The 64,373-nt window shown below is 34.9% G+C and overlaps 2 protein-coding genes across 3 annotated transcripts; one reads left to right on the forward strand and one right to left on the reverse strand.

The window, feature by feature from the left end:
* The first annotated feature begins 15,968 nt into the window (after window positions 1-15,968).
* LOC104610909 (polyadenylate-binding protein RBP45) lies at window positions 15,969-24,627 on the forward strand. Of its 2 annotated transcripts, none has more exons than XM_010277762.3 (7): window positions 15,969-16,914; window positions 18,057-18,531; window positions 22,146-22,201; window positions 22,279-22,409; window positions 22,858-22,954; window positions 23,038-23,208; window positions 24,318-24,627. In XM_010277762.3, the coding sequence occupies exons 1-7, from the start codon at window positions 16,570-16,572 to the stop codon at window positions 24,318-24,320; spliced, it is 1,278 nt and encodes a 425-aa protein (XP_010276064.1). In that variant the 5' UTR covers window positions 15,969-16,569; the 3' UTR covers window positions 24,321-24,627. The 2 variants fall into 2 exon arrangements, with proteins under 2 accessions (XP_010276064.1, XP_010276065.1); XM_010277763.3 differs by having other exon boundaries at window positions 16,090-16,914; window positions 23,062-23,208.
* Window positions 24,628-26,383: 1,756 nt separating this feature from the next.
* On the reverse strand, window positions 26,384-41,308 carry LOC104610911 (DEA(D/H)-box RNA helicase family protein). The gene is made up of 8 exons (XM_010277764.3): window positions 40,674-41,308; window positions 39,778-40,053; window positions 30,395-30,718; window positions 29,644-29,835; window positions 29,390-29,545; window positions 27,884-28,293; window positions 27,257-27,414; window positions 26,384-26,993 (listed from the first exon to the last, which is right to left on the reverse strand). The coding sequence occupies exons 1-8, from the start codon at window positions 41,052-41,054 to the stop codon at window positions 26,647-26,649; spliced, it is 2,244 nt and encodes a 747-aa protein (XP_010276066.1). The 5' UTR covers window positions 41,055-41,308; the 3' UTR covers window positions 26,384-26,646.
* Window positions 41,309-64,373: the final 23,065 nt, after the last annotated feature.

Raw genomic sequence — 64,373 nt, forward strand, 5'->3', positions numbered from 1 at the left:
ACCGACAGCTCGGCCCAATTGGCGACCTCCTCGGTGTATACCGCGCTCTTGCTCTTGAGGAGGCTGTACTTCGGAGTTAGGATGCTCCGAACTGCCCCCTCGCTGCCCGAAGAAGTGACAGCAGCAGGGGCGGGCTCCGAAGATGTTGCCTCCTCAGGCGCGCAGGGCGGGGAGATCCTTCCGTGGTTCCTCCTTGATCAGATCGATCACTAGAGGTTGCGTAGTAGAGGGCTGTTCGGGCTCAGGGACGGTAACCTACGGAGACTCGGCGCAAGGTCTTTTGACAGCGCAAGGTCGTTCGCAGAAAGCTTCATGGTTGTTGTAACAAAAGAAAAAAAAGTCAGAAACAACATCAAAATAAAACGAAAGCAGCACAAAAGTAACAACCTACCAGGACTCAGACTGGCCGGCATGAGCTTGTCCTCAGTCACATAGTCCACGAACTTGAGACCGAGCTCCGCCCAGGACTAGAGCGCTTCCCTTGTCTTCAAGTCCAGCCTAACACCGAGATCCTGAATGGCCGCCCTCTAGTGGGTCGGGAAAGGCTACCCTCAGTGTTACGGACTAAAAAGTAGCCCATTTTCTAGGCCGGGACCTTGTTCGGGAGTTCGTGTAAAAGCTTGTAGCCCGGACGTGGGGACAAGTAGTAAGTCCACCTATGCTCGGGTAGAACACAGGAGGAATTATTTTTTATTGAAAGGATGGAAGAGAAGATGTTGAGGTCAAGGGGCAGGTTATAATCATGGAAGAGCGAGATGGTTTCTACTACGTTACGAATGAAGTTCAGATGTAATTGATCTATGGTGATATTGAAGAGCTTTATGACCTCTACGATCAGGGGTGAAGTGGGAGACGAAGGCCAGCTGCGAGTTGTTCCTCGAAAATCACGATCTCGTCGTGACCATGCTCCCAAGGAAAATTACCCAAGGGAAGGCTATATACAAGGTCGCTCAGAAGCCTATACCGAGCTACTAAGGTCTGGAGCATGTCAGATGTCATCATCGATGGACCAAAGTTGTCTGGCTGTCGACCTCGATGCGAGGTGGACGCCAGACCACCTAAGCCCTCTCGCACCTCCCGGGGTGATTCCACCTCGGGAGGACCGCGGACCGCTCCTTGACCCGAAGTAACTTCTTCGGTGAAGCGATCCATGACCTGAGCCGAGGTACCCACCTCGGCCCCTACGGAATCACCGCATTCATCTAAAAGACTATCGAAACTAGACATTACGAAGAAAAGACAAATCAAAAAAGGAGAGCTAGGGAAGACTCACCAAAGAAAGACCGAACTGAAAGAAGACACCGGATTGGAGAAATCGAGCTAAGAAGCTTGAATGCGACCTCAGAACGAAGATTTGTGAATTTATGGCGAAGCAAATGAGTCTCGGGCCCCCTATTTATAGCCGGTATGTCCGAAAATCAACAATCGAGATTGAAGCAATCCAACGGCTCCTAGGAAAACCGACTGCACGACCTCCAAGGTTGAAATCGGTTTAGCGCATTTTTTGACATCCGCGGAGTTTATAGATCGCGTGACGTCCGCGCATAAACCAGACGCAACCTGGGTTACTCCTGGTTGAGCCGGATAGCCAAACAAGTCCGACCAGTGATTCGTCCGATAAGCCGCCCGAACCTCGGGTCAAATCCACTTGTCTTGTCATGAACTCCCCACACTAGGTCGGAACCCCTAACACGGGGAGTGGGGGGCAATTGATGAAGGGTGATTTGGCCCGACTTAGTAAAGTGGGGACATGTGGACACGACCTGACCAAGAGATGACAACTAAGCTTAACGTAACCAGCCCGCAGCAGATCGAGCTCGGGTACACAACCATCCTGAGCTAAAATGACCTCGAGACAAGCTCACCTCGAGACGAGATCAACTCGGTACCAAATCGCAACAAGAACACCTCAATCCCAAGGCACTTTGGCATTCAACCCAGTTCGGGACTTAAAGACATCAGTTCAGGGATACCAACACGCCACTATGTGGTGATCCCGAAAACCCCTCCAACGAATCCTGGGCCTCACGAGATCACGCCGTGTAACAGCTAGCATTATCTCCCCGCCCGATTAGGGTGGAATTGATGAACCTTATCGGTTGGCAGCATTATCGTCCAACTTACACGGAAACGGATCCTATCGTGACGATGATCTCAGAACCGATCCGTAAAACCCGCAAGGACTCCATTATATAAAGGCTCCACCCCCAGTGGTTCAAGGTACGCGTGATTTATATGCTCTCTAGCTCTCTACATTCTTAAGCTATTTTTAGCTCGCAACCAGTATACTGACTTAAGCATCGGAGCGACATCGTCGGGCTAGCAACCCCGGGTTCTCTGATCCTCTTACAGATCAACTGTTCGTCGTTCACCTAGAAGCCAAATCACCTCCAGCAGGGAGCACCTAGATCGCGCAACATCAAAATGCAATCTCAAACTTAATACGCTAACGCATCATATTCATACAAACCATACATACTAGGTAAGCTATTGTAACTCTTATACAGATGGTTTTAAGGACCAATTCTGTTAGGAAGAAATCTGAGGCCCTGTTTGGTTCGCGGGAATAGGGGTTTGGAATTGGAATCGGAATGGATTATTCTGATTCCAACTGTTTGATTGGGCAGAATTAGAATCCCATTCCCATTCCTGCTGGAATGGTATTCCCCCATTCGAGGGAATGGCCATTCCCTCCCCTCCTTTGGGAATGAAATCTCATTCATACTGATTTTAATTCTCATTCCCATTCCTATCTGAATCAAATAGATTATGAAAATGGATCATTCCAATTCTGATTATGGAGAATTTCGATTCAGATTCTAACTACTAACGAAACGGACCCTCATAAATCATTCTAACCAAGCTTCTAATGGGCCCAGTTCCTCTCTATGTAGAACAAAAGGACAAGAACATGGATCAATCCCATCAAACACATCAGAGCTATGCTAGAGTTCTATAATGGGAACTTCTTGCATATCGTCATTTACAAAGTACAAACAATGAAAACATATAAAGGGAATATTGCAATTTAGTGGAGGGTATTTTGGGTACACAAAATAAAAAAAAAAAAATTGTTGTTAGATCACCTGAATAATCAACAGTGTCAATGTGTGATCTCATCACATGTCCATGATGCATTCAATGTGCCAAGTTTGCCTTTGTTGATCTCCACGCCATTGTAGAAGAAGGTCAGAGCCATTGGCATTCCTTGCCATCATCCTAATCTCAAACTTGTTTAATTCTCAAGTCAAATAAGAAATCAATTGATCAAATGGCTCCACATTTGCATCATATAGGTAATAGGTCAACTAAACGAGTTTGTGTTCTATGTATTCAGTTTATGTGATTTGGGTTAACATACCGGAAAGCAATAGCTATGATGAAACACAATAGCGAGAAGATTAGACATGGCAGAAGCAAAGCTTGCCCGTCATTAATGCTAAGATTGCCATGTATAAATTCTGAGCCAATGTTACTATTGTTAAGGCATAGAACGTATTTTGAACTACTATTTCAAGTTCATTCCATTCTTTCACATTAAGTTTCATATTTAGGATTAATTGACTATGATACTAGAAAAACTTGTAAGCCATCAACTCGTATTAGGGGGTGCAATTTGGGCGGGTCCAACTCAAGTCCAAAATTTAACACATGTTGGGTTTGAATTTTCATCCTCAGGCTGGGCTCGGGCTTAAGAATTTGGTTTTTTTTTTCAGGTTGGCCCCACGTCTACCCCTTAGGTAGCCCAAACCCAATCTTAGTCCAGCCCAATTATAAGCATACATACATATGTATTTACATATACATACATACATTTAAACATATTTATATAAAACATATACATACATATATAATTTTAGAGTGGGTCCATTACCAATCCGAGCTCAGCCTGAGCCCGAACCCAATTCAAGTGCATCAAATTACAACACAGGTTGGGTTTGGGTTGAGAAGATCAGGCTTGACCTTGGGCTCAGCCAAATCTTGGGGTTGGGCCTAGGTTTACCATAAACCAGGCCCAACTCGCCTGACTTGCACCTGTGACTGGTATCATAAAAGCGGTAATCAAAGTCAATGGATTTATCCAAATTCACAATGGGGGTTTCATTGGACAAAGCCCTTCTGGTATCATGTCTTTCTAGCAGCATAAATTTTCCACGTAATTATGGTATTAACTTCCATTGTCTATCATTAAATCCTATATTTAAACTATATTAAGCAAGTTTTGTATACTTTTGTCTTAATTAAAACACCCCTACTTTTGAAGTAATGGGATTCCATAAGTATATAATGTGCAAACCTAATTGAGTAACTAATCACAAGTGAACACACAAGTGTCATGTCCCATGTATAGGAAACACTAGCATGTTCACTCGTGATTGGTTGCTCAACCAAGTTCACACATTTGTGCCCATAGTAGATCTGGACAGGGGCGGAGCTAGGAAATTGTTATAAGGGGTCCAAAAACATAAATGAAGTATGGATGGACCCATAGGAGGGCCAACCATTGAGATGGAAAGTGGGAGGAGGAGAAATTTACATAGAAAACTCTATTACAATAGGGATTTTCTGAACCATAGGGGGGGACCATGGCTCCCCTAGATTTGGAGACACTTTTGAATTTGATCTGCCTTTAATTTTGTCACTTTTATTAACTTCCATCTCCTCTTATTAAATTCTATATTAAAGTATTTTTCCACGCTAATAAAGTTTAATAATTAAATCTAATCCAATCATTTTAACAATATAAAAACCGATATTATCAAATTAATCTAAAATTGACATTGTTCTTCCATTTGTCGAGCATGTTAGTTTAATCATCCAGGTTAAATGGATCAATCGATGATGTCATAATTAAATAATGAAAATTTAGAAATAAATAAAACTATAAATTATAGAAAAATGAACACATTGTTAATATTATATATTTGCCATGTCAAACAAAAATAAGTATGATAAATAAGAGCTATTTTTATCAATGATGAAAATGAAATTCAAAATTTAAAACCAATTTAGGAACAAACATTTTTTTTTGTTTGGATAATGGTTCAACCTTTTAGGTCAAATGGGCCAGCCTATGCCATTTTATAATTAAATAATAGTTATAAAATTTTAAAAATGATAGAAACAAAATAATTAAAAATCAAAATTTGTGTAGAAAACATTTGGGCACATCACTAATTTTATATATTGATAATATAAACAAAAATAAGGTGATAAATAAGAGTTGCTTTTACAATGTTTTTGAATCGTCATTGACCCGAGCGGTCGGACCATTATACCCGGAAATCATCCAAGTAACTGGTTTCATTTCACCCCTAACCCGTTCTTGGGTAAAAAACCCTTGACTTTGTTAGAAAACCACTGACCCAAACAGTCAAACCGTTGACTTGTTTGACCCAGACAGTGATTCGTAGTATAAACTTGCAAGAGAGAAACACACGAACTCATATCTGAGGAAGAAGAAGATCACAGATGTTGTAGAGAATCTCATATCTTAGATCCGAGAACTCAGATCTGTGTCTGTTGCCGTCGCCGTCGCCGTCGCCGGTGAGCATCGAACCATCCTCCTCCTATTCCTTCTTCTTCCCTCCTTCCCTCCTTCTTCTTCCCTCCTTCCCTCCTTCTTCTTCCCTCCTTCCCCCCTCCTTCCTTTCCTTTCTCTTTTCTTTTTTTCCTTTCTCCTTCCTTTCTTTCTTTCTTTTCTTCTTTCTTTTTTTCTTTCTCAGCCGACAACATCTCTTCTCTAGTTCTCCTTTCTCAAATCCCATATAAAATATTTGCTTTAATATGCAAACCGTCCTAATTGTTCGACCACAATCAAATCGATGACCCGAAAACCGGTAGCTAGAACAGCTATGTTTCCGAGTTGGTTTTTAAAACATTGGTTTATTATTAATGATTGAAATGGAATACAAGATTAAAACCAACTTGAAAACAAAATTATGTTTTCATATAGGTATTGGGTCAATGGTCAAGTGTTTGGGTAAGATGGACTAACCAATGATGTCACAATTAAATAATAAGAATACAAAAATTATAAGAAAAACATTGACACTTCTCTAATAATATATATTTATAACATCTTATAGACATGAATGATTTTTATCAATTATGGAAATGGAATTGAAAGTTTAAAGCTACCCAAAAATGAAAGAATTCTTTCTTTTGAGTCATGTGTAGGTCAACTCATTGTGTCATATTTAAATAATAAAAACTCAAAAACAAATACAAACCAAAATTATAAAAAATACAAAATAATTTATAAAGAAGCATAAATATTTGATATTATATATTCATCATAATATACAAAAATAAGTATGGTAACTAAGAAATACTTTTATTAATGATGGAATTAGAGGAATTAATGGAATAGAAAATTTAAACCCACCAACACACCATGCTTTAAACTAGTGATAATAAATAGGTCCATGCAACTTTCTAGTGCATTGAACCTAATAAGCCCACTTGGGTCCAGTTGACCATCCCAAGCTTGATTCGGGCTAGGATGCAACCCAAGTATGTTAATTTTCAATTTGATAGGCTTGGGTTGGAAACATTGGGCTTGACCTCAGGTCCAATTTGTACTAAGGCCTTAGGTCCAATATCTAGGGTTTAGGTCTAGGTTGACCTTAAGCCCAATCATCCCACCCACTTGCACCGTACAAGGGACACGACTTCGTGCTTGTGATGCATGGTACCATGGATTTCATTAAATGGGCGAGAATAAACCATTTCATATACAAGCTATCAAAATTTAATTTTTAAAATTGTTTTAAATTTTATTTAAAATTTAAAAAAAATATATTAGTTAATAATAATTTATTATTTTAGGACCAAAAGCAAATGAGCTAAAATAGATGGAGAGAAGCGAGGAAGGAAATGACATACAACTCAACATGCATTGAGTTGGGCTTGGACTGACTTAGTTCAATTGAGAATATGCCACAGGCTCCTTCCTCTTCAATTTCACATAATAAATTTTGTGCATACACGGGTCCCAACTGCTAAGATACGCTTTTGAAAGTACAAGGTATATTTAAGTAGTTTCTTAAATACACAAGGTATATATAAGTAACTAACCAATTGGGTTAGTACCCACTCTTTGATGGGTTGGGCATGGGTCTATTCTAGACCTGGCCATTAGGTTGGGTGGGTCGGGTTCGGGTTGGGTCAAGACACTTGGGTTGATTTTGGGTCAGGTTGAATTTCGGGTTGGGTTGCCAAATGCTAGACCCTAACCCTAAATGTTCGGGTTAGGGTTAATCCATGGGTCAATTCGGGTCATCCTAAAAAATAATTAAAATATAAAAAATAAAGAATAAATACATGAAAAATTCCAAAATTAAAGGAATTAACCTTAAAATTCCAAATATAAAAAAAAAACTGAACATTTAACGATTCAAAGAGTAAACAATAAAGAGTAAAGACTAACTAGTAAAAATTAAAGAGTGAAAGCTTCTAACAATGCATAAATAGTCCCAATTAGACCTAACAATCGGGTCAACGGGTTAACCCATGACCCAACCCAGTTTTTTCCGAGTTGGGTCAAGTCGGGTCATTTTCAAATTTAGGTAGTTCAATATGAGAGCCTAACCCTATTTTTTCGGGTTAGGTTGGGTCGGGTTCGTGGGTTGGGTATGGTGGGTCTATGTATGAAAGACCTAGCCCACCTCCATTCTTTTGATAATCTATACTATATATAGAAGTATTAATGCATTGTGAAACTTTTTTTGGACTAAAATTACCCTATGTTTCTTTGTTTAAGAAAAGGTATAAAAGTCATTTTATTATAGCTTTAATGGCTACTAAAATTATCATATTTGTGTATTTAATAATCTCTAATTGTAAGGGTTGAAAATGTAACTTCAATTATTACTTTCCACCTCATTTAATCCCCTCTCATTAAGTCTTATACTTAAGGTGTCAAATCCCATTTTCTCTTATTAAATCCTATATTTTTAAGTTATTTTTCACTAATAAATGCTACTAATTAAATCTATGTCAATATTTTTAATAACAATATAAATCATATATTTTAGAATTGACCCAAAAACAAAACCATTTTTTATCCAAGTGGTGGCTAAGCAATTCATAGTTAGGTAATAAAATTTTTAAAATAAAATAAATATAAAAAAATTACAAAAAATATAGAAAAAATACAAATTTAGGATATTTTTATTAATCAAGTTAAAAAAAACAAGTGTAATAAACAAGAATTATTTTTATTGATAATGAAAATGAAATACATAATTTAGAACTGACCAAAAATGAAATATAAAAACTAATAATAAGTAGTTAAACTTTTGGGTTAAATGTGTTAACTTTTAATGTCAAAAATAAATAATAAAAATTAATAAAATATAAAAATGAAAAATACATAAATTTTGTAAAAAAAAAGTATTCTAGTTCCTAGTTCCTAGTTTCTATTGGTTAAATTAAGTGGGATTTTTCTTATTGCACTAAATCTAACATTATAAGTTTGCTATTTTTTCTCATTTCTATTCTTAATGGATTTGCTTTATTTTTATTGATTTATTTTTTGCTTAGATCAAATCAATTAAATTGTTTCCTTTCTTCTAAATTTTGGGTGATCATAACTCTAATTTATATCTATAATAGAAATAGGAATATGTGGAGGCCAAGGGTTCTTTCATCATATGCCTCACATAGACTCCTCTCTATTCTCATGCAATGCATGTGTGACCTCAAAAATAAAAATATTGAATTTCAAGGAGTTCCACTCTTTTTGGATGAAATAAGGTTAAAGGGTTGAAGTAAAGTAAAAGGGAGCAAATTATTTTTCAAGGTATTTTAGTGAATTTACATCTGAATGAAGTTGCTTAAGGGTAAGTTTGATATTTAAAAAAAAATAAATGCTTTACATCAACATTTTCCATTTGCATCGCCAATGGAACAAAGGTATTGGCACCTCTTTTTCTATTATAACTCATGCCTAATCCCATAGACTTTAATAACTTACTAGTCTGGGCTTGTGCAGCGTACGGGCTTTATTAAGAAGGGAGGAGTTCCATGACATTTTCATTAATTAAGTGGTGGCTATCTAAGTCCAATTCAAGAATTTTTTTTGGGTTATGTCTAATTTATTCAATAACAATTCAAGTTGTGCTTTAAAGAGAGTGGTCAATTTCCTATGCTCTAGATAAATTTATATTATTTTTATTAATTTTTAAATTTTATTGGTTTGTTATTATTTTTAGGTAAAATTATAAAAAAAAAACACTCATCTTATAACAATTCTATAAACTACCCTTGTGTTTTGATCCTACCAAAACCCCTATAGTTTTGAAAAAAGTGCAAATACCTCATTTTCGTTAGCTTTTCAATATGAAAGATGCTGAAATTATAAAAATACCCTTATCATTGTTAAGGTGTTATTGTACACAATTTAGTAAGTATTTGGCATCAATGTTGTTTCCTCAAAAAGTAGCACCGCATCAGAAATCCTTTTTTTTTTTTTTGAAAAATGTCTGCTATTTGGTTAGTCATTTTTTGAAAATATTTTATCAAACCACGCCTTGGAAATGAAGAAAGGTGTGGTCTAAGAAAATGCCCTTTTTGGTGTTTTCTCATTTTTTCTACTATTGCCAGCAATAATATGTTGAAATGGCACTGAAAAATGCCTATGTGGCAACAACAACAAGGGTACCACATAGAAAACATGAGAAAAACATTTTTTTAGAAAACATCATGCTTATGCAACACCATTTTCTCAGAAAACGCCTCTTAGGAAACAACATTGGTTCCAAACACCGCCTTAAAATTTCAACTTAGTTCTCCACCAATTTATTTTGCTTAACGACTTTCAAAGAGTAATTCTATCTACTCTTTTTGGACGAAGTAAGGTTAAAGGGCTTAAGTGAAATAAATGGAAGCAAACTTTTTTTCCAGGTATTTTAGTAATGTAATGACATTGGTCAAAGGTAAATTTGATATATAAAAAATTTAAATGCTTATAATTTTTCTATTTTAAATGGAATTTAAATTGATTATAAATTAATTAAACTATATTTAAAATTAGTAGAATTGTATCAATTTTTGTTTGTATTAATCCTTACTAACTTTAACTAATTATGTTAAGCATTTATTTTTCAGTGTAATTTAAGCTAGTTTTAAATTAGTATAAATTAGCTTTAAACTAATAATTGTTATATAATTTTCTATTAGTTTTATATTAATTTTAAATGTATATTAGTTTTTAATTTATCTTATTAGTTTTAATTAATTAATTCTTATTATATGATAAAAATATTTTTTTAATAATTAATAATTATTTTTATTTTATTTAAGTAATTTACTAAATTGTTTTATTATGGTTTATTAATTTTTATTATTTTTAAATGGAATATAAATGGGTTATCATTTTTATAATGTTTTATTCAATCTTTTCAACCCATTATGATTTGGACGATTGAACCATTCAAATCATGACTTGGCCCTATTTATAATTCTAGTTTTCCTAAAACTTATTATTTTGTTAAAAATCATTGATTTGGTCAAAATTTGTTCTATCTAGATGATGGAACCATTGACCCCTTTGACTCAATCATTGGGTCACTAGTAGACTTGTTAATGGGTTTGGCTTCGAACTAGGCCCATTAGAATTTTGGCAAAAGTGTCCATGACAAGTCTAGTCACGAGTTACAATATACAATGTATTGAAGACTTATAAAGGACTTAACTTCATGCTTGGTTGTCCAAATAGAGTGATCTTTTTTTTTGGGTAATTTTTTCGCTATCTTTGAAACTCTACTATACAAAAAAAACTCAATTTTTGCCTAATTTTTTAGTTTTCAATCTTTTATTTGTAAAAATAAAAATAAAACTAGAATAAAAAAGTACAAATTAGAAACATTATATACACTCATGTAAAATGCAGTTATATGTCGTTATACTATATTATACACACACACCAAAGAGAGAGTGACGGATAATGTGTCATGGTTTGACTTGTCTAACTCACACAATTGAATTGTTGATCCATCACCTAGAGGTAAAAAGCAAAAACTACTTAGCCTTTAAGCCAATTTTTAAAAACATAGGTTTTATGTCTTGAATGAAATAAATACTATTTATTCTAAAAAGCAACTTAAAAATTAACTATCTTTTAAAGAGAATTAAATTATTTAATCAAATAATATAATTAATCATTAAATATCTCTATTTTGATATAGTTAATTTTTATTAATAATATTTAGTGTTATCTAATGTATCTAAAATTATAGTTAATTTGAAATGCATGTAGATATAGATAAAGTTAATGAATTTAATGGAGTAATGGAGATGAGAGAATTAATGGCATTAGTTATTGAAGAAGATAGTCAATGGCATAATCAATAATAAAAGATAATTAAAGGACTTAATGAGAAGATGAGAGAGAATTAATGATGAGTTATGAGGAAAAATAAAAGTCTTAAAGGCGATTGGCCACATGAGTTATTTTGTTCAATTTTAAAAATAGAAAATTAAGAAAAAACAAAAAAAAAAAGATAAGCGTCTTTCAAAAACAACCCGAAAGTAGCCAACTTGGCCCATTCATTTTTAATATATATATATAGATAGATATAGATTTAATTCCCATCACCATGTTACTTTCACTTTAATTACATTTCCATCCTACATAATCACCTAATTTTTTTTGTATATATGTTACTTTCAATAACCTACTCTTTAATTCCCCATATTCTCTCTTTAACTAACATTTTCTCAAATATAAGTTGTTTTAATACAAGACCAAAGATCAAAGCATCACTCATTGTTCTCCCCCATTGTCTAGCTTTCTTTTTACAACACAATTTGGATCAAGAATGTGGTTGACCACCCTTGAAGACCAACATTTAACAATTTGCTTGTTGATGTCCTCTGATTACATTTCACTTTCATATTCAATCAAATGGAACTAAACCAACTTATCACTCAATCCCACACTGTTGTTCTATCCTTTCTCGACAAATTCAAATTAGTTTGACCCATCTGCAAAAGTATATCCAACATCGCCATCACTATACCTAACTCTCAACCTATTCTTGCCATCAAATGCTCATTCACCACGGGACTAGAATTGCAGCTATAGATTTTGACTCACCATTGCAACACCGAATCACTAATATGAAGGCAACAAATTGGGGTGGGAATATCTCCCCTAGCTTATCTTTTATGTGGTCTATTGGCCAAGATAATAGACCAACCAATTAAGTGTTCGATTTAATTTCCTTGATCTGTTCTATTTTATTTTGTAATTTTTTTTGTGTTTTGTTAATTGGATAATTTATTATTCAACTCCTACTATTCTTTTAATTTACTAACTTAATTCTCAATCATTCTCAGTATATGTTGTTACTAATCTCATTTTTTCTGGTTATGGCTTGGGCTGGTCCATGAGGAAAAACTAAAAGCATCTTAAGACTTTGTTATCCTCCATTGCTATAAGTAAAAGAAAGATATGTATATCTAGGAAGCAAGGCATATGGTCATGCTTGGCCTTAAATAGATTTGTTCAATTCCCAATATTTTCTAATATAATTTCTCTCTCTCTCTCTCTCTCACACACACACACACATACACAACTCCTAAAGAATAATAATTGTTTTATCTTCTTTTTATAACAACAAATTTAAGCCTTCTATGGTGGTATTTTGCACTTTATACTTTTAATAATATCAAAGTATGCATTGTTTGGTGGTTCTTTGTACTTTTTACTTTTAAGAGTACCCAAGTACAAAGTACATAAAATACTTCTTTTACTTTGAAAACTTTTTAGAATTTTTTTCAAAATAAAAGTAAATAATGACATTTTGCAACAAAATGTTTTATACATGTGCATGCTATGTGACATTTGAATGCATATCAATAACATGTAGATGTCATGTGACAACGTATATGGATGTTACATGGCATCTAAATATGGGGTCAATGATATGTGGATGCCACATGGCAACATATATGGATGCCATGTGGCATTTAGGTCCCGTTTGTTTATCAATAAATAAGAGAGGGGAAGTTGGTCAATAGGAAAGAGATTTTCCATTGACCAACTTTATAGTATTCTTTTTGCATTAAGTGCTAAGCCTCACTGTAAAGAGAGCTTCATTTATCTAAGTAAAACTTACCCATTTCCTAGGTGGGTAGGTAATTTTTCCACCTAGGAGAAAAGTTTATAAAACATGATGGGACAAGTTTGTCATTTTTAACATTATCTTTTTATAGGTAAAAAATTCATTATATTATTTACTTAGGAATCAAAATAACATGGGTTAGTGACCTTACCCAGGTAAGTGTTATCCAAGAAGTATTTACTTGGGTAAGTGCATGTACCTAGGTAAGTTGAAAATTTGTAAACGAACAGGGCCTTAAAGGTAAGTTAATGATAGTACATGCCATACGGCAACATAAACGAATGACATGTGTCATATACTTGTCATTAATTATGTTAAGATGCCATGTGACATCTTTATATGTCATGTGATAGTATATATGAATATCATGTGGCATTTGAGTGTTGGGTCAATGACATATGGATGTCACATGACATCCGAATGTAAATCAATAATACATGGATGCCATGTGACATCCATATATGATGTCACATGGAACACACATGTCACTGAATACATTAATGTGTTTATGCTTACATGTGACATTTATATATGTTAGTACATGTTAGGGTGTATAAATATCACATGTGTGGTTAGTGTACACATTTTGTAAAGTATAAAGTATGTTAAAGGGCCAAAAAATCATGGAGTATTAAAAATTGGCTTTCGTGCTTTTCATGTTTTTTATTTTATACTTTTACTTCGTGTGTTTTTAAAAAAAATAAAAAACATGTCAAACAAACTCATTCATATACTTCTCATACTTCCACGCTTTCAAAAGTATAAAAAATACTTCAAAAATAAAAGTACAACAAAAAAGGGCCAAATTTATGTGTATTCTTTTTACTTTATTTTATTTTTGGTCAAGCACTAAAGAACAATGGATACTCATGTTGCTTCTAAAATATGGAATTATAGACAAAAAATTTGTTAGAACTAAATTTGCTTTATAAAGCCATGGGTTCTAGCATGGAACAAATTAAAAGAACAACCATCTTATTTTTTGTGACAACCAATGCCCCTTTATATTTTGTTGCCATTTTCCTGACCCTGGTAGGTTTACGATTATTAAATTATGATTATTATAAAAGTATTAATAAAGTTTAGACTTTTTATTTGTAAGCCTAAGGTCAAGTACATATTCTTTGTTCCCTTGATTTTTTGACTTTTAAGCATTCTAATGTTACTAACAGAAAACACCATTGATTTATAAATCATAAACAATGTTTAAATATAAAATTTTGTTAAATTTTGGCACATTATTTTATTATAACTCCAATTGATATCCATTTTCTATCTTACCTCTAAGAAGTTGTAATAAGGGTTTTTGTGATTGGATTCTCTACAAGTAAAAATTCTGCAAACATTTTGCAAGTATGAGAATCCAACTGTACATTGGGAGCATCTCCCCATAAATTTAATATATATGCAGAAGAGATATTCTCAATGTGCGGCCAGTTGCTATGTGTACCAAGTTTTTACTTACAAAGAAATTTGGGCTTGGCTTTTGTTGCGACCAACATGCTTTACACTTACTATGGAGTATGGATACACACAATATTGGACAACTCAATGCCATGCATTTTCATTGTCTTAGAATTTTACTAACAATGTGTTCCATCTCTCTTACATAGATAGCAAGTGTAACATCAATGTTCTATCTCTTATGTCGCTCTTTTGAGTCATTTTCTATGCATTGCACGAGTTTATTGCTAATATCAATTATATAGACGATTCATCATATAATCCCATTTGTGAAAACAATTATATGATGGAGAATCTTATTTTTTTTAATAATTTTAAACGTTAGGACTAGTTATTTTAATAATTTGAGAACTTTTGATTTTGAAACTTGAAATGTAAATACTTTATAGTTGTTACTTGATTATGTCATTACTAATTACTTATAAAACTTTTGTTTCATAAATATTTGTACCTTCTATCAAAAAGAAGGGTCGCCCTTCCGATGGGAGTAACGTTTAAGGTTTAAGAAAAAGTTTTAATTAAATTTTTTGTTAATTTTTCAGGCTTATGCCTCAACTACTACTTTTAACCTTTGAAAACCTTACCTTTGATGGACTTGCAAATTTTACTCTATTGGGTTGGGCTCCATGCTGGATTGACTGCTGGATGGGCTGGTCCTTGCAATCTGGGTCAGGTAAGTGAGTTCAATTCACACCATTGATTGAATGGGCCCAGATAAAATCCCCTGCTTGGTCTTTCATTTGGCTCCCTTATGATTTTTATTTTTTAATAATTATTAATCAAATAGAGCTAGAGCCCACACCAATGTGGGGTCTACATCTATAATGGGTTTATCTAGGGATGTTAATGGGTTGGGTTAAATGGTAAATCCGGATTGACCCGATAGGGTCTGGTTAGGGTCAATATATTTGGCTTTAGGGTTGGGTTAGCGTTTTGATTATTCGACCCAAGTTGAGTTTGGGTTTTGATTGATCCACTCTTACCGGGTCATGATACCTTGTATACAAAGTATTCTTGTAACTTTTTTTTTTTTTTTTACTTCTAACTCTATAGCTTTAAAGTTTAAGATTTATTTATATGTTGATTTTGATTTTTTTAAATGAGAAAAGTGAAATTTTAGATTTTATAAAACAATTTTCTAACTTAAATTACTGGATTTTAGGTTTTCAAAATGTGTTAAAAAAATATAATTGAAATATTACAGTAGGTCAATTCACTATCGGGTTAGGCCCTATATGGTCAGGTCGAGTTGGTTTAAAAAATTATGTATTTTTAAGACGAGTCGGATTCGGGTTGAGGCAAATCCGACCCGTTGACATCCCTAGGTTTATCTCTTCTTCGTTTTTGGATAAGTAGAAGGGTATGGGTTTTATCTCTAAAACCGCAGACTGTAGCGTAGTAATATCACAATCAATTTCCCCCCTCCCCCGAACATTTACATAACAGAGAGAGATATTTTACGACAGAAATAGAACTAGTATTGCTTAGAGTTTAGAGGACACTTGTCTTTCGAGCGGAAATAGTTCTCACGGGTCACGAGCAAGCGCTAGTACTTATCCCTTTGAGAGCGTGAGTGTCTAATGTTTCAAAGGCCAAAGCATCCCCTATCAGAAAGCTCTCTCTAGGTTTAGGTTAGGGTTTCTGTGGTCTCAACTCTCAATCCCTTCTCTCTCGTCTGATCGTCTGATATTACATCTTACGATCTGTAGTTTTAGATACAGCTTATCCTACTTTTTTATCTTCGGGTTGTTTGTTTCAGCGTCCATTCTTATACTCTGCCTCTATCTCCTCCCTGTTTTGCCCAAGATTACATCTTTCCATCCGGTTATCACTCTATATACTCAGTTGAGATTTTGCTTGTCGTCGAAAGTTAGTTTGCGTTGGTTTTTTCGCAAGTTTGGATTTCTATTAGCAGTCAGTAGGTTAGGGTTCGAGTTCTTCTGGAATCGTCTCTGGATTAGGATTTTCGAAGATGATGCAACTTGCCACCGGAGTTGTTCCGCCACCGATGGCTCCTCCACCGATGGATCAACAACACCAGCAGCATCCACAGCAACAACCACTGCCACAACAGCAGTGGTTGATGATGCCTCCACAGCAGCCTCTTCAGCCTCAGCCTCCTCCGATGTGGAACCAGCAGGCACCTCAAGTCCCACAGCCGCAAGTGTCACCCCAACCACAACAACCGCAGCCGCAGCCTCAGTATCCGTCTGCACAGCCGGCGAGTGCGGATGAGATCCGCACACTTTGGATCGGGGACTTGCAGTACTGGATGGAGGAGAACTATCTCCACAGCTGTTTCGCTCACACGGGCGAGGTAAAGCTGTTTCCACTATACATCCATCTCTAATCCATCGTGTGCTTTCTTGGATTTTGTTTTTATATTTTAGTACGCTATAATTCCAAAAGTGTCTCTTCAAACTTTAAAAACATAAAAGCAGAATTTTGTTTTCGATTATTCAGATGTATCATGTGTCACGATCTCTTATATGGTTCTCAAACAATATTTTTTCTTTTACATAATACGTGGAATCTATGGAGAAAGAAAAAAAATAAGGAGGTAAAAAGTTTTAAGCAATTTATTGTTGTTAAGTTTATAGGCTCCTAACAAATTTATTGTGCGCATTAATCTCTATAATATGGTTTACTTTACACCATTTATTTCATCAGTATAAACAACAGTAACCAACAAAACCATGCCACCTATTGTGACTTTAGCCCGTATCTCCAGTCCCACACCACCAAAAAATGCTTTTATTCTTCAAAGACTGATTCAAGCTGTTTACTTCTATCCCTTGAGGATTATTAAATTTGAACATAGAGGTTATAGATTCAACAAGAAGGGGAGAACTCTTTTTCTCTGAACAAGTCAACTACATTGCGTTAGGAATCTGGCTGATGTTTTGGAACCTTTTATTATTTTCTGGGTGTCATTGATGACCTATTTCTTTCAACGTATATTGCAATATAATTTTACTATCAATGTTTATTATTGTTCAGTGTTTTAAAAGCACAAGGCACAAAAAAGGCGCAGGGGCCAATTTGCGCCCTAGGTGCAAGGCACAAGGTGAGGTGTGCCCCTTTTTGAAGCAAGGCCAATGTGTATTGGCCAAGTTGGTATCTTTTTTCTATCTATTAATTTCATTGGCAGAACATAAGAAGTACAAGGATCAATTTTTTTCCTGCTGAATACTTTACTGATGGAATCACTTCATTAAGGTTTGGTGATAGTTCTTGAAATTGCATGAGTTTCTACAAAATGCTTGCACACATTTGTATTTTCTTAGTGTAGTCCTTTGTATTCAAGTAGTTTGTGAAACCATACTCAAAACCAAGGTAGGGATGCAGCAGTCATGCTGGTCAGTAGTGTTAATTTGATTTTACATGTCTTCCATTTGTTTTATGATTATTTTCTTAATCTCGTTTTCTGGTATTGAGGACATTTCTTTTACTCTACAGGTTGCTTCTATAAAAGTGATCCACAATAAACAAACTGGTCAGTCAGAGGGCTATGGTTTTATTGAGTTTTTGACTCGTGCTATAGCAGAAAGAATCTTGCAGACATACAATGGCACATTGATGCCTAATGTTGAACAGAACTTTAGACTGAACTGGGCTACTTTTAGTTCCGGTGACAGGCGCCCGGATGATAGTCCTGACTTCCCAATATTTGTCGGGGATTTGGCTGTTGATGTCACAGACTACATGTTACAAGAGACATTCAGGAGTCATTATCCCTCTGTCAAGGGTGCAAAGGTTGTCACTGATAGAACAACTGGGCGCTCAAAGGGTTATGGATTTGTTAGGTTTGGGGATGAAAGTGAACAAATACGTGCCATGACTGAAATGAATGGAATGTTCTGTTCCACAAGGCCAATGCGTATTGGTCCTGCTACTACCAAGAAGAATGTGAGCGGTCAGCAATATCCAAAAGGTATGTTTGTTATCATGATGGGTTACTTTATAGTTTCTTCACAAAACTGTGATTTTAGTTTTAAGATACAAGAACATTCTAGGGGGACTGTTATTTTCTTTGAATTCAAATATTCTAAAACAAAAGTTGCTGTTTGTTTTGTTTGTTTTTTAATTTTTACATCAGCATTTTTTGGAGCATTGAATGTTTGCTTTGACATTTCTTGAGGCAGAATCTCGATTTGCTGTTGTTAAGTTTGCTTTTCCTTCAGTTATGAACTTGAAGATAAGCGGAAGTTTTCAAGTCATTTCCTTCCAGTTCTTTCCTTTGTAAAATTGGGCACGTTTAATGTAGTTGAAACTTGCAAAAACTTATAGAACTCATGTTGTCTCAAAGCAGGATGCGAGGCTCTCTCATATAGGGGCCTGGAACTGATTTCAGCTGAAATGATTCCCCTTTAGAGCGTGGCCTTGTCTAGGTCAGTTTTTCTGTTTATGTCATACATTGTCCTTAATTTCACATTTCCGTGGCATTTTGCTACATTTTCGATTTACTTTTCCAGTTCCTTATATTTGAAAAGTTGTGTGTCACTTTACATTTCGTTCACTGTTCCAAAATTTTAATTTTTTTTTGTCTGTTCTTTTGGTTTTTTTACATCAGTCAGAATTGGTTAGATTTTTGTGAATCAATTCCTTTACGCCATTTTTATTATAGCTGTTGAATGTTACTATTTTGTTTGTTGTCCTTTGTTCATTTCTCATTCATGTTTCCAGTTTTTTCATTCCATTGAGGACAGAATAAGGTTTTCCTAAGAGTTTAGATACCATTTGTTTGGTGCTTGTAACTCCAGATGCCTAAATCTGCAATTAGGTGGCACACTTTTAGTGATTTTAATGTGGCCATGTGGTTACCTTTTGCCCCTTCCTAGACTAGGCCTTCTTGTGGCATCTATAAACTTGATCCTTTTACCCCAACTTTGTCTCCTTGCTTGTTTTCTCATTTTTGGCCTTACAAGGATGGTTTGGGTTAGAAGGGTTTGCCACATGATTTATTTTATAATTATATCCTTTTTAACTTTTCCTGTTCATTGAGGCATATTACAAAAGCTTTAACAGCATTTGTGTGTTTGTTAAAAGTCATATTTCAGCTTAAATTCCCAGCATGAAGAATGGTGCACATTTGCATGTAGGTTTTCTGCTTCCTACTCATTTACGGTTTTCTAAGTGTGCATGTGCTTTGCATGTGTCAATTCTAGACGATGATAATGATATTAATAATGTATCAAAAAAATTCTATAAATATGTATTTTTTATTTTTTATTTTTATTTATTTATTTTTGTTTTTTTATTATTAATTGAATGCAGATTGCTAAATCCAAATCTGATAACATAAACACCTCACCTAAATATGTAATAATTGGATCGGTTTGTAAAGTTTCAAGTATCATTGACAGGCCTACTTGCATGGCTAAGTTCTTTTTAGTAATGTTTTATCTTTTTGGTGTATCTTTTTTTGTTCATTTATCAAAAATTTAAGATTTAAATGAAGGGAATTAAATGAGGTGAATAGTAATTCAATTTACAATTTGAACTTCACAATTAAATAGGGCCAAAATTAAAATTTGAGTATTTTAGTCGAAAGAAAGGTCCACAATCTTGTTAATATTTTTAATAATAGTGTAAATATAGAATTATATATGCGTTCAAATTCCCTATATTTTTTTTTGTATTTTTGTGTGTAAAAATAATTCTGATATGTCACACTTACTTTTTGTTTACTATGATAATTATATAATATTAAACGTATGCCTGAATGTTTTTTTTTGCAAAATTTGTATTTTTTATTTTTGTAATTTTATATTTTATTAATTTTTATTATTTATTTATGACATTAAATGTTAACACATTTGATTCAAAACTTGAACTATTGATCTTTGCCAAACAGTAAAATAATTTCATTTTTTGTCAGATTTATAAAAAAAATCATTTTTGGTCAGTTCTAAATTATGTATTTCATTTTCATTATCAATAAAAATAATTATTGTTTATTACACTTATTTTATTAATTTGATTAATAAAAGTATTGTAAATGTGTAATTTTTTTTTTTACATTTTTAATTATCTATATTTATTTGTATTTTAAAAATTTTATTGCTTAACTATGACTTCATAGGTTGATCAATTTGATTAAGATGGTTGAATTGCCTAGCCACTAATTGGATAAAGAATAGTTTTTTTTTTGAGTCGGTTTTAAAACATATGGGTTTATATATTGTTAAAAATATTGGCATATATCTAATAAGTAGCATTTAGTAGTGAAAAATAACTTCAATGTAAGATTTAATAAGAGAAAATGGGAGTTAATACCTTAAGTATAAAACTTAATGAGTGGATTAAATGAGTTGAAAAATAATTAAAATTACATTTTTAACCCTTACAATTAGAGATGTACTAAATACACAAATATGGGTATCTTAGTAGTCATTGAAGTTGTAATAAAATGACTTTTATACCCTTTCTCAAATAAAAAATAGAGGGTAATTTTAGGCCAAAAATACTTCTTTTTTGCATTTGCACTTTCATATATAGTATAGATGTGTGGTATGTTTTTTGTTTTCCATTCACTTAATCGTTTGTTGTTATCCTCAGTTTGGAAATGGTAGTATGATATATTCGGGTACTAATGAGTCTAGGCAGATGCCTTATAGCTTAAGAGAATGCTTAATTTTTTGTTTAGACAGGCACTTTTATTTTTGTTGCCTAGGCTGGGAGAATTCTTTACCTTTCTTCTTTCTTTTTTTCTCTTGGATCTAGTATCTTTCTTCTTTAAAAGCATAAATAATATACAAAATATGAAGGGTGTATTAACACAAATAGCAACGGTATGTAGCTGTAATAATGATACTACAATGATATGCCTAACCTTTGGTTTGTATCGCCTATGCAGATGCTCTATCACTTAAGAGCGTCTTAGTCATTTAAACATGCACTTTTGTTATATTAAACATGGCATTTAATTCAAGGGTCAAGGCACCCAACCAAGGGTGTCATCTCACCTAGGCAATGCCTTGATGGAGATGTAGACTGGAGGCACACAACCTCCAGCTCTTTTTAGCTTGAAGTGGCTGTTCTCATTTTGGAGACTGGCTTTCCTCCTTGTTGGTCTGGTTTTTTACCATTGGACCAAGTGGAATAATGCTATTAGTGTATTCTGCTTTGTAGGTATCAATTGATCATATAGAACTTTACAGTGTTAGAATAATGCTATTAGTTTTAGACCATTTCTCTGTATTTTCCCTTCTTATTGGGGACTCTAGGAGATAGTATCTGACGTGTTATATTATTAGTTGTGCACGTGCTCTTTCATGGCTTTGTGTAGGAAATTTTCATTTGAAGGGATTCATCGAAGAGAGTGAGTGAACAGGGTTCCTGGAAGAATAGTTGAGCTATACCAATGGTCAATTATGTAAATAGTTAGGCACCTGCATGTTTATAGGATTAGCATTAAGTTTTTTTTTTTTCCAAATTGGAGCAGAAAATAGTGAACAGCTTTCCTTTGCAACATACTTGTACCTGATTAGGGATAGGTCACTTAATTACTTGTTTCCTTTTTTCACCTGTATTCATTATTTGCAGCTTCTTACCAGAACACTCAAGGAACACAGAACGAGAATGATCCAAATAATACAACTGTGGGTACTTTGTTCTGTTTTAGATGTAGAAATGATTTATGTATTGCATGCATTGGTCTCATCAACTAAAATTGCAGATATTTGTTGGTGGTTTGGACTCTAATGTTACGGATGAACATCTGAGACAAGTTTTCAGCCAATTTGGAGAGTTGGTTCATGTGAAGATACCAGTAGGCAAACGCTGTGGATTTGTTCAATTTGCTAACAGGTTTGCAATTTGTCCAACATATGCAATTTATAGTAATAAAAGCTATGATGGCTGGCTACTGATATGGACACCATTTCCTAAAATCCAGCATGTGGATACTCATACAGTTGTTTATTCTATGTTATTTTCTTGTATTTTGCATTTATATATAGTTTTTGAAGCAAAATGTCATTTCTCAAGGCTTATGGTTTTCAAATTCACTTAATTTCTCAAGGCTTATTGCTTATACCATTTTACATATTTTTAGTAGTCTTGATGCTGCAGAGCACATCCAGAAGTAGCAATGCATTATCTGGTATCATATCTGCCATGTAATTTGCATTCTACACTGTATGCTAGGCATACACAGTTTTCCGGGTATCACAAGTAATAATCAGTGTAGAAATATCAGAATACCTAATCTGTTTTGTTTTGTTTTTTTTTTTTTTTTTCATTCATGGTGCTTCAGAGCTTGTGCTGAGGAGGCTTTACTGATGTTGAATGGAACTCAGTTGGGGGGGCAAAATATTCGGCTTTCATGGGGACGTAGTCCATCCAATAAACAGGTTCCAATATCTCCATTATACAAGTTGCTTGTGCTTTACGAAATATAAATGTTTATTTTACCATGGAACTGACAATTTTACAGGACCCATCTGTTGGATGGGTACAGCCACAACCAGATCCAAACCAATGGAATGGTGGATATTATGGCTATGGTCAAGGGTATGAAGCCTATGGATATGCTCCACCTCCTCAAGATCCAAACATGTATGCCTATGGGGCCTATCCTGGATATGGAAATTACCAACAACAACAGGTTAAATCTCAATTCTCTTATCACCTTTTGTAGATATTTTTCATTTAGAGCAAACTGCCAGATGAATAATAAGTACCAGCACAATGATGGTTCTAATTTGACAAGCAGTTCCCAAATTAGCCTAGACCTTGATATTTCAAAAAGAATATGTACTTGGTTTGTGTCAAAGGCTACTTTTTTAATTGTTAGTAGAACAGGTTTTTCATTTGTAATAATAGTTGGTTTGATATTTTAATTGTTAGCAGTGCGGGTATAGTTCTATTTTGACAAACAGATCCCAAATTAGCCTAAACCTTTTGATATTTCAAAAAGGAAAATGTAATAATACATAGTTTTGCACTCTACGTATTTGTTTTTGTATTCCTTCCAAACTGAGCCTTTGGGAAGAGTGCAAATACAAATATGTTCAGTGCAAAATCTTGTATATGGTATTTATACAGTATTTCTTAACTTTGTAATTGCACTCTACATATTTGTATTTCTACTCTTGCCAAACTGAGGATATTGGTCGTATAGTTCAGAAAACTTTTGAGTGCAAATTTCTTTAGACTAAATAAAATATTAAGTAGGTAAATGAAGGTAAATAGGATAATGGTTGTATAGTTCAGAAACCTGTTATCTGTTGATAAGGGTAAAATTGATAGTGCAAGAAAACAAAATTTTCTTCGGTTATTTTGATAGTGCAAGAAAGTTCAGAAGGCTGTGTTTGGTTGCAGTGCAAATAAGTTTGCACTAGTACAAATGCATAGGAGTGCAAACGTAAAAAATGTAAATTCTTGTTTAGTTTTGTTTTGAAATTTACTTTATTCTGCTTCATGTCGTCATTTATTTTATTTGTACTGCAATCAAACTAAATAAGCTAAAATTCGGAACAAAAATAGGTCAGAATTTACATTAAAATCATTTGCACTGCCATGGTTTTGCATCAGTACAAATTTATTTGCATTGCAACCAAACACAGACGTTTTTGCCAGCTAACATTGAATTCGTGATGCATCTTTCTTCACGTTATTCTAGTTCTGCGTCTATTGGCATTTATCATGCTTTTTTTTATTCTTTAATTTGAATCGTCTGTTTAACGTCATGTACGCATGCTTCTCTTTGTGCAGTGATTTGGTGTTGATCATCCGGTAGTATTCTGAATGCGGAGGTAAAACTTTTGTGTATCCAAAGAGAGGGAAATGAAGTCCTATCTCTGTACTCTAGTTTGTTGCTGCTTGTGCGGGCTTCTCCCTATGGATTTGTCGAATTGGCCCTCGTTTGAAATTTTCTTGGACAATTAGAAAGCTGCCAGTCTGCATGCCCCTATGTTCTTTTTTTTCTTCTTTCTTATGCAACTTTGTGAGTTTTAATATCAAGTATACTCTGGCTGAGATCGAGTATGAAAGATAGTATATATATTATCTCCAACTTCTGCCATCTAGACTTGAAATTAATTTGTCCTTCTGTTAGAGTTTTGCCAGACACCCTATATTGGATCACTATTTGGGGGTCTCAAAATTAATTTAAAGCGTTTCCGTCAGGTCAACGAGGTTCCTGTGTGCCTCTACAATAGACATGATTGAGTGGTTGCTGCCACAAAAACTAGGTTAGAACGTCAGAAATTGGATTTTCTTGGTAGCTTCTGTTTTGGGGGTCAAGTTTTTGGAAATGAAGTTCTTACTGGATTCTTTTCTGATTTAGTGATTCTTGTTCCGACAGCGATATTGGAAAATTGCTTGTTAAAATTATGAAAGCTCAGCCCCGAAAACCATGATGGCACAGTGATGAGTTTGTAACCTGTATGTATGTATTTTGGTTGAAGATCCATTTCCTCATTGCTGGGTTGTGATTGAGAGGATATGGACTTCTGGTGGGCTACGTTGCTAACCAGGGATTAAATTTAAGATTTCGTCGATCCACTTCATTTTCCTCGGTATAAATAAGCACAGGCTATTGAATCGGTGGTAGCCAACTTTTTCCAACAGTTAGTAACGCCATCAAATTATTGTCATCACTGGCTGTCGAACGTGGACAGCCAAAGTTCTATTTTATCGGTCTGTACTCTGCTGTTATTTTGGCTTTTGACGTGCGTTTCAGAACATCTAATGCCATTCGCTTTTTTCCACCAAAAAGTACCCATTACAAAAGCAGTTTTTTTTTTCTTTTTTTTCACATTTTAAGAAGCGCTTCTTATTTTCAATCCTAATTTTGCCCATTTAAACTTTTCTTAATACTCAAAATGCATCTGTTGATTTTAAAACCCTTGCCCCACCTTTCACTTTTCGTTGGCAACAGACCATAACCATGTTCGGTTTCCAGCCACTCCTTTTTTTTTCCTAAAAATTTGATCAAATATTGATTCTCAGCACTCCATGGCTCCAGCTGTAGTTTCTGCAACGAGCCAGGAATTATTGAAACCAACCCTAATTCATGCATTTTCTTGTTTTATTCATGAGAATGGATTGATTGAAACCCCCTTGCCATTAGCTCGTTTTGAACCAAGCTATGTTATTATGTGTTTTTTTATTAAAAGCGCTTTGTCAAGCAGATTTTTAACGTTTTTAAAGTGTTTATCGAAAAAACACTTAAAAGCCCGTTTACAGACAATAAGCCCCACCAAACGCAGCATGAGTATTAGATCGAGTGGTTCATATTATCCCAGCGCTCACCTGGTATTAGGTCGCATGCGAGAAAGTATTTGTACATTTCAAGAAAGACGGCGAAGTTCTATTTGTTTTACTGCATAGTTTATAATGCAGCACCCAGGTCGGTCTGAGACTCAATTCAACAGCTATAAGATGTGGTTGCCACTCAAACGAACAGAATGCAATGGAGAGTGGATTTGTTTAGTGAATGTTCTTCATATATCTCACCTTGACACTAAATAAATATAAAGGAATGTTCATTTTCTCTAAATTTTGACATCTAAAAGTGCAATAATTACATTAAGAGATATAATGGTATTGGTGAACTTATATTTCTTCTAAACTCTGAATGCTGAGAATGTTCTGAATTCTGAAAAATATCAAATATCCATTTTGAACTCATACAAGCGAACTTTTGTTTATCTTTTTGGGAGTATCATTGAAAAACAAAAAAAATGTATGATTGCACTAATAAGAGATGAGAAGAAATGAATACTCATTTTTATCATAAAGTTAAAAGATTCCTCTAAGAAGAAAAAAACAGGCCCTAACGATCAACCCGAAAGCAAAAAAATGGAACTGCTACCTTTAAGGTGTACTTGTACACAATTATGTTTCTTTCAAGTAATTTCTAATATCCTGGCTCAGAAGCATAATTTTCTCCATATCCAAAATTTAGCAACGGAAAAGTAAAGACTATATGTTCTATACTTCTATAAACAAATGCTCCACTGCATAGTAAAATTAATTGTGGACAGTGATGCACATTCCACAAGCTGCAACCTAAAGCCAGTATTTTAACTTTTGTAACTTATGAATGCATAGAACTCAATAATTTAAGAGCCAGGGCCTCTTGCTCTGCTAGTGAAATGGAATCAGCATGGATACCCAATCTGTTCTTTCCTTTCTTCTCTTCAATATCACTGTCACTGTCGAAATATATTTTTGATCTTTTGGTTGTCTTATCACCAGTTTCTTCTCCATCGGACCTAGTAATATCCTCATCATCCACATCATCATCTTCTTCTTCTGCTCTCCCTCTTTTCAGTTTCATCTTCTCCTTAATTCGCTTTTCTCGAAGACGTTGGCGGTGCAGAAGCTTGTCCTCCTTGTCCTGCCGCCTCATCTCTTCTTTCATTTTCTCATACCGTTCTTTTACTGCAACAAAATCAGACGCATAATAATGCAAAACATTACAGATTGAGCTAACAAAGATACAATGGGCAAGAAAATACGCTGCCCATGATGAGATAAAACTTGTGAATCAACAAAATATCAGTTTGCAGCAAATAAGGAATACAAAGTTCGACTTATCACTTATTTGTAAGAATTTTCCGCACTTAGCTGTACACTTCAAAAAAAAAAAATCCTTTATGCTAAGAGCACCAGTCGACTAATGGTACAGAATTTACAGCATATACCTTTGTCTAGCTGAAGCACGCCATCTCCACTGTTTGTGTCAGCTAATGTTGCAAGCGGGGGAAGTGTATTGCCTTCCTCATCAAAAACGACCCTTGTCCCAACGGGTCTATGTATGTTTATCTTCAGCTTCTTCTTCTTCAGAATCCTTGTTGCTGGTCTATGATGAAGAACAATCAACAGAACAAAATCAAATCCTAACTCAAGCTCCAAAACAAGATTAAATAAAATGGAGATATTCAAGGAACCAATTAAATAGGGATGATCTAACAACATCAGCCTGTGCATGTATGTGGCATGGATCCAGGAAGGTTAAAGCTGCCGTCAATTCCAACTTGGATGATCTCCTACACCAAAATTGGCTCATTAGGATGACAAATATCATTTCCTTTTTCTTATGAGTAAAATCTATTCCTCTTGTAGGCAGTAGAACCTACAGAGGAAATGGTTCTAACATCCGTTGAGGCCAACCTTCAACATAGGAGATATATTTAAGTGGCACAAATCAAATCTGGACCTTCGCCTATACACAATTCATATGCACCAGGATGTGTTGGTAGATTATTTCTACAGTCCCAAATAGAATCACTTTTGGTTTCAAGATAGAGAGTTTCATGGAGATATCATACATGGAAGCATCATTTCCTCCCTCTTCTAGTGGGGTCTCCTCCTTATCTAAAAGGAAACCATCTTCCACTTCTTCCTTGGATTTACTAACATCCAACTTTTTCTTTCGGATTTTCACCATCTCATCCTCACTATCATTCTGTTGTTGAAGAGGATGACCTTCACTGGGCTCCTTTCTGCACTTGCTTTTCTGATTCAGAAAACGGATTTTGGGGGTCATGGGCAGACCCAATGATGCAGAGAACTCTTCAATAGGTAATTTCGTCACATCAAAAACTTCTTTATCTCGCTGAAGGTATATAGACTTCAAATATGTGGTGAAAGCCCTTTGAGCTAGGTACTGCATATCTGGATACTTTACTAGCATTGCTGCTAACAATCCTGTAACTGGTTGCAATCTTTTTGTGTTTGCCTGAAAAAGATCGGCAATTAAAGCTGTAATAAGCAATGTATATGATAAACACTACAGATAAAAATGAGGAAAAAGACTGGAAAATTAGATTTCTCAATTTTTCTTCTGAACTAGAAGTTGGTATTTTTTTTTTTTCTTATCTTGAGTCCATTTTTGTTTTTTTAATATGTATATGATTTGCAATGGGTTTAAATAGTCATAACTAGTAAAAGAGTATTATTATTATTATAGAATTATGAGTTTCTAGAGAAGTTGAAATTTTAGCAACATCACCTTTTGTGCAGCTAGTGTAATTTGGAAATCTGAAACATTGCCACTTATATCTGAAACTCATCAGAGAAAAGTAGTTTTCTCCCTTTAAGTGTGCTTAAATCTAATAGAACCTATCAATACATATCATACCATATCTGTACGATATTTATCAGTTTTTTATGTTGCCGATACACCAAATATAAGGAATTAGGGTTAATGTTAATTTCCAAAGGTTAATATACATCCATGATATCTCTTTTCTGAATAAATTGACAGATGGAACTAAAAAGTGGTGAGAATATTGATGCTTTGATACACTCAATACTTGAAAACATGAGTATCTGAAAGTTTGTTCAGACTAACAAGTCACTGGATCCACTATCATTTAGGGGATGTTCAATAACAAGGTTGACTTTGTTTTTGAAAACAAAATTAACTTTTAAAAATAATGGAAAAAAGAAATCCTAATTCATGGGGCATCTATCAATTAGACACACCATAAATTTTTTATTTTTATTTATTCATTTATTTATTTGAATGGGAGGACAAGGGATGCCAGTCAGGTTAGCCAAAATTAACAATTTACACTGTTTCGGGCTCGGGCTGGGCCCATTGAAATTTTGACAAAACCCCAACCCTAACCAGCAAAAGTTGCACCCCTAATACAGAGTGTAGCATTCAGAAATATGTCCATAACTTCAAGTTCCGAATGTAAAAATCTACTATAGATTTATAGCAACATGAGAGGAAAATATGGAACCTTACTGTTGGTTCACCCTGTAGTCACAAATCACAATACCTAACCAACAAGACAGATAAATGCACAAGATAAATATGGTCTTACCTTAATAGTGTGTATAGGTATTTTTTGCGCTTGCAATTTTGCCAGCATTTCTATTTCTGAGGGCGCCAGAAATAAGACTGACTGACCACTAGCCCCAAAACGGGCAGCACGACCAACCCTGTGAATGTAAGTTGCAACATCTTCTGGACAGTCCACCTGGATAAACAGCATAACTAGATCTAAGACTGACTGACAAGAACAATAAAAAAGCTTCTTTTTTCCTATTACTGAACCACCATTTCACCAATACTTACCTGAACGACCCAGTCAACTGCCTTATCAAAATCAAGGCCCCTTGATGCCACATCAGTAGAAAAAAGAACTGATCTTTGTTCACAGAATTGAGAGTATATCCCCATTCTCCTTTCCAGCTTCATCCGCCCATACAGACACTTCAAAGGGATTCCAGGACGTAGTTTCTTAAATGCCTCAAATACAAATTTTACCTGCCAGACAGTGACATCTAATTGAAACCAAAAACAGGAATAGCAACTACTACGAATTTGCAAATATTGTATTATGACAAATCAAGCATGAGTGAGGCAGGTGAATGCTTGTGCTGCAACAGTATTCAGGGAGAAGCCAACATCTTCCGCCTGTGGAACACACATAATGTATGCAGCAGATCCCTACAACGGATCTCATCCAAGAAAAGTGGTAATAAGGTGAGAAGCATGCAGCAATGATTCCAGAAGCAAACCCAGAAAATTTTCCCTAGGACCATTCAGAAACTTCTAAACTGTTGAAGGTCCTACATTATACATTATAAGCCCTATATTAAATTCTTTTTTTTTCTTTCCCCTGTTTAGAGAGAAAGAGGGGGTTGGCTCCTCAGGACCCTCAGGTCTGAAACTGGATAATTCCAACCGTCTTCCATGTGTAAAAAATGCTCCCATCTCTTGACCAAGGTATAGTTTACCATCACACAAGATGGTACACACTATATTAATCCTCTTGGTCAAGTAAAGGAATCGTTCTCAACCAGGGAGAATGGTGTTAAATTACCTGCTTGCAGCTTGAAAGAAACACAAGAATCTTTGAGGTAAGATGCGCTTTTATGAAGCTCCAGAGCATGTCCAACTTCTGGTCAAGAGGAACAATCATTGCAATTTGACGTAAGCGATCAGGAGTGGCTGCCACAGACTCCTCATGCACACTTAGGTACTCCGGGTCCTTCAAACTTAGCCTAGCAAGATCCTGAATTGATTTTGTTTGTGTTGCTGAAAACAGCAAGGTCTGCCTCTGGTTTGGTAGCTGTGAAATAATTGCATTTAAAGCCTTCTTAAATCCCACATCAAGAATCCGGTCGGCCTCATCAAGCACCAAAACCTGTATCCTGACTAGGAAAATATAAGTAATTCAGCAGCTAAATTAACACAACAGGCAAAAGGTAATATGAACAACTTTTTTTTTAAATGGTATTGTATTAATAACAAATGTGGATATAATTATAGGCCAAAAAGAGCTAATGCAGAACAAAAAATAAATAGAGGAATAAGTGGTTTCAAACTGGGGATTTGAAAAAACAATTCATTTCATATTTCTACATGAGGAAGAAAGAGAGAAAACTATATGCCTTAAAAACAAGAGACAAATGTGTTATGTAATATGTATAGCCATTAATAAAGTGATTCAAGAGTTAAAAACAACTATACAATGGTTAAGTCAAAATTGAGATACTTCCAGGAACCCTCTAGGTACAGAGCTTCCTAGACCCAAGGATGCAGAAGATGGAAGGGAATGCCCAATTGCAAGGAAACTTCCTTTTATGAGCAATAAAAATAGATTACTCTATAGATGATTAATGGGTATAGAACAGTTTATGGACCGGAAAGTGAGGGTAAGATATGTGTGGTGAGGGTGGAGGCATTGACCCAATAATCTTTGCAGTTGAAAAAGAAGGAAAGATACCCTCTCGGCAAAGAAAATTTTATGTTGTTCCCTTTTGATAGTCTAGGGGAAAACTTGTAGATATGCTTTTTTGTCTTTTGTAAACTATTTTCAGTTTAGGTCAATTTTAAGTACCAATATTAGTGGTTATATGAATTTATACAATTTAAAAATTGTAGTAAAAGCATTGGTTATTGTTTCTTAAACTCTGTCATAAAGGATTTGTTATCAGTGCAGTGATGAAGGAGAAAAGAAGAGAGGAAGAAAGAGGAGAGAGAGCAGAAGAGAGAAGAAATATTTGAGAGTCAAAAGCATACTGGCGGCGCCAACTATTTGTTATATATACTAGGGCGACAGCAACTAAAAAAATAAAAAGGTAAAAGTACAATAGTACCCCTGTGGTACTATGCTTAGGAAAAATAACAGCTTTCAACACTCCCCCTCTCAAGTTGGGGCATAGATGTCAATCTTGCCCAACTTGTCACATAAATCATGATGTCGTGAGTGGTGTAGCCCTTCTATAAAGATGTCTACAAGTTGATCCTCAGAACTGACATAAGGAATGCAAACTTCCCCTACGACAACCTTCTCTCTGATAAAATGTTTGTCGACTTCGATGTATTTAGTTATATCATGTAACACTAGATTAGCAGCAATGTTTATGGCTGCTTTGTTATCACAGAATAGGGTTATAGGTCTGTACACTGGAAAACCCAACTCACTCAACAGATTCTTTAGCCACATAATTTCAGCCACTCCATGAGCCATTGCCCGATATTCAGCTTCAACACTGGATCTAGCTACCACATTCTGCTTTTTACTTCTCCAGGTAACTAGATTTCCTCCTATAAAAGTATAGTAGCCACTAGTTGACTTTCTGTCATTCAAGGATCCTGCTCAATCCGCATCAGTGTACACTTCAACTTTCAAATGTCCGTGCTTTTGAAACAACAAGCCAACACCTGGGAACTTCTTAAGATATCTGAGAACTCTTTCTGCTGCTTCAAGGTGAGTGGTCTTGGGAGCATGCATGAACTGGCTAAGAACACCGACTGCATAAGCAATGTCAGGGCGGGTCATAGAAAGATAGGGGAATCAACTGGCTTCACCTCCAATTTTTTTGTATCCTAGAGTAGATCTAGGACATACTTCCTTTGGGAAATGAAGATACCCTTTTGTGTGCGGGCAACTTCAATTACAAGGAAGTATCTTAGGGGACCTAGATCCTTTACTTCAAACTGTGTAGCAAGAAAAATCTTCAACTTTTGGATTTCATCCTTCCAATTGCCAGTGATAATTATTTTTTTTTATCAATAACCACATAATTCATTAAAATAGGAAAAAAGTTACAGGGAAGGGGAGCTAAAGATACTTAACTCCCCAGAAAAGAAGTACAACTGATTTAAACACTCAGACCTTCACAATTGAGCCCAAAACCTAGAATTTCTAAAAACTCCTTGCCTAGCCAATCCATCAGCAAAGGAGTTAGCATTTCTTCTAACCCAAGTACATGAACTTCCATATCCTTAATCAGCCACTTGACGTTTCTTTTCTCATTGTTGTAGCTCCACATCTTGGAAGTGTCTTCTTTCAGCCAATTCACAACAATCACAGAATCTCCTTCTATAAGCAGTTTCTTGACTTGAATTTCTTTGGCCCTTTGTACCCCTTCCAACACTGCTAACACCTCAGCCCTCAAGGAGTCTCCCACTCCAATTGGACATGAGAACATAGCTATTACATTACCTCTCTCATCCCTTAGGACTCCCCAATACCCGAAGGCCCTGGATTCCCCATGCTACTGCCATCAAAATTTAGTTTGACAAAACCATGAGATTCAAAGTCTTCTTCCTTGTAACTGAGCTAGCAACTTCTTTCCACTTTCTTAGCATATCATTTGTTGAAAAATCTGTAAACTCCTTCATTGTCTTCAGCCAGTGTATTACTCTTATATGAATCAACTCTACCAAAGTTTCCAAGCCTCTCTCCTTTTCCGAGAAGATTCTTCCATTTCTTTCCTCCCATAGTGTCCAACAAACAACAGCTCTCACGCATCTCCACATAATTCTTGATGTTTTCATTGAGAATTCAATAGGCGAGGAGGAAAACAAGCTTTGTAGACTATTTGGAGGTGTCCACCTGCATCCAAATAATTACATTATCAACATATACTATCAAAGCAGCAATTTTTCCTTCCCCTCTTTTCACAAACAATGTGTGATCAGATTGACATTGTTTGTATCATTTCTGCTGAACCGCTGCATGGAACTTGTTGAACCAGGCTCTCGGTGATTGTTTCAGCCCATATAATGACTTCTTCAACCTGCACACTTTCTGTTCATTACCTTGAGCCCGAAAACCAGGGGGTTGTACCATGTAAACTTCCTCTTCAAGGTCACCATTCAGGAATGCATTCTTGATATCAAGCTGATGTAGATCCCAATCAAGATTAGCAACAATGGAGAAAAAGACTCTAATGGAGTTCATCTTGGCAATGGGTGCAAGTCTCTGCATAATCAACTCCATACACTTGTGTAAACCCCTTTGCCACTAAACGAGCTTTATACCGCTCCACCGTACCATCAGCCCTATGTCTGTGAACACCCATTTACATCCAAGTGGATCATTTCCCTTATGAAGATCTACTAGTTCCCATGTGCCATTCCTATGCAAAACATTAATTTCTTCCTTCATAGCATCTGTCTATTCAGGTACTGAAAGAGCTTCAGCCACATTCTTGGGGATAGGAACATTGTCAATGGAAGTGAGAAAGGCCCAAAAAGAGGGTGAAATGTTTTCATACGAAACAAAGTGAGAAATGGGGTGTTTAGTGGTGCAAGATCTAACACCTTTCCTATGAGCAATAAGAAGGTCAAGGTCATTAGCACCAGAGGTATCAATAGCAATAGAATCAGGGACATCGATAGGAACCAAGATACCCGAGTGAGTATGATCCGCCCCTGGAGAGTTTGGTGGCATTGTAGGTACAACTTCTAGGTTCTCCACAGCTCTTGAACTTGGTTAGCCTTTGTGACGACGAAAGAAGACAAAAAAAGGAGGAGGATCAGGAATAGGAGGGAGTTGAACCAATTTCTCCTCGTACTATTGCACGAGGGTCTAATTTTCCACGAGTAGGTGACAGATTTTGGACAAAACAACGACAGCCAAACACACGAGGAGGAAGGGAAAGAAGGGGAGCCTTAGGAAAAAGAAGCCAATGTGGGGCTTTGCACTCTAACCAACGAGAGGGCATACGGTTGATGAGATAGGTAGCACAAAGGATAGCCTCAAGCCAAAATCATTTCGGGACATTCATATGGATTAGTAAACCTCGGGCCACTTCAAGGAGGTGTCGGTTCTTTCTTTCAGCAACACCAATTTGTTGTAGTGTTCGGGCACAAGAGATACGATGAAGTGAACCACATGAAGCAAAAAATTCCGTGAGATTACTATGAAAATACTCTTTGGCATTATCTGATTAAAAATTTTGGATTTCAGTTTGAAATTGGGTGAAGATCATCCGCTGAAAATCTTGAATAATTTTTGGTACTTCATCCCTGGTCCGCATGGGATATACCCATGTATGTCTAGAATAATCATCGATAATACTTGTAGCCACTCTCAGATGGTAAAGTAACAGGGCCCCACACATCAAAATGAACAATGTGAAAAGGAAATTCAGATTTATTAATTTTTGAAGGAAAATGAGTTCTGCACTGCTTACTCAATTGGCAAGTTTGACAAGAAAAATATGAAATTGACACTGACTTAAACAATTCTAGAAACACCACTTTTAAAGACTCAAAAAATAAATGACCAACACGACAATGCCATAAATAGACTTGACTCTTACAGGACTGACTCTTAGACTTTGTGACTTAAAGACCAGCCTTATTCTCCAGCATGTAAAGTCCATCCACCATACATCCTCTACTAATCGTCTTCCCCGATGCCAGATCCGGTATCACACAATAAGAAGGAAAAAATGTTACTGATCAATTTAAGGAATTAGTAATACTACTAACAAAGAACAAATTAATGGGAAATTTCGGGACATGTAAAACATTAGAGAGGGTAAGGCCAAAAGGAAGAGAAATGGTTCCTTAACCAGTTATGGTAGTGTATGATCCATCAGCTAGTCTCACATTGTCTCTTCCAGAAAGGAGGTGATAGGCTTAAAAGTAAGAGGGCATACCAATCATGTGTTTAAACGCTCCAAAATCAATGATCCAGGGAGTGTCAGGAATATGAGATGCAACATGGAAAGTTGTGGCAGAGTTACCTAATGTAGACGCAAATGAAGTTGAGGGAGGGGCATCCATCTGACGAATTGCTCTATCATAGAGCTCTAAATGGTCACGAAAGGAATTAATAATATCCTCCCTTGGGTCAGATCCAGAGACGTGAGTCAGTGTCACGGTAGTAATGGGGGGCTGATTTTCCTAAGAGGCCATGTTTGCCACAGTGTTCTTTCTTGTACTTTGCTGTCCTGACTTTTTATTCAGATCTGAACATTGCTTCTTATTCAAATCTTGACCCCATTTTGGCTTCCCATGAAGATCCCAACATGTATCTCGGGTGTGTCGGGGTTTCTGGCAATGAGTACACCATAGTTTGTCTTTGTCATCCGCCCCCTTTTTAGAGTCCCCTCTCTTAAAGGTATTCCCACCACCTGTAATCACACTTCCTTTTGCTGCCAACCCAACTGCATCCCCTCCAAAACTATTCATCAAGTTCCTTCTACTTTCTTCTGATTATACAAGAGCATAAACTTCTTGGACGAAGAGAAGATCCTTGCTACCTAGGATCTGAACTCTGATGGATTCATATGTCGGATTCAAGCCATGTAGAAAAGAAAACACTCTCTACTGAGATATAAGTTTCTTGTATAATTTTGCATCTTCATCACACTTCCAGTCCACACTCTGATAATGATCTAACTCCTTCCAGACAAAGGTCAAGTCTGAGTAGTACATAGAAAGACACCTCTCCCCCTGTTTACAAGTGGACGATTCTACCTGTAACTGATAAATCTTTGCATAGTGATGCAGCTCAGAATAGGTTGATTTTGCCTGTTCGCAGATTTCATTTGCCGTTTCAGCCCACATAAAGTTTCTTCTTATTTGAGGTTGCATAGACACTAAAAGCCAAGACATGACCATGTTGTTTTCTTGGTTCCATCTATCATATTCAAAACTCCCAAAATTGGGTTCTTTGATTCTCCCATTTATATAACCTATCTTTCCCCTTGTAGTAATGTACAACTTAATCCCTCTTGACCATTCCAAATAATTTAAACCGTCGAGAGGAATAACAGCAATGGGAAAAGATAGGTCCACACCCCCACTTGTAGCAGAATCTTCACTGCTCATGGTAACAGGTTCAAAAAACTCTTAAGAGTGGGGCAAAATCTAGAAAAAGGCTAACGCCAAGGAAGAAAAGGGAGTCCCCCTTTTTCTTTGAAAAATCATAGGTGTTGTTACAATACCACAGCACTAACAAGCCCCCCTTTAGATAAACACCAGTGCAGTTACAGGGCTGACAGATCAATTCTGGATTTACGCATCAAACACAGATGTTGTTACAGTACAGGTCACCTTGACCTTACGGTTCAGCATAAAAGCTGCTATCGCAGCACATAAAGGTCTTTATCGACCTACAGAATTTTCCAGGGGTCAGTCAACCCCACAAAAAAGGAAATATAGAGGTGCTGGTCACCTCACATTCAATCAGCAGACCTAATACAGGTTCTGCCCTGGCACACGGCCAGAAAAAAAAAAAAAAAAAAAAAAAAAAAAAAAAAGAGAGAGGGAAGAATAGAGATTACTTCAGGCGTGAGAACTGTAGATGATGGCAGCAGATCTTCAACCACTCGAATTGTAGATGGTGGCGGAAGATCTGGAAGTCTTGGCAATCTCTCCTTTTCAAATCTAATGGTCCCGCTCTGATACCATGTTATCAGTGCAATGATGAAGGAGAAAAGAGAGGAAGAAAGAGGAGAGAGCAGAAGAGAAGAAATATTTGAGAGTTAAAAGCATGATGGCAGCGCCAACTATTTGTTATATATAATAGGGTGACAACAACTAAAAAAATAAAAAGGTAAAAGTACAATAGTACCCCTACGGTACTATACTTAGAAAAAGTAACAGCTTTCAACATCTCAAAGAACCATTCAACCTAAAAGCTTAAGCTGTTAGGAGAGGTCCTTGAATAGGTTGATATTCTCTAACACGCCCCCTCACACGAAAGTCCATTGGGCTTGAAATGTGAACAAGCACAAGTCCACCCATACCTTGTGCTGAAACTTAATTAATTATAATGGGGGTAATGATGATCAAACACTAGACTACTTAGTCAAAGTGGCTCTGATACCATCTCAAAGAACCATTCAACCTAAAAGCTTAAGTTATTAGGAGAGGTCCTTGAATAGATTGATATTCTCTAACAGGATTCAGAATATGACATCTAGATCCCTTCTATTCATTGAGAATTCTGAATATTCAGAGGATGATGATGAAAATAGTTCAAATGAGTCCAAGCAAAAAGAGGAGCTAGAAAAAATGGAAGATGTCACCCCAATTGATGAAGCTTTTGTAGCACATAAAAAGTTGGACATAGAAATGGTAGTTGAAAGAAAAGTTCAAGTTGGGAAGAATTAGATTTGTTCTTTTTGGGTGGTGAAGAGTTTTAACACCAAAAATTACTTTACTAGTGAACCTTTTTTTTCTCCTCTCACAAAAAAAAAAAAGTTCAAAAGAAATGTATTTTTGGAGTTGAAAGAAGAGACAAATTCATAGATTCTGAAGTCACATTCATGAAATAAAACAGGCATTTTGAGTGTATTTTGGATTATTTGGGTGTCATGGAGATTAAGTTTCTTGGAGTTACAAGGATGGCAGGATTCTTCTTGGAGGGATGGAGAGAATTTATTTATCAAAGAGAAGACAAAATTAGTAAGCTGCTTAAGGCTAGTTTCAGAGTTAATTTTGTGAGTTATTGATTGAAGGTGCTGTATTGGTTTGTTAAGGGCTTTGTTGGCTGAGTATATCTTTCGATGACAGGAAGTTTGATTAGTTTTGTTCGAAGAGTTTTGAATATGAGACTGGATTTCTTCAGGGAGTTGTGCTCCTTCTTTGGTGGTGGTTGGAGCAACTTATTTATTTTCTATTTTTTGGTGATCCCTTGTCACCTGTGTGGTTGTGCCTATAAAAAATTTCTTTGATGAAATTTCACTTTTATTATAAAGAAAGGACTTTGATCAACTTAGGAAGGCATCTTGGAAAGCAAGTAAAATAAAGAAAGAAAAATAATATGGCTCAACAGAAATCCTCCGTTTTTGAACCCCCCCCCAAAAAAAAAAAGAAAGAAAAACAAAGCACTATCTACAAGTGTAGCAGAATTGTAAGAATCACTTCTATCTGCCACAATGAAAAAAAAAGGCTAGTGCAGTAATTTAAAAGGTGTGCCTAGACACAAGGCACCTTGCCCAAACAAGTCCCATGTTTTTTTTTTTTTTTTTTGAAAAGTGGTAATCAATTTCATTAGATGGAAATCGCTGTAAAGGGAGAGACTTCCTTTACAGCCGGCTACAAGGGAGCACATAGATGCCAAAGCTTCAGAACCCCAAGGTGTCATCCCACAAAATAGAACCCCAATGATCAATGAAATGATTATAATTTAGTCCCCTAAACATTTTATTGATCAAGGCCCACTTCAGAACAGTCCTCTCAACCTTGCCACAAAGCTTCTCAATGGGCAGGGAGACATCTTCAAGGATTCAATTGTCTCTTTCCCTCCAAATGCACCAACAGATTTTCTAAAAATATCTTTGATGAATGAATTAACAACATTAACAAATAGGGGGTCTTAGCTTGTCTCAAGGGGCTTGGTACAAAAGTCGCTCATAGAATTAGGACTGAAAGATGCTGAACATCATATTAGCTATTTGAAATGATGCAATTGGGAATGAAATAAAGAAGTTGAAAGTTTGGCATGCTTGAACGTTCTTTATATGCTATTTTTTATTTTATTTTTTGCATTTTCACTTTAAATATGTTTGTATTATGTTATGTTTATGTATTTTAATTTGAGCTAATAGACTCTTTAAAACATTTAGTTTAAAATTAAAGTTTGTTTTTTAATTAATACTATTTTTAATATTTTCTTAATTTATTTTTGAATTTTTGATACTTTTTGCAATTTTTATTTTTTAATTTCTGTCCCTTGCTTCAAAAAGGTGTGTGCCTTGCCTTACGCCTTGCGCCTCGGGTTAAAAATGCCTTTTGCATTTTTTTTTTGTGCCTTGCACCAAACACTGAGCTAGAGTGTTGTAACAACCCTGTGCTGAAGCATTTAAGCCATATTTTTGTATGATGGAAAGTACTTCAGATGATGGAATCATTGAATTAATCAGATCCACTAAATTGAAGGTTCCAACACCGAATTTGCAGTGTTTGCAGTGTGTGCAAAAAAATGAAGGGAAAAATATATATCTTGACCTGGAGCTGTGAACATTCAAAATTTGGAGTCTCATCCATGTGCTGAAGAAGTCGACCAGGAGTGCATACTAATATGTTAAGATCATTGACACTCTCCTTCTCAGTGTCAACATCTTTACGACCACCAATTAAGAGGCCTGCACTGAAACCATGGTGCTTTCCTACGGTTTTTAATACTTCAAAGGTTTGACCTGCTAATTCTCTTGTTGGGGATATTATGATGCTGCCTACTCCATCCTCAGTACCCCATCTTGCCCTGTATAACTTCTCCAAAACCTGAAAAGGAAATAGTTACAAGATTGTTTCACTTTATTCAAGAGAAATTGTGGACAATCCAACATAGATTAACTCTTTTTCTGATATAAAGGCAGCTATTAAAATTAAAATTGAAAATGATCAATACCCAGTGTAAGTTGCTGGGACTGAAACATGTTAACCAAATAATGAGACCTTTCAGACATGGAATCACGATGAACTTTTATTTACGTTATAGTAACCTTTTTCTTTGTCCCTAGAAAGTTGTGGGTTTTGGAAAATAAAGGAGTAACAAATAGGTGTCTGGAACTATATGATGGTGCAACACTAAAACAGAAAGTGTCATTTGAACAACATTTGAACTATGGCAAACTCGGCAATTAAACACATGAGTTAAATGCTACGAGAAAAAAAGGTAAAACAAAAGAATGAAGAATCAAACAGGCTTCATGAGCATTAATTCACAGTTGGGGCGGCGTTAAGTAATATATAGACATTAAGATAACAAAATGAACAAAATAAAACTGCAGAAAATAACAGAAAACAATCACAATTAAAATTAAAACCTAAAAAAAAAACAATTCTAGGTGACAAACAAATGAAAAAAAAAAAAAAAATCTATAATATCGAACAGTACTCACCGGTATGAGAAATGCGAGAGTCTTACCCGACCCGGTCTTTGCAGCACCTAGGATGTCGCGCCCACATAACGAATGCGGCAATGAAGCTCGCTGAATATCAGACATAGTTGTAAACCCCGCTTCACGCAACCCATCCTTCGTTTTCTGAGACACAGGCAGTTGATGGAACCGCTCGCATCCAATGTAACGGGAGAAGGAATTCTCACCGATGCGACCAACCGGATCGTCGACTGGCAATGGTGAGATTGACAGAGGATTCAAACCTGAATCGGGTTTTCCGGATTCGATCCATGACTCGAGGAGCTCGATTTCCTGAACCTCCGAGAGACGACTTTGCTTGCGAAAGAACGCCTTCGCCTTCTTCGATTTGGGTCTCCTCATCGAGCTTCTGATTATCTGCTACGATTCTATGAATAGATGAAGATCCTCTAGTGTTAAGGTACAGAATAATTAAAGCCTTAAAGGGGTATCACCATGGGGTTGAGAGGGATAGTTTAACGCTTCGTAAAGAAGAGGGGTTTGAGGATTTTGGAATGGAAGGTAAGAATCAATACAATCAATCAGAAGGGTTTAGGGTTTTGAAAAAGACATGGCGGTTGAATGCCAAACTCACAAATTAGGGTCTGTTTGGCCGTTTGGGATGGCTGAGCCGAAAATTCACTAAGCTAATTCAGCCGCTCCAGATAAGTTGTTCAAAAGAGGCTGAAGCGGACAGCCCACTCTGACAGCCGATTCGGGCTCTCCGGATAACCGCTAACGAGGTGTTTGGCAATATGAACGGGTCCGTTTTTCAAAAGTTGGGTGGGGGGGAAACCGGAAGAAGGCACCAAGTGATGATTCAACAAAAAAAAAGAGGTAATTGATGAATTATTGTTTCCGTCAAGGCAAAAAAAAAATATCAAGAGGATAAAATCTTGCATAATTTGAATGAAACCTTTCCCCACCTTTTTTCCATAAAACCAAACACAGCCTTAATCATGTGACTTAAAATTTTAAGGGTGTCAACGGTTCCAAAAATCTGAATTTAAATTGGAGATTTGACATAAACAATTGAATTTAGATAATTCGAATATCATTACATCTTATAAGATATTTAAATATTTAAGGCTTAAGTTATAAAATTAATTTTTATATTCATATGATAATATTATATATATATATATATTAATTATCTAAAATAATTAATTGGTTGAATTCGAATTGAATGAATATTTAAATATTTAATCAAAATTGAATATTAATTTTCAATATCTACATGGAATTGAATTCGAATAGTAAATTGTATAATTGAATATAAATGTGAGTTAAATCCATTTATACCATAGAGGGAATTTGGAGGTAATTTAGGTGTAAATAGAAGGTTGTCAAAGAGAATATGGAATCTCAAAATAAAATCCTATGATATAAAATTTATATAAATATTTTATACGTTTTAATGCATTAGAGGTGACTTCAAGTTTTGTTTTTTTTTTCCTTTTTTAGAAGGCCCCTTAGGGCAAATTCATTCATCAACAAACTCGGTTTACATCTCTTGTATAATAGTATTGAGGAGGAATTCAGGAACTTGAGACCAAGTTTTAACTCTTGAATAGCAAATTTAGCCAATTTATGTGCAGCCATGTTAGCTCTTCTAGGAATGTGATAAATCAAGTAACTTGAGAAGCAACGTAGCAATTGTTTGCAGTCAACAACTAAGACACTAATAGACCACGGTAGATCCAACCAATCCACCAACAAACATCTGATTAAAGTGAGAGCATCGCTCTTAACCATAATGTGAGAAATACCCACCTCTAAAGTCAGTTTCAAACCCTCCACCAAAGCCAAAGTTTCAACGATCAACAGGCTTTCTTTTTGGAAGGGAGTTGCTCTAGCAAAAAGAAGTTCTCCAGCACTGTTGCGAAGAATCATACCACCACCAGAAGAAATGGTCCCTACAGCACCATCTATGTTGAGTTTCACCACTCTTGCTAGTGGTTTTGACCACCTAGTTGAGTTGACAATCAAAGGGGAGTGAGGCAAGTTGTGAACACTGGATTCATTTAGTGTATTTCATATTTGCAAATATTTAAGTCTGGTTGATAATTGAAGGTGGGTAGAAAATTGAACCCTTGAAAACCAAATCATTACATGCTGTCTAGATGAACTATAATAGGCTTGCACTTCTCAAGAAAATATAATTTTCACCATTTTGTTCCTTGTCCAACTCCATCCATCGTTCAATCTAGTTAATAAGGTGGCCAACTTCATTGTTCATACAAATATTCATTGTCCAAACGAGGCTTCTTCTTCATTGTCTGGGTTTTTCATTATTCCATTTTCTATTCATTTGCCCCATCCATTGACGCTCTTAAGGCTGTTTTTATTTGATGGAAAAGGTAGAGAACGGAAAGGAAAAGTGAGAAAACCTTTACAAACCTTGTATATTGGTTTCTACATTTTCCTTCAAATCAAACATAGCCTAATAGTTAATACCATTAAGTCTCTAGTTACACGAAGATTTTGTGTTTCTCAAATGATGGATAAGATCCTATTTTTTTCTCTCTTTTCTGCATATACATTTAAACAGTTAGAATCGTCATTCTCATAAGCATCGTTTCCTTCTCCCCTATATTTATCATTTTATTTTCCATTGATTGTCTTTTATATCAACCACTGGTCATTTATTTCCAGTATTAGAAGTCATCCTCTATCGGTTGATACAAGAGATCCTATCACATTGGCCATAGATAACTGCGTTGGAGATTCCGGTGGTGGTGAAGATGTAATTAAGTAAATGTTAGGGCAAAATGAATACAAATTAAGAGCCTTTGAGAAAAGTAGATAGAAAGGGAAGACATCAATGGAGTGTTGTAAGTCGTGTGTTGAACAAGAAATAAACTTAACCTCCTTTCTTGAAAAAAAAAATAAAGGAAAAAAAGCTAGAGAGCTTGCTACACTAAATTTGTAAGGCATCTATATCTATATATTAAAATGGAATGTGCCAAGTAAGCATTTTCCTGTTTTATGGTTTCTTCTCAAAGTTATTTATCTTTTTTTTTTTTTGGTTTCTTCTCAAAAGCACTTATCTTTTTTCTGTTTTTTTTTTATTTTCTAATTTTAAGTTTAAACAAAATAACTTAAGTAGTTAGTGGCCAATCACATTTAAGACTTTTAACACTTCTCATTAACTCACCATTCTCTCTCTCTCTCTCTCTCTCTCTCTCTCTCCTTCCCATTAACTCTTTTGATAACCTCTCATTAATTCTCTCCATTACTCCACTTTCACAAAATTCATTAACCTTTATCTATATCTATTTCAATTTAAACATAATTATATATATATATATATATACGTTAAATAATCTACTTCCATTTCAAATTGTAATTATTAGTAATGATTAATTATATTGAAATTGAGATATACAATGATATATTATTACGTTAAATAATCTACTTCCATTTCAAATTATAGTCCATTTATATTCAATTTGAAAACAATAAAGCATAATTCACCATAATAAAAATAATTTAGTTACTAAGTAAAATAAAAATAATTATTAATTATTGTTATTTGTTGCTACCAAATATGGAGCCAACGATAACAACATAATTTCCAGTGTCTGAGACCAACGGGTCCAACCTGCTGAGAGAAAGAAGATGTCAGAGGCCCTGTGAGTTATCCTAAGGGCGGAGACTCCGACGATCAAGTTAGCCGAGAGTTGTGAGGGGTCGGACCAAGCAAGAGATGAGACTTAGAGCTTAAGTTCTAGTGTGTGTTTACCTCAATGTGAGAACCCCTTTTTATAGTTGGAGTTTCATGAGATGAGGAGTAGTTGGGAGTAGGTGGCGACGGTTGGCAGTGGTTGGTGATGGGTGGCTAGGATATGTCTGATTGACGCCACGTGTCAAGATCTATAGGTCGGCCAAATACCACTATATCATTATTGATAAAAATATTTTTTATTAATATAATAAAAAGAATTTAGTTAATAAAATGAATAAGATAAATTTAAAATTAATATAAAACTAATAAAAAATTATCTAAGAATTATTAGTTTTATAATTAATTTGTACTAATTTAAAACCAACTTAAGTTCTACTAAAAAATAAAAACTTAATATAGTTAATTAAATTTCATAAGGAATTTAAAATTAATAAAAACTTATATACTTAATTAAATTTAACTTACTAATTTCAAAAAATAATATGAAATATCAAGTTTAAACATAGTTTAATCATTTTAAATTCCATTTAAAAATAAGGAAAATTATAAAAACATCCTTAAGTTTTCTAACAATCCTATGAAACTCCCCAATGTTTTGACCTTAACAAAAACCTCTTCTATTGTTTTGAAAACAAAAGTGCAAATACCTTATTTTTTTCATCATTCCAAATATAAAATGTTGATGTAATGCATTAGTTTTACTTCACTTCAGCCTTTTTTGCCTTACTTTGTCCAAGAAGAGTAAGGAGAATCGTTCTTTGAAAGTTGTTTGACAAAATAAATTAGTGGAGGGTAAAGTTGAAACTTTAAATTGTGTATGGTAATGCATTAACAATGATAAGGTATTTTGGTAACTTTAATGTCATTGTTACTAAAAAGCCAAGGGAAATGAGGCATTAGCAATGCTTTTTTTTTTCAAAACTATAGGGGAGGCCATTGTTAGGGTCAAAACACAGAGGTGGTTTATAGAAATTGTTAGTTAGATGTTTTTTATAATTTACCTAAAAATAATACAAAAATAATAATAAATTAATAAACAAATTCATTTAAAAAAAATCGCATTAAGATACAAAAAATACAAACTTATCTACAGAACAGGAAATTGGCCACTCTCACTAAAGCACAACTTAGATTGTGATTGGATAGACTAGACATAACCCAAAAAATAATACTTGAATTGAACTTAGATGGGCACCACTTATCTTGACTAGTTTGTGAGTAAGAGGAAAATATAATAGCATTTCATCTCTTCAAAACAAATGCATTTGAGAGAGAGAGAGAGAAATGAACATGAAAATTTCGCCTACGGGGGATAAAATAATGAACATAGTGATGGGACAAGATTTCATGTTAAGAAGAAGAAATTAAGGGGTCAGGCTTCTTTGTGTCCAGAGACTTAAATATGACCCATATAACTTAGAATTTGGTTCACTCCAGTCCAATCTACCAACACCAACCTGAATTAATTCTATTTACAATATATCGAATTGATCTCAAATTTTCAATCAGTTTAGTTAGATCAAAATTATTGCAACCGATCCAGTCAATGATCTGCTAGTTAGGATCCAATTTCCTGTCTAATGAACTATGGTTGATAGATGATTATACAGAAATGAAAGGGGATATAGGAGGCTGGGAAAGGAGGTGGGAGATGATGAGGGATTTAAAGTTCTCAATTGCAGACAGAAAAAATGCCATGAGTGGAGGCTAAAAATGTCCCAAAGGAGTAGATCCTCAAAGGTACACATAGATGATGACCAAGGTGTTAGATCAAACTAAGATAAAAATCAAAGAGAGGCTTGATGAGCATTGAGCACTGGGTGAAGGAATCAGAAAAATGTGGAAATAGTGCTCATGAGGCCAGTGTTACCATGGTTTCTAATGCTCTAAATGTTCTTGACACATGCAGGAACATATGGATGATTCGGGAAAGGGAAGATGAGGGTATGGATGGAAGGGTATTTGGAGAGAAGAGGATTTAAAAAGGGGAGGTTCTTAGTCTCTTAGGCCTCATTTGATAACTCTTTTTAGAGGTATGAACTCTGAATTATCTACTTTTTAGATGGCTAGGCTCGTTTGTATTACATCTGAATGGGCGATCTGAAAGGCCTTTTCAAATCTAAAAGCCATAGGCATTGACCCGGCTCTTAACGCGCTCAGACGCGTTTAAGAGGTGGCCAAAAGATGTAAATACCCTAGCATTTCTTTCGAAAAGACATGATATGCCCCATTTTAAACCAAACCCTAAACATTTGTGTTCTTCTCCGCCGAGGAAGACGAACAACGAACCTTTAAACTCTTCTCCAGGAAGACGAACAATGAGCCTTGAAGTAGTGGATCTTCTTCTTCTTCTTTGTTGTTTTTATTGCTCTGTTTTTCATTATGGTTTTATTCTTCATCCCATTATGCAAGCATGCATCGTCATGTATTACAATAACACAGAGTAGTAGCTCAATCTGACCGTGTAAAGAGTCTACACAAAGTAATAGCATTTTTTTGGGGTTTATTTTTTAATCTATTTGCATTTTCACCAAACAACAACACATTTCACGACAATCACGAAGAGTTGCATTTGGCACCATTGATCCGAGTTCCCCTCACTATTCTTCCTACTCTCTGGTGCTTCTGTCTCTCTTTCTGCTAGTGCCGCTAGGGAGATGACAATACCAGTTATCCCTCCTTTACCTTGCCAAGATTCGATTTTCCTATTTCGAATTCACTAGGAAGAAAGAATCTGGCCTCTTTGATCACATTCAGCAAAACCCAATTTCCTCAGACCATGATTTCTCCCATAATTTATAAAATTTCTCCACCTGAATCAAATGGGTATCAATTATTTTCTTCTTTGGATGCTTCTCTAGTCGACCTAGCTGAAGATACGAGTCTCTCAAATCCAAGGTTGATGGCGGAAATTCCCAAACTTGAAGTACGAAGAAGGTGCTTTATTATTGTACTCGCTTACAATGGTTTCATGCATTGCACTTTTCGTTTTTCTTGTTCTCGAATTTGGTTCAAAATTACTACTTGATTGTGTATACAATTATACCAATTTGCATTATATTCTGATAGAATTATTTTAAGGAGAACGGGAGAAGAATAATGGACCTGACACACTGAAATGGGGAATAGGAATAGCTTTATGTTAATTTACTAGTTTGTTCCAGTAGAACTGTGAAATGAAGGATAGGAATAACTTTATGTCACCATTTACCAATATTCTGAGAGAAACTTGTAAGTGCTTACATGTTCATTAGATGAACAGAATGGCAAACAAGGCCAGAGAGGGTTTTTGGGCAATAAAACTACATGCTAGGTTTGTTTGGTTCTCTATGTTGTAACTGTGAAGTGGCATCCTAACTATCAGAGAATTGCCTTCATAGATTGTATGGTTACTGTCTGACACAATTAATAGATTTCTAAACGGGCACTTCTTTGACTTCAAAAGTTAGATCAAGTTTATTAATTTAAATATGTTATTTATTAATTATTAATTAATTTTCATAATTATTATCAATTATTATGTATTTAATTATTTTTATTCATGTTAGCTCAGTATTATTAATTATTAATTAGTAACCACTAATTTTTATTGCTTATTTTAAATTTTATTAAATTTTAATCATTTTATTATTTTTTAATAGTGATTAATTGTTTTTATTAATTTAATTATGTTATTTATTAATTATTTTTTATTCGTGTTAGTTCAATATTATTAATTATTAATTAGTAATCACTAATTTTTATTGATTATTTTATTTTTTATTACATTTTAATCATTTTTATTATTTTTTAGTAATGATTAATTATTTTTATTAATTTAATTATGTTATTTATTAATTATTAATTATTTTTTGTAATTATTAATTTTTTGTATGATTCCAATATTATTTTGAATTTGATAAATTATTTTATATGAAATAGTACAAATTGAGCTCAAACTTACCAAATAGTCTATTTTAGGGGTAATATAGTAAAATCAATACATTTTAGATGTTAAAGGTTTGGTCCAACACAAACAAACTTAAGTATTCAGAGCCTTTAAAAAGTAGAAAGCATCAATGCCTCTTTTTAGATTTCAGACACTTTAAATATCTTTTTAACTTTTTAGATTTCAGACTTCAGATTTATCAAACGCCACCTTAGTCTTGGGTGTGACCAGTAATTAATAAATCGTAATTACTTCATTAATTCAACTAGTTTACTTATATTTGTCAATTACCAGATACCAATAATTCAGTACTTTTGTTAATTAGCATAAATTCAATAACCTTGCTAATTAACAGTAATTCATAAAAAAAATAACATTAATTTAATTAAAATTGTCACTTAACAATAATTCATTAATTTTGTTGATTAGCATAAATTCACTAACTTTGGTAATTAATAGTAATGCAAAAAATTAAAAGTAATTCCTTAATTTTTTTTTTGTTAAACTTGATATTTTAACTTGGGCATGGTATTATAACAATATTATAGGGTTCAACTATGATATTGGAAAGACATCATATCCAATAAACTTACAGCCAATCAACCAGTATCATAAAAGAGATGCCCAATTAGGTGGTATCCATCAAATTCATGAGGGTGCTTGATTCGACAAATCATTTCCAATACCATGTCTTTTTGGTATCCTAGATTTTCTCAATATTATAAGATTTAAAAATTATTTAAAATTCATTTAAAAGTAATTATATTGACAAAAAAATAATTTAATTGATAAATTCATCCAACAAAACTCGTGCATCACACAGGGTCAAACTAGTTATAAAATATGTAATATTGTGCAAGAGGCAATTTTACATGCATTAGTGTAGTGTAATTTTGTTACTAACTGATGGTAATTCAAGTGGTGGGATCTCTAGCTTATTATAGTGGAGACTTGAGATCAAATCTTGTTGACACCAATCTACCTCCTTTCGTGTAGCCCCTATATGGTGTAAAGTTGCCAAATGTGTTTGGTTTGGAAGAAAGTTGGATGTTAAAACTAATGGGGTTAATTAGCATGATCCATTGGTTAAATTCCATTTTTGAATGTATTAAACCACTCAATAAAGGATTACAGTGGTCTTTCTTGTGTTGCTACATCCTTTTTGGTTCATTTGGATTGCTAACAATGTCCAAGATTCTAAGTATCAATACATCCAATATGCATGAGTAGGCATGTAATGTTTTGATGCCTAATACTTTTTTATTGTTTAATTGCTTTAGGAGGTCGATTTTAGGCTTACCTACCCCGTGGAACTAGTCAAATCCAAAACACCCCTTATTTGGGATATCAGGGGCTTATTGATATAATAAAATACAAGCAAAAAAATCTTTGGCCAATGAAGCCCAATCTAAGGGTACGTTTGGTTAGGTAGAATCGAATTTCAATTCCCGTTCCTAGTGGAATATCACTCCTCCATTTAAGGGTGTAAGTAGGGTGGTAAGGCAAAAATAGACAGTCTCCTTGAAAGACAAAGATGACCAAGGGTCTAGGGAAGTAGGGATGCAAGGAAGTTGTGCAAGGAAGGGAATTGCAAGGGAAATAGGAAACAAGAGAACTTGGATAGCTAAATGGCATGATTCTTGAGGCTGGTTTTGTGAGGGGACCTTCGAGTCTCCCCCTTTTTTATAGAGGTTCTCAAAACTATAACGAGAAGCATACAAATAAGGATTTTTCTCGTTAGGAAGGTATATCATGATTCTTTGGTCTTTAATGGGTGAGCTTTGATGGGGTTTTGCCACATGTTCAATGAGGATTTTTTGGGACAAGGATTCCCTTTTCCCTTAAAATTCTCATGTGATACATCCTAGCTACGGCCCTTTTCAATCTTGCTCGCAATCACGTGTTAGGAACAAGGCTTTTAAGATAATGAAGTGTCTTGGTGATATAGTTGTTGTGGTAGGGTGAATCATCGCTGCCTATTGTAGTTGACCATGAGGAAAACTCTATTCTCGAGACTTCAAAATGGTTGTAGGTGATGCTTACAAAGCATCACATGTGTAAGTGATTGTGTTTATCATTTTGGAGTAGTTCTCAATCATCACAAAGGTTTGTCATTTTGGAGTAGTTTTCAATCATCGCAGCTCTCACTACAAGGTTAATTCTCATGATCCTCATCGCAATCCTTGTGGCGTTGACCTACATATACTTACAAAGGGAATGGTCATGCAATCCCCCCTCCCTTGGGAATGGGAATCCATTCCAACTGCCTGGACCAAACAGGCATAGGGGATATGTGTAGGCCATTCCGATTATGATTCCAATGGATATTGATTTTGATTCTAATTCCACTTTTGATTGCAAATCAAATGGACCTAAGAGGATCAATAAAGTTTCTTTCATCAGGGCATTATGACATAAAATTATCTTGAGCTTCTACCACTTCCATCAGGGCACCCAAGCCAAACAAATGGCATAGGAATATGGGCATTGGAAGATAATATGATTGAGTTTTTGAATAGTTGTTACATCTTGGGTAGATAGTAGAAGATTTCAAGTGCCTTTCTCTTAACTTTCCTAGAGTTAGAAGTGCATTATGACAACTCTTTCGAATGAAGACTTTTATTTTAGGCATAACATCTATTTTTTTCCAAAGCTAACTCCATTGAAATTGATTTGTAGCTTAAAGGATAGGGCCTGGCTCTTGAATAGAGCTTTGCAAAGCTAGATAGTTAGTTGATCTAACAAACAAAACTCCTTTTGTTTACCGACCTCACACAATTTGAGCTTTATCCATTGACCAATTGAGAGGAATTCTTTAAATTGCTTCAATTTCAGCTTCTATAAATAAAAATCTCAATGTTTGAATTTTTCAATTTATAGATCTCTGATTTATTAGATCACTCATTTTGGAGATATTGTAGTTTTTTGGACAAGTAGACTGCATTTGAATTGGGCAGGTTAGGGACCCATCGGTCTTCTCATATATTGATCGAGGATTCATCCCCCACATGCCATATGATTCCTTTCAATAAAAGATTTCTACTTATAAATAGGCTTCTCCAAGCCCATGGAGGTGGAGAGCCTAAAGGGGTCCAAAGAAAAAAGGAGTGTGGAAAATAAATGTTCTTATAATTCCAACCCAAGTGTGTAGTATTGAATTGTGCCTTATGTTTGGAACCGAGTTCACTTTCAACCTTGGACTTCCACCAAGTTGAAGGACCCTATTTTGCACCCCCTTTGCGTTTTTAGGATGGGTGGACTGGGCCAGGTGTAAGATTAACCCATGCCCAATCCTAAGTTTTGGACCTAAGGTGACGTGAGGTCAAGTCATATCTATCTAACCTAAACCTACCTTGAACTAAAATTTGAGACACTCAAGTTGGGTTTGGGAATATGCCGACCTTACGTTAATCGGTTTCAACAGGCTAGCCTATTAGGCCCAATGCATTAAAAAGTTACTTTGAACTATTTAGCATCATTAATTTAAACCATTAGATAACAAGCTTATATATTTTGTATATATAACTACATGCATATGCTTATATATGTATGTTGCATGTGTATAGTTGGGTCAAGGTAGGGGTGCTCATGATTCGGTTAATTGAACCTAGGTTTTTTTTTTCCAAACTGAACTAGTCCTTTGGTTTCTAGTTTTTTTATATCTATAATATATACTATAAATGAACATATAATATAAATACTATAAATATATGATTTATATAATTTATTATACATTATGTGTGTATATATTCCTTGCCATTTTTGAAACTACCAAAGAGAAATGCCTTTGTGAATAAATCACCCAAAATGAGAGTGAGAGAGGGAGAGAGAGATTGAGTCACCATTAACTCTCTCTCCTCTTTCTCTCATTAACTCCAATTTCTTTCTCATTAGTCATGCCATTAACAGTCTCTCCAATAACTCATGCCACTATTTCTCTCTCCTCTTAATTACTATATTAAATTGCCTAAGCTTCACTAATTCCATCTATATCTACATCCATTTCAATTTAATTATAACTTTATATCCACTAGTAAGTGCGCATTTGGCAATTCTAGATGATGATAATGATAGTAATAATGTGTCCAAAATTTTCTATAAACTTTATGTATTTTTATTTTTTGATTTTTATTATTAATTAGATGTAGATTGCAAAATCCAAATCTAATTACATAAACACCTCATCTAAATATGTGATAATCGAATGAAATTGTGAAGTTTCAAATATCATTGATAAGCCTACCTACTTGGCTAAATACTTCCTTTGTAATGTTTCGTCTTTTTGGTTTATCTTTTTTTTTTGTTCATTTATCAAAAAATATAAGATTTGAATAGAGGAAATTAAACGAGATGAAAAGTAGTAGTTCAATTTACAATTTAAACATCACGATTAAATAGGGACTGAATTCAAAAATGAGTACTTTAGTCAAAAGGAAGTTCTACAATCTTATTCATATATTTTATAGAGTGCAAATATAAAACTATAGATGTGTTCATTTTTTCTATAATTATTTTTGTATTTATATGTATAAAAATAATTCTAACATGCCACACTTACTTTTTTGTTTAACATGTGCCTGAATGTTTTTTGTAAAAATTATGCATTTTTTTCATTTTTGTATTTTTATATTTTATTAAGGTTTTATTATTTATTTATGGCATTAAAGGTTAACACATTTGACCCAAAAGTATCTTTGTCAAACAGTAAAATAATTTCATTTTTGAATTATGTATTTCATTTTCATTATCAATAAAAATAATTATTGTTTATTACACTTATTTTTTAATTTAATTACTAAAAATATCATAAATGTGTAGTTTTTTCTACATTTTTTTAATTTTTATATTTATTTCTATTTTAGAAATTGTATTACCTAACTATGACTTAATAGGTTGATCAATTTGATTAAGATTGTTGAATTTCTTACTCACCACTTGGATAAATAATGGTTTTGTTTTTGAGTCATTTTTAAAACATATGGGTATATATTGTTTAAAAAATTGACATAGATCTAATTAGTAACATTTATTAGTGAAAAAGCACTTAAATATAAGATTTAATAAGAGAAAATGAGACTTAATACTTTAAGTATATGACTTAATGAGAGGGGACTAAATGAGGTGGAAAGTAATAATTTAAGTTGCATTTTCAGCACTTACAATTAGAGGTGGATTAAATACACAAATATGGGCATTTTAGTAGCCATAAATCTATACTAAAATGATTTTTATACCCTTTCTCAAACAAAAAAAAATATAGGGTAGTTTTAGTCAAAAAATACTTCCACTCTACATCAACACTTTTATATAAAGTATAGATTATATATATTTACATTTATTTATATTTACTAATAAAAATTAAATGCAATCAAAATTCAATTTAAAACATAATTGAAGTATTTAATTGTAATTTATAACCCATTTAATATTCAATAAATTAATCAAGTAAATTGCATTTTAAAATAAATCACTTAGTAATAAAATTATTAATATTTGAAATGGAAAAATACATTTAACTAAAATTATAACCAATTTATGTTCCATTTTGAATTTTAAAAACACCTAATATACTTCCATTTAATTGTAATTATTAATAAAATTAATTATATATAATAAAAAACCCATTTTAAAATTATTCAATAATAAAATTTAAAATTAATTAGTACAAATAAAATATCATAAAAATTGTAATCCATTTAAGTTCCATTTGAAAAAAATAACAATTCATCAAAATTAGTAAAGTTACTTAGTAAATTACTTAAATAACATATAAATTAATTATTAATTGTTATTACTGATAAAATAAACTAAAATAAATTAAAATTTAATAAGATTGGCATAATTAATATAAATTAAATATTTACTAATATAACTTATGAAATTAACAAAAATAGTAAAATAAATTAAAATTAAATATCCATTCTTTTTTTTGAAATTAATACACATTTGTCTAACGATTATAAAGTTAATAAGTTTAAGAAAAAATAATATAAAATAATACAAAGATATTAGTTTTAAAATTTGTTTTATTTAATATAAATCTCATAAACGTTGGTTAATCTAAACATTAATAAAATTATCGATGGATTGTTTTTGGACTTACTTGACATGATTTGAATGTTATAAAAATCAAATTCAAGCTATGAATTGACAAAGTTGGAGGAGAACCAAATGACCAAGGAGCCTATGGATGATTGGGGAGAGAGAGGATGAAGTAGGGTTAATCATGCATTGGTTAAATACACATATACTATTTTTATATTATATATTATATAATGTCTACAAAACTTATCTTATAAATATTATAATACAAAATATTGCATAAAATAGGTGTCATATCAAAATATTTATATATAAAATATAAAAAAACATATACATGTTTATAAATAATGTATACATAAATATGTATGGATCAAGATGAAGTATTGGACCCAAGCCCAACTTGAAATTAGGCTATGCTTTTTTTTTTTTTTTGGGTTGGGCTGAAAATGATCACCCCTGGGAGAAAGGCATTTTGCTAAAGCATATAAGAGAACCTAAACGCGGGGAATGTTTTAGAATTATAAATTCATATTACCTTAGTTTGTCCATTTTTAGGCCATAAAAAATTATAAAAATTTTATAATTTAATTTTTCATCTAATTATAATTTAAATTTTAAGTTATTCATTTTATTAATTAAGTAATTGGTAATGTAATTTCGTTAGTGTGAACTTGTCTTACACAGCTAGTCCCAAGATTGGGTAAAGGAGGGTTGCATCAGGTTGGGAGTTGAACTAAAACTTTTTCCAAACCCTTATGAATATGAACTAATTAGCTATGTCACAGGGCCAGCTAGACATAACAAAAAAGAATGATGTTTGAGTTACTTACACTAGCTTGGCTCAATTGAGAATGTCACAGAGGTTCTTTAGCTTCAAATTTGCTTAATACAGGTTCTTTAGCTTCAAATTTGCTTAACAAAGGTTCTTTAGCCAATTGCTTTGGCTAAACTAGGGGTGGATTCGAGCTGAATATTACCAGGCTCAAGCTCAGCTTGAGACTGTTCTACAAGGCTCGAGCTTGGTTTGAACCAGAACCGTGACAAAAATATTTTATAAAAATAAAAAATTATATATAAAAATATTTTTAATTTGATATTTAAAAAATTAAGAATTATAATATTTTTATTATATATATTATTTTCTATAATTTGGTTATATTATATTATATATATATATATATATATTCGAGCTCGGCTCATTCAATAATCGAGCCAATGAATTGGGCTCGAGCTCGAGCTCGGTTGAAATTGAGTCGAGCCGAGCTCAAGCAGCTCATGAAAAGATGGGCTCGTTGCCATCCCTAGGCTAAACCATATTTTTTTGTTTGGTTTTTCGGTCTTGATGAGCAGCCCTAGCTCACACTTGGTTAGGGCTTGGGTTGCCCTATGACAATGTTTTTAGAACTGACAAAGAGGCCAAACCATTTTTGCCTCCAGGTTGTATGTCACTGGTTTGACCATCTAGGTCAAATAAGTCAGATCATGCCATGTTAGTAAATATAATATATACACATATACATGTGATATATGTATATATATATATATATCAACCACTGATCAACTTGGTTAGTATATACACATATACATCAATATATACACATATATCGGTTTGACCATCTTTTTCAGCTAATGTAAACTGATCAACCACTGCATCATAGAATTCAGATGGTCTTCCTACGTGGAGTTTTGGTGCTTGTAGCTGAGACCTGGTTAGTATCACCATTGATTGGTTCATCAACTCCTATTGATGTATGTTGGGTTTCATCAATAGGTAGGCTAGTTGAGATGTTTCCCTCATCTCGGGGTGGGGACTTTATTCCTCGTGCCAATGATGCTGAAAACCTTCCAGTGGGTGTTGTTCCCTCAAATATGACCTCTAGGTTGTTATACTCCAGGCAACCCATAGTACGAAACTTTTTGGCCTTGGAATTAGCCTATAAAAAAAAGACATTGGGACACCAATCAATTTGTATGTAATGTATTGAATTTAAATAAAAAATCATATATGTTATAGAAAATACCATCAAATAGTTATCCCATGTCTCTGGGATAACTCCTTGTATCTACTTTGTAAACTCCGGTTTGCCCATATCTCAGTTTTGTAAACTCCTTGTATCTACTCTTTAAATTTTGTATCTTGTTACTAAACGATATGTATTGAAGTTCAAGCCAAATTGTGTGAAAAAATTATGTCTCACCTCTTTCCAAGCAGCTGGTTTCAAACAACCAGTTACCATTCCTCCACTCTGGACTTGTTGTACAAGTAAATCTATGAAAAAAGTTTCTTGTGTAGGTGTCTAGTTTGCATTTGTGACGAGGGCATTTTCAAAAGATGTATTAGATACACTAGTCGCCATCTAATCATCATGAAACTTTGGGTTACTGACACAATATTGTTGAAAATTTATAGAATAATCATATTTTTTTCCAATCAACTATAAAATAAAAAAAAAAGTTTGATGGTTGTATGAGTCACTTGAAGTAGCTATTCCATTTGAATGTTTGTAAGTGGATGAAATCCTGCAAGCAATAACAAGGGTATGATAGCTTCAGCAAATTGCTGGTACAACCCACATCAACCAATATGTACAACCCATGCACCGAATAACAAAGCAATAATAAAGCAAAGAAGTTTGTGTGAATGTTTTCTTCCAAGTAATAACAAAGGAGTAAGTGTTCAGATACAAAGCAATAACAAAAAGCAAAGGCTGTCAAAGAGAAGCTTAGCTTGATAGATGTTTGCTTGCGGGTAATGTATGGGTTAAGCAAAATTTTTCTTAAATGATAAATGTGTTGTCTATAGTTTTGGTGTCCTCCTACTAGACTCCATGAAAAAAAAAAACAATGCATATTAAGGTGGATCATGCAAGAAAATAATGCTGGAATCCATGAAAGAAAACAATGCATATTAAGGTGGATCATGCAAGAAAACAATGCTGGAATCCATGAAAGAAAACAATGTTGGATCATCAGACAGTCATACGTGAAAGAAAACAATCCATTGCAAGTGCAGCCTTGGTTCTTCCTATATTTGCCCATCATAAAGTTACCCCTCTGACATTAAAATTTGCATTCGTAAATCCTTACTACCTGCTATCAAAAGCCTAAACCCTAATATTATTATGAGCCCCAACCATAAGATCAATATCCACAAGAAGCTAAACCATCTAAGTGTTGCATTCATCTCCACGGAATCCATCCAATATGTGTCAAAATAGATATTAGGTTACTATTAAAAAAATGATAGGATTTCCTTGATTTTAAGATGATGAGCATCCATTAGAGTTATGCATTTCCTCCTAATAGTCAATGCCTTTGATTGGAAATTTTCTCTAGTAATTTGATAATTGAATCAGCCATGTTTATGGCTATGGCATGTGGGCGAAGGATCATACTTTGTTATGCATTGTGCCACATAATGTATATAATAGCTAGCATAATCATATATTTTCAGTTAGTATGATCAAATATATAGTGAGTGCTTTAACATGTTTATGTACCTCATTTATATAGTGAGTGCATTTTCATATTGGTTAGTATGATCATATATTTTCATATTGGTTACAAGATTCTTGGTAGGGAGTTGGAAGAAAAAGATTGGAGAGTTAACATGTGAAAATAATATGTAAGAGGGTTTACCTCCCTTCACCTTTGTATTTTAATCTTCTTATAATTTAATGAAAAACTTCGAGCTTTTGGCTATATACTATCTTGAGTGTCAAAGAGAAAATTGCAAGTTATTGGGGCTTAGACTTGTGTAATCTTTGGGATTTGAAATGATTCAAGTGAAGGGATGGGAGATCCATCATATGGATGGCTAAACCCTACAGGAAGGCTAGGTGAAATTTCAAAAATTTCTTTACTCCCATCCGGGAATCGTATTTCCAATTTAGAAAACTGCATTTTCAAGGTTCGTTCTTGTAACCAAATCGAACTAAACCTGAAACCAAAATTAGGGAGGGATATACCTGATATGGAATCCACGCAAAAAGCTCATCCTAATGCAGGTGTTCATGCCCAAAGAGTGTACCAAATCCTCCCTCCACTGAAGATGACACAGCTTAGGATGAAGTAAGATCAACAAGTAGTTCTTCACCAAGAACTTGTGATTCTTCAGCAAGAATCGAATGGGGTAGTGAGCACAGTTTCAGAATTGTTTCTTCTAGCAAGAAACAATATTAAGATCAAATATTGATCAGTTCCAAGAAATGGAGATCGAACAGCTCCCACTTAGTCAATGGGTCTGCTACATTTTCCGCTGATGCTACCTTCTGAGTTAGGACGTCCCCTCTTCCAACTATCTCCCGTAGTACATGGTACTTCCTCTCGATGTGCTTTGACTTCGAGTGGGCTCGTGGCTCCTTAGCATGAGCAATGGCTCCAGTGTTGTCACACAACAGTGGAATGGGTGATGTGTTGGATGAAACTACTCCTAATTCCTGAATAAACTTATTCATCCATACGGTTTTCTTGGCAGTTTCACTTGCGGCAATGTACTCAGCCTCGGTTATGGAATCTGCAGTGGACCCTTGTTTGTTGCTTTTTTAGCTAACTACACAGGACCCCATCGTACAGATGTATCCAGACGTAGACTTTCTATCATATAGGTCTCATTGGAAATTGGCATCGGTATACCCAAGGATCTGTAGTGAACTACCATCGAACTAGTTGGTTCTTTGACATTTGTGCGGTCATAAACTGCTTTAGGACCTTTTAACGAGTAGAACGATTCTGCTCTTCATACATGATCCTTAGACTATCCAAGATATCCTTGGACACTTCGATCTAATCGAACTGTCGTTGTATCTGATTGTCTAAGGAGGTTCTGATATAGCACCGAGCAAGAGAGTTTTTCTCTTTCCATTCTTGATATTCCCTCCTACAGGCCTCAAAAACCCTATCACCCGGACGATCCGGAGTAGGGTTCTTAGCAACTTTGTCCAATTTCTCGGATGTCAAAACCAGCATGAGGTTACGAAACCAGTCAGCGTAATTTGGGACCTTAAGCTTATTATCGTCCAACAGTTTGGCAAATTGTTCGCTTGCCATTTCTGATAAAAGGCAAAGCAAATATTAGTCCACAACCTGATTTGATTCATGTTGTTTAAATAGATATGGCTTTTAACCTATGTTCCATTTCCATTTAATCATCTTTGAGATTTCCCTCTTATCTCAGTAACGAAGACTGCAAACTATGTCTCTGGAAATGTGGGAAACCACATATAGTGCATGGAGTCAACTGTTTCAGCTGCATAACCCCACTACCTTCTGCGAATGATCATATCCACTCATCTTATGAGATTTTCCTTTGGCTTCTATCAGACAAGGTTCATTGCCATTTTAGGTTAAACCTTTCTGTCCAATAAGTGCTTACCCATCATATTTGTGAATGCCAAGGTACCGTGAGAGAGTTCAATTTTACAATAGGCTCCTCTCACATCGGTTTATGACGCCCCTATCATCTTATGAAACAATCCAATAGATCCAGCAGCAAATGAATATCCCAATTTTATGGTGCATCTCCTCATTGCTGAATGGCCCATCTTCATGCTAATGATGGAAGGCCTTTAGAGAGTTCATCATATGAATCTCTCTATCACATGCACTTATATTTCATTGGAGGAACGAATAATTACGCCCTAGTTTTATTTAGGCCAAACCAAAGTGGCTCACACTGGCTTTCTCAAAGCCATATTTAAATGGGCCCTAAACGACTAGGGTTCTACACGGTCCCTCTTGGGGAGGAAGCTGATGTGGGGCCCATCAAATAGGGAGATCATCCAATGATCTTGTGGACACCATGGCAATGATGTGCATTCAGCCATGGTGTGCGAAACAACCACTATCAAAGTAACATGGTCCAAATGCTTATGGTCCATGTACGTAGCACATAACACATCCATACATCACATGCATGAAACAAATTGATCGAATCAATTAAAATATCTGTAAAACCCTAAATTAATTAGGTTAAATCAGTATCAACCCAACAGAACCCATAACATCATCAAATAACATTATCTAGGTATATGGGATGAACTGCAAAGACCAGTTCGGCCCATATAGATGAATCAGGGCTAATGCATATTAAAACTAGGTTTTACAGAGGTGGGCCGAATTAAAAACTTGAAGTGGGCCATCAATCCTCTAGCCAAAATCGAATTTGGGTCAAAAAAACCAACCCCATTGAACCAAGAATTCGGTCTAACCAGTTTAGACCAAATATGGTACAAATCGACCCAAGTTTTGGTGTCCAGTTCAAGATTTAATTCAAGAATAATGATATGAAAAACTAATTAAATCTAGATAATCAAATTATCAAGAAAACGAAATCAGAGGGCTACACTATGATTTTCTTGGACATCCTGCAAACCTGCAAAGAACAATTAATCGCAGATTGCAAAATCGATATCTACAAAATCGCAGAACTTCTTTTTGCGAAATCTTCTTCTCCTCTATTGCGCACTCCAGCAATCTCCAGTTGGAAATAAAATAGAAAAACCTAATTTTTCTATTATTACAACACATCGAATTCCTATACAATTTGTCTAAAAAAAAATTATTTACAGACCAAATTGAATAGATAAGAAATAGTAGGGTGCGCGAATCTTGGCACCAAAATGATTCAATCTCCATTACACATGTAGCCCAAATATTCAAGAAACATTCACAAAACAATTATATAAATATAACAGAATAATAAAGATTTATTTTCCAGATCATTCGCCCATAATCTAGGAACCAATTCCTAGAAAAAACGCTAACTGCGCAAATCAGGTAGAACGCCTTCTGCCCATTTGCGCATATCCAAATCTGATCTAATTTGGTTCAAGACTTGAACCTGGCTCTGATACCACTGAAGGGATGGGAGATCCATCATATGGATGGCCGAACCCTGTAGGAAGGCTGGGTGAAATTTTAAAAATTTCTTTACTCCCATCTGGGAATCGTATTCCCAATTTAGAAAACTACATTTTCAAGGTTCGTTCTTGTAACCAAACCGGACCAAATCTGAAACCAAGATTAGGGAGGGATATACCTGATACGGAGTCCACGCAAAAATCTCCTCCCAATGCAGGTGTTAACGCCCAAAGAGTGTACCAAATCCTCCCTCCATTGAAGATGACATAGCTTAGGATGAAGTAGGATCAACAAGTAGTTTCTTCACCAAGAACTTGTCATTCTTCAGTAAGAATCGAATGGGATAGTGAGCACAGCTTCAGAATTGTTTCTTCTAGCAAGAAACAATATTAAAATCCAATCTTGTTCAGTTCCAATAAATGGAGATTGAATAGGGTAGGGCAGCAAGAGCAGAGAGAGAAAGAACTGAAGGCAGAAACAGTCAAACTGAGTTGGCTTCTGTGTTGTGTGTCTTTTTCAGGTCCGCCCTGCTCTCTATTTAGGAGTCTCCTGATCCAGGGAGGCAACCTCCTAATCTGATTAGGAGTCTCCTGATCCAAATCTTTATTTGGATTTGGACTCTTTAAGTGATAAGGATAATCCCTTATCTTATATGTAGATCAAAATCAGCTTCAAGTATATAAGAGTTATCCTCTTATCCTTATTTGCTGATCTAAACCCAGATTCACCCCTTTTTAATTAATCCAATTAACCCAGTTCGAAATTGGCTTTAGGCCCATTAAACTTTCAGGCTAACTTCCTTTTAATGCTGGCTAGCTTGGCTCTCTTTGTATGGTGTGGGACCCTATCATTGATCTACACATCAGACACATGGGTTCAACCTAACCTCTGTTACAAAGCCTGGTCAAATTCACTACTGAATACAGTGAACCCTTGAGTCCGTCACTATGGGCTCTTAATGGGCCCAACATTTACACTAAATGGTCATTGGGTCAAGCCATCTTATGACGACCCAAGGACTGTGGGCAGATGCAAGATTAGCCCATCAGGTATAACCCTCAATGGTCTTACACTTAACCTCTCAGCCCTTAATGATCAAACACTGCTCGACAAGAGAAGACCTCTCCCTCGGTTGCAAGGTACAGTTTTGCACTCTCTACTCACATGGATCCCGAGAATTAAAACCTTTCACAAACAATTTGTGAAACCATAATATATAAGTATATCTCTATATAAATATATTTTGCAAAACCAAATTTCAAACACATTTGAAATCCACTACCGGCAGTTTAGGTTTCCGTCAAAGAGAATGCATTTCCCGATCATTCACTTTGTCCGACAAAGAGGTTGATCATATCACTATGATCACTCACTCAGGTGAATTCTCGGACTGTCCCAACATACCCAAGTTTTGACCCCCTCTAAGAATCTCACGATTGGCACATCAAAGACAACCCAATCCGACACCTAGTGCAGTATCATAATCGAATATAGGGGTCAGGTGTAACATTTCAGTTTTGCCCATCTGTCTCCAAGGTCCAGGGCAATATTGGAATTTGGTCTGGTTCAGGGTTTTAAGAAAACCCACACTGCATGTGCCTCAGGTCTCACCCTGGTATCTGAGACAAGCCACCCCAACCAACTTGGTGGCACATCAGTGTCAACCTTGGCAGGATAAATCTCCCCAGATCTATCCATTGACTGTGAAGATTATAAACTAACACGAGTCTCATATGTGTCCGGTTTAAGAGTATTACACAAAAATACACCACAATAACATGAATCAAATATGTATCGTTTACAATAAATGTCATAATGTACATCATGCTGATTGGATCTAAGGGCATACACTGTCTAACATCAGGTAGAGGAAGGCTGAGGTTATTATTAATTGGATAACAAAAATCTTTCTGTTGGTCTTTAGAGGTTGAGGCATTCTAGGGAGGCAAGAAATCTGGCAGTCTGTGTAGCTTTTGGAGACTTGAATTGTGTTGGGGGATTTCACCCTTAAGGTAGCAAATGTTTTTTTCCCATTTGTTGCTTTGCTTTTTATTTTTTGGTGGATTGGTTTTACCTCTTTGAGGTTTGGGATTGGGTCATGCTTCTAATGGATCTTGAGCCTTGTATTACTTCTCTCTTTTTTATCTGCTTGTTTTGACAAATCTCTTTGTTGCTGAAAAAGATGAATAGAAAAAGAAAATATTGGAAGTTTAACTTGGTTTTAGCTTTACTGAGATCATAGTTTTATTTTAAAGTTAAAGTTCATTTTCTACTTTTTTTTTTTAAATTTTTGGAGCTAATAATGGCTTCCTAAATTAGACCAAGGCCAAGCAATGCATGAAGCTGATTTTGATGTGGATGATATAAATGGAGTTAATTTGATACTTTTATATTAAAAAAAAAAGCAAGCATCATACAATATTGAAATCTGATACTTTCAGATTAAAAATAAAAGCAATGAAAATTAAAAAAAAAGTATAATAAGCAACGACATCATACGAAAGAATAAAAAAAAGGAGTAAACATATGGAAGTTTAAACCTAAGATGTGCAGATACAAGAACAATGGATGTGCAAAAAAAAACCCTAACAGTACATATTGGGATGGGGGTTGTACCTGCAAACCACCACCCGAATAACAGACTACCACTGCCGCGAGATTCATGAGCACCAAATGCTTTGTAATCTCCTACAAAAGAGGGGAAAATATTTTAGTGGAATCACGGAAGAGAGATGAAGAGGAGGATGGTGACGATAGAAGAAGAAGAAGAAGATTGAAGGAGGAGGAGGAAGAGGAGGAAGAGGAGGATGAAGGGAATGGAGGAAGTGAACTTGTGAGAAGTGAGTGATTCAGTGTCGAGTGTGCAAATGAGAGGGGTTTGGGGGGGTTTAGCATCAGGGGTTACTGTTCAATTTTGTATGCTTGTGAGAAGTCGAACATGTATGGGAAAGCTCTAAGAGGGCATAAAAGCCTAGAATCTACGATCGTAGCTTCCCAAAATCAGCTCAAATTGGGCTTCTCTGGGCTTTTCGGCACAATATCTTTTGGTGGCGAGATTTGATGCAAACCAAATGGGAATAGACCGATTTTCGGTCTTATGGGCTTCTATACAGACGGAAGACCGCACGGAAAGACTTGCCAAACGCACGGCCTTAGTCAACGA

This window comes from Nelumbo nucifera, chromosome 1 (assembly GCF_055504915.1).
Source record: "Nelumbo nucifera cultivar China Antique chromosome 1, China Antique-T2T, whole genome shotgun sequence".
NCBI lineage: Eukaryota > Viridiplantae > Streptophyta > Magnoliopsida > Proteales > Nelumbonaceae > Nelumbo > Nelumbo nucifera.

Coding starts and splice junctions, on each gene's coding strand:
- LOC104610909 (XM_010277762.3), top strand. CDS start 16,570: ATGATGCAACTTGCCACCGGAGTTGTTCCGCCACCGATGGCTCCTCCA. Junction 16,915..18,056: donor GTTTCGCTCACACGGGCGAG/GTAAAGCTGTTT, acceptor TTTACTCTACAG/GTTGCTTCTATAAAAGTGAT. Junction 22,955..23,037: donor GTAGTCCATCCAATAAACAG/GTTCCAATATCT, acceptor ACAATTTTACAG/GACCCATCTGTTGGATGGGT.
- LOC104610911 (XM_010277764.3), bottom strand. CDS start 41,054: ATGAGGAGACCCAAATCGAAGAAGGCGAAGGCGTTCTTTCGCAAGCAA. Junction 40,054..40,673: donor CTCTCGCATTTCTCATACCG/GTGAGTACTGTT, acceptor TTTCCTTTTCAG/GTTTTGGAGAAGTTATACAG. Junction 30,719..39,777: donor TTGAATGTTCACAGCTCCAG/GTCAAGATATAT, acceptor GTCAGGATACAG/GTTTTGGTGCTTGATGAGGC.